The sequence below is a fragment of the Salvia miltiorrhiza genome, chromosome 5, assembly GCF_028751815.1.
Source record: "Salvia miltiorrhiza cultivar Shanhuang (shh) chromosome 5, IMPLAD_Smil_shh, whole genome shotgun sequence".
In the NCBI taxonomy this organism is placed as follows: Eukaryota; Viridiplantae; Streptophyta; class Magnoliopsida; order Lamiales; family Lamiaceae; genus Salvia; species Salvia miltiorrhiza.
The window spans coordinates 18,393,351-18,465,439 of record NC_080391.1 but is presented as its reverse complement, the minus strand read 5'-3'; the positions used below and the strand labels follow the sequence as shown (position 1 = coordinate 18,465,439).

Genomic DNA, 72,089 nt, shown 5'->3' with positions numbered 1-72,089 from the left:
GGGTTGGTGGCAGCCACATTTGAAATTTGTGTGTGGAGCCACCCATTTTTGACAAATTTCAGCTAAAAGGCAAAGTTGCCTCTTTTGACTAACAATCTCCCACTTGAAGACTGATTTCAATCTGCCTTCACACCTTGATCAACGTAGCAGCCTTTCTGTCTTAACTGTAAAGACATAACCGGTAGTGCTTCTCCTGCGATCTACCTTACCGGCAAAATCTGCATCTACAAAACCTTGTAGTGCTACATCACCTCGTCGAAAGCACAAGCATCTATCAGTAGATTCACGTAGATATCTCAATATCCACTTTACTGCTTCCCAATGCTGCTTTCCAGAATTTGCCATAATTCTGCTCACAACTCCCACTCGATCTGGACTCCTTGGATCATTTCTGATTTTTCAGCTAACCACCGTGTTTAAAACACCTTTTGTCGACAAACCGGAACCGCCGACAAATTATGATTCTTATCACAAAGAACCATCATCCTCAAAAGAGAATAAACCTACTCCACCAAATGAGTAGAACACTTAGAATAAACCATTCTAAGAATTTTACTTCGGCACATGTCGAAAAAACCTTGCTGAAATTTTTGGTGCAACCTTCTAGCTTTTGGCCCTCCTAGAAGTCATCAGCCATCGACATACTTTTCACCACACACCAGCATCCATGCCAAAAAACCATGCACATGTGGTCCAACTAACATCGTCACATCCTCTATCATGGCCATTGGACATGCCATAAGGATATTCATGTCCTCAAAGGACATCATCAAACACGATGTTAGCTGATTGTTCGGAGCTTTCTGCCGAATCCGCTCCACCTTGACGAGCTCCACCTGGACAGTTTCGCTTCGTATGGCCGGGTTTTCCGCACCTCCAACAAACAACGCCCTTGGAGTCTTTCTTTCTCCCTCTGCTAAAGGCCACCATTGCTGAATTTTCCGATGAAGTACGTCCTTCACTCATCAGCCTTCTTTCTTCCAAAAGAAGTTTGCCCGTGACTTCAGCAAAGACCAGAGTTTCCTTCCCATAAACTAATATTGGCTTCATGTGTTCATAGGAACGTGGAAGAGACAAGATGAGTCTCAACGCCTTATCCTCATCTTCAATTTTTGCTCCAATACTCTCCAGTTCATAGATAATGCCATTGAGAATACTCAAGTGATCTGAAATCTTCACACCTTCATCCATCCGTAAGGTATGAAATTGTTCCTTCAAATACAACCGATTCGAGATGCCTTTTGCTTGGTACAGAGCTTCCAGCTTTTCCCAAAGCTCCTTCGCACTCGAAATCCCATGTACATTTGCAAGTACATTCTTGGCCAAGCAGAGACGAATTGTGCTTGCCGCCTTCAGATCCAGATTCTCCCAATCTTCATCACTCATACTGGACTTTGCGTCATCATCTGCACCGGGCTTTTTGACTGCACCCGGACTTCCTTTCAGGGCCTTGTGTAACCCAGATTGTATCAGCGCATCTTTGACTTGCACTTGCCACAAGCCAAAATTTATTATTCCATCGAATTTCTCCACGTCGAACTTCATTTGGACTTGAAGTTAACTTGACGTACCGCTTCTCCACCAAAATGAACAGCCGTCTCGCAAGAGACACCCCGCCCGGATCTTTCTCAAGAAATCCTTTCTGATGTGGAAGATCAGACAATGCTGCAACCACAGAGCATACTTGGAATATCAAGAGACCTCAACCAGGCTCTGATACCAATTGTTGGGAAATTAGTTCCCCATCCAAACTTGGTAGAAGCAAGAAATAAGAATAAAACTAGACACAATTTAACAACACAAGAATTTAACGTGGTTCGGCCAAACTGCCTACGTCCACGGACCCACACCAATATATTAGAGAATCTCAAAAGGAGGAGTACAACATAAAATACCACTCAGTATTTTATCTGCCTAAACCAAGACTATATCTCAACTCACTTTTGTCACTCGTGTATAACTTCTACTCAGAAGCTATCCTCACACAAGATTTCTCTCTCTCTAATATCACACATTTTCTCTGGTGTTGTTCTGGAGGTATGTTTACAGGTGCTGCGGAGAGGCTCTTTATAGGCAACAATAAGAGGGGTTGGTGGCAGCCACATTTGAAATTTGTGTGTGGAGCCACCCCTTTTTGACAAATTTCAGCTAAAAGGCAAAGTTGCCTCTTTTGACTAACAACTGCAGTATCTATAGGTTCTAATTCTCATCGAGGTAATAAATGTTACTACTATTTAGATTCAGCATCATGCTCTCACTCTGCAACCTTGTCAAAAATTCCCTTTCTTTTCATGAAGGACGCAAAACCAAAATCTTACTTTCATCTTTTATCACACTTTTGTCATTGCATATGCCATGTCAAAACCCGATCAACAAACAAGAGTTCCCTATCACCAAGCCAAATCAAGCAATAAAAGAATAGAAGAAAGAACAATAATAACTAAAGAAATTAAAATTAATAATAGTGACAACAACAAAAATCTCAAATTCAGAACCTTACCATAAATAATGGTGATAACATTGAGCAAAATGATGCTCCTTACTTTCTTGGAGGCGAAGAATATATTCCGCCACAATGCTCGCTTTCCAAACAACGATTTGAAACTCAAGCTTCTACCATTAAATCCGTTGGTGTTCAATGGAGAATCGAACGCTTTAAGATTTCCCGGATCACGGTCAACAACTATCAGTTCTACTGGTTTCCCTCTGAATCTCTTTCTCCCATTATTGGAACCGTTATTGAGAGAAGAGCAGCATGAAGAAGATGAATAGAAATTTGGAGAGCAAGGGATAAGAAGATGGCGTTTCGTGTAATAGATTGGGAAAATGGTGGAAGATTGGAGAGAAGATGCAGTGGCGGAGCTGAAGGGCCGCTGCCACGGCGACGGCGTAGCCATTGGTTGGGGGAGGTGGTCTCGACTCCTACTCAGCGGAGATCAGTTGAATGTAAAAAGATTTGTTTTACCTCCACACTGCCCTACACAGGCTACACTACAGTCTACAGTAAATAATTAAATATTAAGAAAAACCAGACACCTACTAATATGACCGACCTTGTGTTGTGGCTTTGTTTTGACTACACAAAATTCATATCAGATAATTCCTAACATAATAAAGAAATACAAAAAATCTTTTTTTTTAAGGTGAAAAAGGAAAAAATAATAGAAAAACTCAAGAGCGTTTACTTGTGAAAAACCCCTCCTATGTCTGCACTTTTTATAGTTTCACTTTCACCTCGTTTAATTTATAATTATGAACTTGTATTTCGTGAATTAGAAAATGTCAACTCCGAAGATATGAGTCATATGACAGTTTAAAAGTGAAAGGTTATTGAAATTATTAAAAGAAAATAGGTTATTGAAACTTTGATTGTATTTTCATTTTACATACAAATATGAAAAATTATAGATAAAGTTTATAATTTTAAAAAATTATCACATGATAATCGAAACGACATCATTATAATTATTGTTTTAATTTGGGATTATTGCCGTAAAATACATCAAGTTTGTCAATTTTCTGGTTTATATCATGAGCTTTTTTTTTGGCAAAAAAATACATGAATTTATGATTGATTCTTAAATATCCCACAAGTTGTAATTTCGCCCAGACTAATCTGAGGTGGCTGTCGGAATTGCCAACGTGGCTGCCGGAATTGCCAAATCACACATACACACCTCTCTCTCTCTCTCTCTCTCACACACACACACACAGACACACACACAAACACACGCACACACCCACACGCGCAGGCCCTCCCCCTTCTTCCTTCTCCGGCGACGGTAGCGTCGCCGCCGCCGCCGCCCTCTCATCCCTTAACCATCCCCTGCCTCTCTCTCTCTCTCACCGTCTCCCCCACCAGCAATTTCTTCAAAAACTCAACCAAAACCACCAATTTCACCATGCTCAATTATAGATCTGCAAATTGGAAAACTTTGGGTGAAGGCAGAAAGGGCGTTTGGACGGCGACGCCGGGCAGGAGAAGATGGTGACGGGCGGCCAAGATCGCCGGCCCGGTAGCGGCTGGGCGCGGTGAGGAGAGTGACAGAGGGTGGCGAGAAATGAGGGAAGGGAGGTAGGTCGAAGGGGGAAGAGAGAGGAGGCCCTCCCTCCACCAACAGAGCCCCGCCTCCGCCGCCCTGCCTCACCACCAGCAGGGCCTCCCCCCTTCGCCGCCCTCCTCCACCAACAGAGCCCGCTCTCCAGTCTCTCTCCCTCGACCAAAACCACCAATTTCACCATGCTCAATTACAGATCTACAAATTGGAAGACTTTGGGTGAAGGCAGCAGAGATCGAGAGGGGAAGTTGTGGCGGCGGGGTTGGGAGAAGGGGAAGGCTCCGCCCGCCGGGCAGGAGAAGTGGCAACGGCGGGGGGTGACGGAGGGGGACGGTCTGTTGGGTTGGGAGGGAGGGAAGGGTTGTGGTGTTGTTGGTGTTGTGAAGGGCGAGTTGGGAGGGCGGCGACAGTGGTGGCTGAGAACTGCTGCTGTCGGTCGAAATTGAGCAGAGAAGAGGGAGGCACGCCGGGGTAGTTTGGCGGTGAGTTGTCCGGCTGAGGGAAATAGAGGGCGGCGAAGGGTGCTGCTGCTGCTGCCTGCCGGAGTTGAGCAGAGGGAGGTAGGGGCTAGAATATGGTGGTTGTGTCGCCGGAAGGTTGAGGGAGTCGGAGGCTTCGGGGAGGTCTGTGGGGTGGGTGCAGGGGTGGGTGGGTGGGGAGTAGAAACACATCATCATTCTCAAATAAATTAAATGCCATGTCACTGCCACATAAGCCATGTAAATGACACATAAGTTTCGATTTCGCCGGAGATACTCACCGTGGGATTTTTACCAACAAATCATAAATTCATGTATTTTTTGACCAAAAAAAAAGCTCATGATATAAATCAGAAAATTAGCAAACTTGATGTATTTTACGGCAATAACCCCTTTTAATTTTATGTATCTCGACGACTCCACGTCAACCTCTTCCACCGCATCCGTAATTCAGCAGTTGGGCTCTTCCACCGCTTCCATCTCCAAGTAGGCCCAGCAACCTTGGGGATTTCTCTCATCCCCCACTCTTTATTCTATTCTATGTACCACGAGGAAGTTGATGTGGAGAGAGAGAAAGGCGGATATAATTATTTTTAAAAATAAAAATAAAAATGACGTGGCGTTGTTTCTAATGTCAATCTCGACTTGTCACGTAAAAGTCATGATCCAATTTAGACAAAAATCAAAATTTTAAAAAACTAAAATAATGTTAATGTTTATATATTTAATAGCATTTGCATCCTGTGCAATGCACGGGAAAATATTTTTAATTTTTATATTTATATAAAATTAATACTAATTCAATTATTATACTTTAAATATAATAAAAAAAATTGATTTTAATTGAATATATTTGAATTGAATATTGAAAAACTAAAAAATAATTCACAATTATACAATTTGATATTATGAAAAAAAATAAGTTAAAAAAACTAAAAATAAAATACTAATTAAAAATATATTTATTCAAAAAAGATGAGAAAGGAGAGAGAAATTTATAAAACTTTAATATTTAAACAAATTTAGTTTTTATATTTTAAATCAAATATTTTCATAAAATATAGGGCGAAGGTGCAGATTCCCCCCTGAACTACACCCCCCTAGAGCTTTTAGCCCCCCATTCTCAGTCAAAGCGTGTTGACCTCCCCAAAGTCTCGGAAGAAGGGTGCAATTAGGTCCTAGGGTGAAACGGGCGTTTTAACGCCGTTCACTTAATATTTTTTTTAAATTTCTAGTGGGCTCCACCCCCAACCAGCAATAGAACGAACCGGAGCAGATCTGCAGCGGCGGCTCCTTCTTGGCCGTCCGCTGTCGGAAACGCGAGAGAGGGATGAGGGGGAGGCTAGTAGCGGGGGAGACGCTCCATCCTTGGCCGTCTGCTATCGGAGATGCGAGAGAGAGAGGGAGGACAGATGGGAGGCGGTGGCGAGAGCGAAGGGATGTGAGGGGTACGACGACTGGCAATTCTCGCCGGAGAAGTGAGCAATGGCGGAGAGAGAGAGAGAGAGCGGTGAGAAACAGAGAGAGATGAGCAATGAGAGTGGAGAGAATGGGGAGGGGAATCGATTTTGATGATTGAGTGAGAGAGGGAAGGCCTCGACGCGGCACTGCCTCGGTCCGCCGGTTAACACCCCCGATCTCCCACTAGTCGGCAGTCCAAGAACTAGATCCCCACAGAACACCTTCAGAAACCTCCTTCGAGTCCTCCACACCTTGGCCTCAAACCTAACCCTAGAAAGCATCCTCAAATTGAAATTCACATTATCATTCTTCCCCATCTCGCTAGTAATCTCGTCCACCGCCACATTCTCCAGAAAACTCCCCGCCGCAGCGAATCTCGCCGTCAGAGAGGTCTCGTTCTTCGTGCCTTGATAGAAGGGCGCGACGGTGGTCTCGGAGAGGGAATACGATTGGTAGTAAATCGCGGTCTCAATGTGATCGTAGCCAAGCTTCATCTTCTTGTTAGGGTTTTTGGCGGTCAGCTTGATCTCGGAGGTGAAGGAGATGAGCAAGTCGTTGCTGAGCGTGAAATTGGAGATAGACAAGGAGTCGACTCGAAACTCGGGGAGCTGGGGGCGGAGGATGAGCCAGACGATGAAGGTGACTGTGCCGAAGATGACGATGAGGCCGACCACGAAAGCGAAGATGCGGCGGAGGCAGGTGGCGCGGCGGACGGACTCGGCGTCGTATTGGTAGTTCTGCTGCTGGTTGGGGATGGAGCCCACTAGAAAATTAAAAAAAAAAATTAAGTTAACGGCGTGTAACAGCCGTTTAACGCAGGGGGCAATCTGCACCCTTCTTCCGAGACTTTGGGGAGGTCAACGCGCCTTGACCGAGAATGGGGGCTAAAAGCTCTAGGGGGTGTAGTTCAGGGGGCAATCTGCACCTTTGCCCTAAAAAATATCATATTAAAGCTCTTATCGTGATCTTTAATTTGATATGCATATTAAATATTTTATAATTAATTGAATTTTACAATTTTGGAAAGAAATGTAACAATAAATAAGAAGTTAAAGAAAATAAAAATAAAAGGAAAAGTATATAGTTTAAACATAAACCTTCAATTTTATTATAACTACAAAATTGCCACTCAATTTTGAAATTAATTTGAAATTGGTTTCAAATTGGAAACTCTATTTTTTAATAAAGTTAGATTTATAATTTTTAATGTTCTTTCCTTTTACAATTTTTAATATTAAAAAATAAAAGCCCCAGGGGACACCAAGCGATGTGACCTCCTGTGTGTAAACAGTGAGGTCCTGGATTAAAACTTCACTGTTTCCCCTCCCCAACTCCCAAAATCAAAAAAATATTAAAAAACACATTGTTTGTATATTTTTTTAAGTGCTTTTCTTTTACTGCATCCTCACATCTTCCTCTAAGAGAAGGGGGGGGGGGGGGGGACAAGTTTTAATAAAATTTACTTGTGTATTTGATGAATAGAGAAGATGTCCACAAATTAAAAAAGGGTTAAGTATCAAATAAGCCTCTATTATAGTGGCCCGTATCACGTTCAGCTCCCTATAGTCTAAGTTGGGCCAACTAAACCCGAACTCCTTAATTTCAAACAATCAGGCCCTCTGCCCTAACGACGACTTGACACCGTTAACTATTTTAATATATATATATATATATATATATATATATATATATATATATTAATTTTAACACGTTAATTTTTGCCGAAAACTGGCTAGAAACACTGTTTTGGGGAAGCCCTTCACCACCACCACCCACGGCGGCGGAACAATGGCGCCACCTTCCAAAGCCTCCGCCCCTCCATTTACTTTCCCTCTTCTTCTCTCCCGCACTACGTCTTCTCCATCCTCCTCCCCCACCTCCGCCTCTCTCATCGACGCTGCAACTCGCCGCCGCATCCCCCTCTCTCCCATTCCCCACCTCGTCCAATCCCTAGCCTCCAGCCTCCACCGCAAATTCACATTCCCCTTCTCTACCTCTCCATGCTCTTCCTCGGCGCCATCATCTCCCCTTCCAATCCCCTCTCTTCCTACTCCGACATCTCCCACCAGATCCACCTCACCAGACCGGCAATCGTCTTCGTCACATCTGCAACCGTCTCCAGGCTGCTGCCTCTGCCCCAGGGGACGGTGGTGCTCGACTCTCCTAAGTTCCAATCCCTCCTGCCCCCCTGCGGCGCCGAATTCGATCCGCCGGAGGTGTTCTAGTTCGACACGACGGCGATTCTCTATTCCTCGAGCACTACAGAGAGGGTGAAGGGGGTGTTTCCGGCCAGTTTCTAGAGAAAATTAACGGTGTTGAAAAAAAAAGTTAACGGTGTTAAACGATCGTTAAGTCAGAGGGCCTGATTGTTCAAAATTAAGGACTTCAGGGGTTTAATAGGCCCAACTTCGACTATAAGGAGCTAAACGTGATAAGGGCCAATATGATAGGGGCTTATTGATACTTAACCCATTAAAAAATGATGATATAAAAAGAGATGATAGTGACTAATGAACTAATTAAAATGAAAAATGGTGGATTAATTTGTGGCAATTGGTGTATATATATGAGAATTATAACTGTAATAGTTAATGAAATTGTTTCCAAAAATTGACTATGAAGATGTTTTAGGAACAAAAATGAAAATAAAAAAAGATGTTTCGTGAACGAATGGAGTAATAAGTAGGAAAAACCTAGCATATTTTTATGAAATAAATTAGGGAAAAGGTGCAGATAGGCCCTTTAAGTGGTAGCTCTTATAGCGTACAACCCCTCTTACTCACTGTGTGTGCAACTAAACCCCGAACTCAAAAAAATCGTGCAATTAGGTCCCTCTGACCAAACGGCGTTAATTCTTCCGTTAATCAACCGTTTTTAATTAAAATGTGGTTGTCCATTGGCCTCGCGTCTTCTCCGTTTGTCCAAAGTTCTGTCCGCCGTCTTCTACCAGATCTGCGATTCCAATCGCCGGCAATCGAGCCGTCAAGATCTGAACTCTCGTCTCCGCCGCTTTATCATTTGGTGTTCTTCGACGGTTGATTGCTCGCCGCCGCCTCTGCCTCAGGCGCTAATCGGCCCAACCTCGCTATGAATCAATTAGGCTGCAAGAAGAAGAAGACGCACCGGTCTTCTTTCCTGCTGAAGAAGAAGCACCGAGCAGACATCTGCTCCCTTCGGCTTCTGCTACCTAAACTGGAAGCCACTCGTTCGATGCCACGGCCCCTCCGTCGCCAAGCTGTCTCTAGCACCGCACTCGGCTCAATTATGCCCGCATCTCCGAGCTCCGCCTCGATGGCCTCGGCCTCTCAGGCAAGATCAGCCGAGGCCTCGAGAAGCTCCAGTCCTTCAAGCTGCTCTCCCTCTCCAACAACAACCTCACCGGCATCATCACCCCCGACCTCGCCCTTATTCCCAATCTCGAGCACCTCAACCTCAGCCGCAACTCCCTCTCCGACAACCTCTCCCATTCTCTCTCCACCGTCCAGTTCATTGAACTCTTGCACAACGCCTTCTTCGGCCCTCTCAGGCTCGCCGCTCAGGCCGTCCACTCTTCTCCGCGTGGGGCGCGTCAGACATTTTGGCGGTGAATCAGGCGAAGCTATTCAGAGTGAAGAAGCTGGCTGGATTCCGGCGAGAAAGAGAGACTGAATGGTGAAGGTGGGCCCCACATTTAATTAAAAAACGATTGACTAACGGAAGAATTAACGCCGTTTGGTTAGAGGGGCCTAATTGCATCGTTTTTTTGAGTTCGGGGGTTTAGTTGCACACACAGTGAGTAAGGGGGCTATACGCTATAAGGGCTACCACTAGAAGGGCCTATCTGCACATTTTCCCAATAAATTAATAAAGCATAAATTGCCTTTTAAAATGAAAATAATAATTAAATGATCTTTGTTTAAAACGTAAATTGCTCGAGGCAAGATCTTATTACTGCTCACTTTCTCTTTGAACTAACCACTCTCTGTATTATTTCTTATAGAAAGTGCATGTACGGTTAACAAAATGATTTTTCCTAAATATAATATAGAAATACAAAATAAAAATGTAAATTATTATTATTATTATTATTATTATTTCAAAACTAATGTTTTTTGCTAGGGATGTCAATTCAGTCTGAAACCTGTGGGCTGGTCCGATTAACCCATTCTGAGAGGGTTAGAGTTGAAAATTTTCAACCCTCTAAAAATTACAACTCGACTAGCCCGTAACCGAATAGTCCGGTACCCGATAGGGTCGGCCCAACTAACCTGATGGGCTAGCTCAAAACTCGAATACTTAACATAAAATATTTAGATCTAAAAATTAAAAAAATGATTAAATATTATAAAGTCTCATCATTTCACTTCTCTGTATTTTTAATACAATACTTAACATAAAATATTTAGATATAAAAATTTAAAAATGTTACCTGTTTAATATATATATATATATATATATTAAAAAAAATACCCAAGAGTGAGGGGGGTTAGGTAGACCCTCAACCAGTAAATAAATCAAATCAACTAGTATCTAATACATGACGTTGCCCAAAATGTTGCATCTTTATATCCTTATTATGTACTCCATCTGTCCCGCTCCAAATTTCTACTTTCTTTTGGGCATGGAGATTAAGAAATGTGTATAAAGTAGAGAAAATGGGTATAAAGTAAATAAAGTGAGTTGATGGAAATTGTTTAAATATTAAGTATTGAGAGATAGTGTATTGCCAAAAAAGGAAATGAGACATTTGGAGTGGGACAACCCAAAATGAAAAATGAGACATTTGGAGTGGGAAGGAGAGAGTAAGTCGATGTTGAAATTTTACTTATTTATGCGTGTATTTATTTATTACAAATATAATATTGTCAAGACAAAAATATATTAGTCAATGTTTTAAAAAATAAAATTTTGAGCTCGACTAACCCGATGAGCTAGCCCGAAACCCGATCATTTAGGGTTAGGGTTGAAAATTTTTAACCCGAATTTTTTTTCAACCAGATTAACCCCGTAACCCCGCATCCAAATAACCCGTAACCCGATAGAGCTAGCCCGAAACTCGATGGGTTGGCTCGATTGACATCTCTATTTCTTGCTAATTGGGTGGGCACATAATTTTATTTTAAGTTAATGATATACAAAAGTTGTGCCCCCATTGGCGAATTCACAACTGTCCTTAAATTTGGTTGTGAATTCAAGCTTTGAAACTAGAATTCACAACTGAATAGCTAGTATTAGTTGTGAATTCAAGTTTTAAAGTTTGAATTCACAACTAAAAATAGATCTAGTTGTGAATTCACAACTATAAACTAGAATTGGTTGGGAATTTAAGATTTAAAATTCGAATTTACAACCAACACTGGTAATTCAATTGTGAATTCATAATTCAATTATGAATTCATCGAGTTAATTGTGAATTCATGAACATTAACCAGACAAATTAATTTATTTTTCACATAATTCTCGATTTTCATATACAATCAATCGAGGACTCCATATCACACTTAATCTCACCGTTTTACTTGACCTTCTCTCTCATCATCAACAATCTTGATCTCCCCCAATTCCCTCTCTCTCTCATAATCCCATCACCAGAAGCAGAGCTAGTGAAATCAATATCATCATTGAATTGAAATTAGGTTTTAATTCGGAAATTCAATCGATTATGGATACTGATTATCTGAGGGAGATGGAGGGGAAGGCGACGAACGACCCCTACCGCAGCAACAACTGTTATGCTGGAGATCGGCGACAAGGTTGAAGCGCAGCTGGTCGTGGAGGAGGATCAGATCGGCGGCGGCCTGGCGGAGAGATTAACGGACATGGAAGACCTTCCTCTGTTGACTATAGAGAGATGATAGAGAGAAAGATGGGAGAGAGAGGACTGAGTGAGAGAGAGAGAGAGAGAAAGGAGAGAGAGAAGACTGAGTGAGAGAGAGAGAGAGAGAGAGAGAGCTTGTATCTGGAAAGAGGACAAAGAGAGAAAAAAAGGAGAGATGAAAGAGAAAGAAAGATGAGAGAGAGACAGAGAGGCTGCCCGAGAAAGAGAGAAGGGATGATGCTCCATCCGTCCCACCTTCATAGTCCTTTATTCCTTTTCTAGATGTCCCACAATATAGTTCACTTTCTAAATTAAATTAGCATTAAATTTTTATTTTTTTTCACCAAAGTAACCTTATTTAAATATAGTCAAACATAGAATAAATAAGGGCAAAATTGAATAATTACATATATTTTGTATTTTTCAAGTACTATTTGAATTTTCCAAACACTGTTTATTGCATTTTCTTAATATGTGTGAAAATGTGAAGTGGACTATGGAGGTGGGACGGATGGAGTATTTTTTTTTTGAAATTATGTAGTGTTTTTTTCATGATATATTAGTGGGTATTTTTTTAATTTTAATTTAGAGGCAAATTTGTTATTTAACATAAAAATTGGCTATTATTTAAATTTTTTATTTGAATGGGTAAATTTTTAATTTACTATAAAAAATAGGCTAATTTGATATATTAACTCTTTTTTTTATCTTCTGGAACAATTAGTCCTATATTTTCACATTTTTTTTTATGTTGGAAGGCCTCCATCACATATCAGTGATATCACGTTTTATGTGTCTACAACATAAAATAGATAGTCAAGATTTAAATTTATATAGTACTATATAAGATTACTATTAGTAGAACCCAAACCACAAAGAGGTCGGTCGCCATGTCACATTAAAAAAAGAAAAAAAGAAAAAAAGAAGCAGACCGCCAACAAGACCGACCCCAACCTTCCATAAACTTAATACTTTTGCACCTTTTTTATTTTTTTATGGGGTAATTGCCTGTAAATTTCTAACGTTTACACAGAATTGATTTTTGCACCTATTTTTATTTTTCTATTTTTAAATACCTAACCTTTTGTTTTTGTCTCAAATTTATCCGGCGACCGATTTTTTCATACGCCGGCGCCGGAAATGCCACTGTGGCAGCCGAAATCGACGAGCTGGCAGCCAGAATTGACACCTAAACATATATTTTACATGTGGCAAAAAAATATAAATAAAAAATACAAATAAATTCCAAATCATCATCATCTTCCTCAAACCCTTGACCCCCTCCCCCAACCAGGCGGCCCCGCCGCCGCCTCACCCTGCCAACACCACCGGCGCCGCTCCTTCGCCGCCTCACCCTGCCAACACCATCGGCGCTGCCCCCTTCCCTCCCCTAATCCACCGCAGCCTCCCCCCTGCCACCACCACCACCACCATTCGCAGAATTCCACCACCATCAAATCAATCCAACAACCACCACAATCCCATCCTCCTTTACCTCCACCAAGATCCTCAACAACCAACCGCCGCTTCCAAATTCGAACAGAGATGACCTCGCCGAAGGTCAAACCAGCACGACCTTCCGTCGGCCCTCCGCCGTAGCCCAGCGCGACCTCGAATTCCCCTAAATCATTGGGGAAAACCTCCCTTTCACCGGCCTGCTTGGAACCACTGTGGTTGACGCGCAGGGACCAGGTGGAATATTCGGTTGTCTTCCAGGCAAGGGAGTCGGGAGATGGAGTTGCGCTGGGGTGCAGCGGAGGGTGGGGAAAAGGGAGAGAGCGGCGGTGGGTGGGGGAATTATCAAGCTCGAGATCGACTTTGGAGTGGAGCTTCTCGAACTGGAGCTTGGTGAGGCAGAGGACGGCGGCGGCAATCGGCTTCCTCTGCTGCTCTAGGCGGTGGAGCGTTGGTGGTGGCGGTGGGTGGCGGCACCGGCGGTGGTGGAGGCGGCACAGGGCGGCGCTGGGTGGGGGAGGGAGAGTTAGGGTTTGGAAAGGGGGAAAGGACGATTTGGGGGGGGAGTGATTTTCTTTTTATTTTTTTATTCTTTTTCCACATGTATTTTTATTTCAATTTTTTTAAAAAATTTTTGCCACATGTCAAAAATGAGCCAAGTGGAGAATTCCGGCTGCCAACTCATCAATTCCGGCAGCCATAGTGGCATTTCCGGCGCCGGCGTAAGAAAAAACCGGTCGCCGGACAAATTTGAGACAAAAACTAAAGGTTAGGTATTTAAAAGAAGAAAAATAAAAATAGGTGCAAAAACCAATTCCGTGTAAACGTTAGGGATTTACAGGCAATTACCCCTTTTTTTATTGCTTATTTTATCTCTTTTTCAATTTTATACTTCTCTTCAAATAAATATCAACCATATAATACATTAAATCAATATCTATAAATTAATTTAAGATCTCATCATATATGAGAGATCTCTTTATAGCTATTTCCTATATATATACATATATAATACCAATTTCTATCAAAGAGAACTGACCTTAATATTGAGGTTGAGATTCAGTATTGTACCATACTTAGTGCTTCACTTTAATTTTTTATTTCATTTTCTTGCATATTTATAATTTTAATTTTACATGCTTTAGTTTAATTTGTTGATTATTAACTAGGATTTATTCCATCTAATTAGATTATATAACCATCTTTTAATTTCACTTTTATTTGTTAACAATAAGTTGATAATTCAAAGTTATGGTATATAATTTTTAAAATTTGTAATTTTTTGAAATAAAAATTAAATATAATTTATAATATTATGATAAATATTAGTATTTTTATATAATACGGTGATATATATAAAATTATGGAATATTGAATCTGATACCCTGATACCCTAAGAGGCTAAGACCAAGTTTATCGGTAGGAAATTTGGGGAGTGGTCGACCGCCACATAAGCTATATGAAAAAAAAAACAATTAAAAGTGGGAAGACTTGAAGTGGTCGACCACTAGAAAAAACAGACCACCCTTGATCTCTCTCTCTCTCTCTCTCCTATAAAATCAATGAATGAGGTAGTGACACTTGGTCATATTTAATTGGTTCACTTGATTTTATTTAGATAATTGATAAAAATTATTATATCTTTTATATAAAATATTAAAAATAATAATAAAAAATACCAAAATTTATATTTTTTTCATACTATAGAGACCACTATTCTTCCATTTCCCCTCTCTACATATAGCATCTAGTATTTCTTTCTCTATTGATTTCGTATACTCGTCGAAATGAAGATATAGAGGAAACTAATGATTTCGTACACTCTACGAATAGGATTGCAAGTCTAGCGAGCTATATGAGAACTAGGTCCCAACGTCGCAATAGAGAAGCACATAGCTCTCTATTACATGATCACTTGATCGAGCATATATGACAAAAGTTTGGCGATGATAATTAAATGCTTAGTATGTATTGTTTTTTTTTCTATTTTGAGTTTGGATGGTTGTAATTTATATTTTTAGTTTGTCGTAATTTAAATTTTTAATAGTTTGTTAATTTTAATTTTTTTTGTATTATCTTAATTTGTATTTAATATTACTAAAACTATTACGATTAAAAATAATTATATATAATGTTGTGGTTGGGTGGTTGGGGTGGTCATTGATAAATCAATAAAAATAGAGGTGACCGTAATCGAACCGAAAAAACCGGTTTTTGGTTAACCGATAACCAGTTTTTACCGGTTCGGTTCGGTTATCGGTTAGTGTGTTCATCACTAATCGGTTAATCGGTTTAACCGGTTAACCGGTTTATTTTATATTAAATTAATTAATTTATATTTTAATATTTTAATTTAAATAATACATTAATATTTCAAGTATCTATAATTTTTTTTGTTCTAAATTATCTTAAGTTATGAATTGGTGCAGTGGATAAGACCTTATTCTTTCTTTCAAAGTTCAAGAGTTCAAATCCTATTGCACATATTCTACAAATTTGAATTTTTTTAAATAAAAATCGGTTAATTCGGTTAACCGATTAACCGAATTAACCGGTTAAATTCGCACAAATTGAGAAATCGTGGATTAATCGGTTTGGCCGGTTAACCGATTAACCGGTCCGATTAACCGAACCGGTTAATCGGTTAACCGGTCCAATAATCGATTCGGTTACCGGTTAGGGAAATGGCCCTTAACCGGTTCCGATTAATCGGTAAACCGGTTCGGTTAAAACCGAACCGACCGGTTTACCAATCCTAATTGGGATGAATATTAGTGAAGTGGAAGAGAGAAAAATTAATTAAATACTCCCTCCGTCCCAATAATGAAGACACACTTTCCTTAATGGGTTGTCCCAATAATGAAGACACATTTCTATATATGGAAATAATTAGGGTTGCCAAATTATAATTAACTTAACCTTAATCACTAACAAGAAAAAAAACCCTAGCCCTAGTAAATGAATCGTCCGCCTCCCTCATATCAGCCTCATCTCTCTTTCTCTCTCGAATGTTCTCTCTTCTCTTTCACCATTTCTTCTCTGATCTGATCTGCCGTCCTCCACTACGCCGCCGCCCTTCTCCGATCTGATCTGTCGTCCTCATACTCCTCCGCTACGCCTCCCTTTGTATCCGATTTTTTTACCCTCCGAAAATTGCGCCGCCCTCCTGTTAGAACCCTAGGGTTCCGCCGCCCTCACCCTGAATCCGTCTCCATCTGTAAAATCCACCTCACCCATCGTTTAAATGGCCGATAAATTGGGTTGGGAGGCCTATTTGAACTCTGAATTCATCCCTGATTCGGAGGACGAAGTATTCTTCGATCTTTTACCTCCGTTGCCTTCGCCGCCGTCTGGTTATGTATATGAGAGCAGCGGCGATTTACAGGGGTTCCAGGAGTCCGGCGGTGCTTTTGAGGAGGGTTTGACGGTGGTGCCGTCTCCGGTTCGACGCCCCATTTATCGCCGGCCCTCTACCGCGATGAAGGTCGAAGACTCGGATCTACTCTCTTTTCTATGTACGGAGAAGTGGGACGACATCGTGCGCGAGCGGGAAGAGACTGCCGGCGACGATTGGTGGCGCCGATGCTTCCCTACTTTGCGAAGAATGGTCGAGACCATGTATCCGGCTCTAAAAGGGTGAGATTGTTCTATTCGCTTGTGTTTCTATGCAATCTAGGGTTTGGCGGAGGAGTACAATGTGGTAGATGGATTAATAATGCTGAAATGATGATTCTTTGCTCAATATGTTCCATTTGGTTGCGTTCTTAAAAAATCTATGATTAATCTGCAATTTATATGAGATTGTGGGCTGATTTCCCTCTGATTTCGATTTTGGCAACCTCTGTGGTTCTTTCTTGTGACTAATTTTGTGTGATTGAATGTGGTGTTGGCCCTATGTGTTGGTATGAGGGTTGATTGCTCTCTGGTTTCGATTTTGGCAGCCTATGTGTTTCTATCTTGTGACTAATTTTGTGTGATTAATGTGGTGTTGGCCCTGTGTATTGGTATGAGGGCTGATTGCCCTCTGGTTTCAATTGTGTTGTGGCATGCATATTCAAAAACTTTCCACAAAAATCACTTAAGCTTTACAAAATGGGGGTCATTTACAAAATGTGAGTCATTTACAAAAATTATGCTCCACTTTCAACTGTTTTTCACATGTTTCTATAGAAATCCCTAAACCTGCCCCTTCAACTATACCAAAATGTGCCTTAAAAACTGAAAAAGACCACCTAAACTAACCAATGCAGGCAGTCTCAATCAACATGAGTTGATTGAAGGCAGCCTCCATTGATCTAATACTACAAGTGTCTATTCCCAAAGCTTCTTTCAGTTGGGGAATACCTTCAACAACTCCTTTGTCAAGCAAGTACTAAATGCACTCTTCCACAAGCTGTTTTGGCACTTCCAAAGTCAATGGAAGTGCATCTTGTCTTGCAAGCACTCCCTTCTTCATATGTGGGAGCTTGTAACTGTTTTGCCCTCTCACTTTCATTATCTCAGTTAAGCAACCCTGTAAACTCAAGAAAACAGCATTCAATGTATTAGGACTTAGCTCATTGAATGAAATCTGAACTGCTTTAACTAAATCTTCCACGTTTGAGCAAACTGATTGCACTTGCAAGCTTTGAATAGCCCTAAACCAACCCAAGTCATTGATGTTGGTGTCAGGGATATTTGGAGGTTGATGGACAATCCTAATATCAAAGCCATCGGCTGTTGCAGCAGCCCTAAAATCTGGATCACTGTCTTTAATATGCGGCTTAGCATTATCTTGTTGTATGAAGATTGTTTTGCTTGCATTTGCAGGCCATTTTGCCTTTATTACTGGAATAATCTGTGTTTACATGCAACATAAAGGAAATAAATATTCTTATTTCTTAAATTAAGTTACATATGTAATGAAAAACTGAAAACCTACTAAATTAGAATGGCATTGCATACATTTGTCATTTGACATCCATACCTTATTGATGATGCAGTCCTTGATCACTTCTTTAGTGATGGACTGAATTGTCTTCTCTTCTAATGTTCCAGCCTGCCTGTTCTTGCTTGATCTCTTGGCTGGCACCATCTCAGTGAAAGGAAAAATTCCTATTTTGCCATCAAACAACACACTCCCATCTGTGTCGAAAATTGGTCTACACACCGCACACATAAACATAACCTTAGTAATGAACTTCTTACTCTTGCATGTGCGATGTGGTTCAGTTTCTTATGGTGTTAAGTAAAATCTGTGGTTTGTCTTGGTGATATAGAACCACTTCTCATCAATATGCACTACATTGTGCATAGACTTAAACTTTAGGGCCATGCATATTCTATCATACTCAATCTGTTCAAGAGAGAACTTAAGCCGTAATAGCTTGTTGGGGGCTGTCAAATCAGGTCGGATAGCACTTGAATGAGCTCTGATCAGCCCACTTGATATCCATCTACCCACTGTACTCTTCGAGCAGTTGATACCTGTTGCTAGCCTTCGAATTGTTCTTCTTTTGTGCAATTCCAAACTTGAAATTAAATCTAAATCGATATGAACTCTTTTCCTTCTAACCTTGTTGATTTTTTTACTTTGAACACATATTAACTGACCTTGTGCTTGTTCTTCCTTTGCAGCCTTCCATAAACGAGCGATCGAACTCCTACAGCAGCCCCACTTCGTCATGACAGCCTTTTGAGTGCCATAGTTCAGCTTGCCATCTGCACTGTTGCGAAGAAGGAAGAGTGCAACAGCTTGCCTTTCTTCACTTGTTAAATCCTTTCTTCTAGTCATCTTTTTCTTTTTCTTTTTGTGTGAATTTTGTGAGAAAGATGGTGTATTATGGCAGATTCTAAACTCCCTTTATAAGCTGTACATTGCGAATTTTTGGTGGAAAATTTAAGCCCCCAAATTTTCGGTGGAAACGAAATTGAATGAACTGCCTTTTCTCTAATTGATGTCTCTTTTATTTTCAGTTTTTTAATTTTGAAAGGAGTGCAGCTTTCTTTTCAGTTTTTCATTCTTGAACTTAAGTGGAATCAAAAATATTGGAATTAAAATGACTTTGAATTGATAACAGTGAATAAAAAAAAATTAAAATCTGGATTAAAAAAATTAATTTAAATAAATTAATTAAATTTTCAAAATTTAATTATTTAAATATTTAAAATATAAAGTCAAAACTTAAAATAAAGTCAACAAATTCATTAAACTTCAATTAAGCAAAACACTAATGATGTGGGCCACAACACTTTATCATCTAAACTACCTCTCCTTAATCTTCGTGCCCAAATGAAGTGTGTCTTCATTATTGGGACGGAGGGAGTATTAAAAATAGTTGGATGATTGCGGATAAACATAGTGTAATATTGAACCTAGGGATTACAATTTACCCGCGGGTAATGGATACCTGCGAAAATCCGAACCTATTAGGGCGGGTGGTGAATCAAGGACCAACACCTAATCTACAAAGCGATAAATATAGACTATACCTAGTGTGAATGATCGGAGAAGGCAAAGTAAACAATCGGAAAACTCAGAACGGGAGAAAAGTAGCTGTTGTATTCGAAAATAAGAGATAGCGTAAATACAATGCACGAGCTCAGGTTCTATTTATAGATTACAAAAGGAGGGTAACATGGAAAATTCATCTGTGGTGCATGCGCCTTGTGTGGTCGAAGGGTAGGATGGTAATTTTGTTTTCACGCGGGAACTCTTCCGCGTATTCTAGTGATTCCGCTGATGAAGGTAATTCCTCTGGCGAAGGCTGCTTCTCTGGCGAGGGTGACTTCTCTGGCGAAGGTGACTTCTCTGGCGAGGGTGACTTCTCTGACGAGTGCGCTTCTTCTGCCATACTCGTTCCGCTGGTGGGGCCGATTCCTCTGATTTGCATCATTTCCCTACTCTGCATATATCACTCCTCATCAACCACTCCCCCCTCTAGTCTGGTTGAACCGGGTATTCTTCGTGTTCAACCAGTGAAGTATTGTTAAAGCCAGCGCTGTGCTGTTTTCCTTGGTCCCTGCAAATCATGAAGACACGAGAATTCTAATATTGTAAGAAAATAAAGGTAAGCCCTGTAAATTGTTCTCTGGCATTTTTGCTACTCCCCCCTCTGGTCTGACTAGTTCGCTCTGGCACGGTGCAACTAGTCAGAGGATTCGCCCGCATGGATGACGTCACCAGCATTAAATGCCCGTCCCTTCTACAGTGTTTTTTCCGTATCCCGAGGTTACTTTTTCAGCCTTTGCGTCTTGTCGCCTCCCCGTAGAAATCCTCGACCGTCGATTGTTTTTTAGGGTCACGTGTCGTTCATCCCGTATACTGATGATTGCCCGCGTACGTTACATATTCAGTTTTGAACTTTTACTTTCCACTATTCCTCTTCTCCAATTTTTCCGAACTTCTTCATCTGCGATTTCCGGCGATCCTCGCTCCTGTTCCGGCGTACTTCCAGCGACCCTTCCATTCCGGTACTTACAGTCAATCTTTCCTTGACCTAGGTAATTCGCGTACCTTCCTCTTCCAATATTTGTGATTAGTTGTAGTGCAGTGGTGTAGTTGTTGGTGCTCTAATTGAGCGTGCTAGAAACCCTAGGATTTAAAATTTCTGATAATGGCATCCACTTCCGCTCCCCAGCCCTCGCGTTCGCCCTCTCCCCGAGATTCTTCATCTTCATCCCCCCAGCCTCAGGGTCCTGAAAACCTTCCTTCCCCCTCTGTCTCGCATAGTTCTCAGGCTACTCCGAATCCCTCTGGGCCTAAGAAAAGGACTAAAAAGGCGCCCCAGCCCCCTAAACCTGTTCCCGAATCTCGCCTTAGCTTCGCGGCGATGGAAAAGATGAGGAGCAAGTGTCGTTGCCCGAAGGCTTAAGATTCGAGGCCTTCTCTAAAGCCTCGAAACCCCCGGAACAACTTCGTGACCACAAAACAATAGCCGTCTGGCAAGCACAGATAGACGCTGGTCTGCGGCTTCCTCCTCCTACTCTCCTGGTTGACGTCTGCAACCATTTTCGCATCCCTTTTTATCAAGTTACCCCTTCTGCCATCCGGAGGCTATATGCCTTCCACATTCTATGCCGAGCCCATGGTGTTGGGGACACCGCCAAGCTATTCTGTCAGACCCAATCTCTCCGTATGCAGGGCAGTCCCTTGTATAGCTTTGCCGGTCTTCAGAAATATCCCACCTCCTTCCTTTCCTCCTTAAATTCTTTTGACAAATTTTTTTTATTTAACTACTGTTACGTGCGCACCCTTGTCGGTTCCTGGCGCGATTATGGTGCCTTGGAACTGGAATGGCATAACCCGCGGACCACCTATAAACCAGCCTCTCAGGCTGCTCCCTCCACTTTTGACCTGGGTGTCATAGCCCACCTTAATGCCATGAATAAAGCTGAGCCCCTATCCTGTAAATATCTCGCCGAGAACAATTCGGCTCTGGCATACAATGGCTTATTTCCCCTATATCCAAAGAAATCAATAGGTAAAAAATATGGGTTAGAAAATATATTAACTTTTGTTACCCTGATTCTAACGGTGTAGAATTTTTATTTGCAGACATGGCTTGGAGGACCAAGTGCGAGCTCAATTTGGCTGCCGTTGCTTCTCCCACCCGCAGCGGGGAACATGGCTCGGGGGGCTCTGCTTCCCGCACGGACCCTCCAGTTCAACCCACTGGGTCCGAGATGACCACCACTCTTGCTGTGGTAGAGGTCCCAGAGAGAAACGTGGAGGATTTACACACATTTGATGCAGAGGAGGTTGATGCAGGTTGCCTTGTCCACAGGCGCAGACGCCCAAGTACTGGTGATGCATCCGGTGCTGGTGAGGAAGATGTCCAGATTGTGGACATTACTGATGAAGTTCCTTCTCCCAACTCAGCCCAGGGCATCGCTACTCCCGAGCTCTCGAAGAAGCGGAAGAGGGGCTCCCTGATCTCCGTGGGTGAGAAGGAGAGACAAGAAAGTCTGAAGAAGACCAGCAAGTCTGTGGAGCCAGCGAAGAAATCTGCTGGTAATGTGAAGGCTCCTTCCTCTGCCGCCAGAAAAGGCAAAGGCAAAGTTGTGGCCCCTCCTGCCGAAGAGTCAGAGGATACTATTCCTGGCCCGATTTCAAGTTTGTCGGGGCAGGCCTTTATTGATGCTTTGTCTGTCCGTGTTCATTCGAATGATAAGGAGAAAACAGAGAACTTGACACGGGGAGCTCTGGCAAGTCAACTTGGCAAGTTGGCTCTTCAGGTACCTTGCAACTTGTATTCTTTTCTAAAAATTTAAGTTATTAACCTCTTGACTGTTCTGGTGGAACCCATTTCTCTGAAGAAAATCATTCCTTTGGTGAAGAATACTTCTTTGTTCTGACATGATCCATTCTATTTCCTTGTAGGTGGAATCTCAGCTCTGGGGAGCTATCCAGCGCATCCACGATTATGATGTGTTGGAGAAAGAGAGAGAGAAATAGCAGGCTGCAATAGCCAAGCGTGATGATGATGTCGCCGGGGTAGTGGAACGTCTGAGCGGAGCTGAGGCAGAAATTGCTGAATTGAAAGCCAAGCTGGCCCAAGTAGAGGTGGAAAAGTCGTCCCTGGCCTCCGAACTGGCAAGGGTGACGAGGGAGAGTCACGAGAGTCTTATCAGATTCAAGGCGGGGTACGAAAAAGACTACAGGGAGGCCAGACGTGTCTGGAGGAAAACATTTGTGGAGGCTCAGAACCGTGCTTATGTCCTGGGGGCGCGAGACCAGCGTTTGGAGTACTTCTTGTCCCCTCAAGGCCAACACTTCTTGGAGGTGATGTTGGAGGGCACCTTGGAGGCCTTCAAGCGGACTCCCGAGTATCTGGAGGACTTCGGGCCCCTCTTTGCTTACGTGATAAAGCAATCCGCCACGAAGGCGTTAGAGATGGCGGGGGCATCTCCGGAGCAGCTTGCTACCCTGGATCTGCGAGCCTTGATGGAGAACCTCAAGGATGAGGACATAAACAAGCTGATGAGGATCCCTGAGAATTCCCCAGAGAAGCCGGTGTGGTGGTATCCAGTGCTGGAGGAGGCCCTTCCTTATTTTGCCTTTGGGGTTGGGTCTGCCTCGTTGCCCTCTGCTCCCATGTATATGCCTGCCTTCTCTGCTTCCCTGGTGGGCTTCGTGAACCGACTACGGGATCCTACTGGCAACAGCACCCAGAAATTTTCTCAATACAGCATGGAACCTCCCCTGCCCTCTGATCTGGGGGGATCCGCCTCCTCCTCCTCTGCGGTGGATCAGCTTCTTACCCTGTATAGAGACGAAAACACATATGTACAAGAAGCTGTGAAGCGGTTGGACGTGGATTCCCATCTCCCGAAGATGAAGGAAACTGGCATGCTGCCGGTGTTTACAGAGGGAGCCTCTCCTAGCCAGGTCCCCGCAATTGCCACCTCTGCTCCTGCTGAAGATTCATCTACTCCTCCCTCTTGATGTCCCCAATCTTTCCCCTGACTTATCAAAAAAAAAATTTGTAACCCCTTAGTTTGTAAAGAACTCAATACTTACTTTTGATTTTTGGCGTACAACTCTGCCTCCTGCGCGTGTTTAAATGAAATTTCTTCCCTGCTTGTGCTTCTTTCTTTCCTTCGTACTTCGTATTATTTTTGTTGCCCGCTGATGTTGAGTTTGCCTTCCCGGATCCCCAACTGTGGTATATATTTTTGGTATTGATGTTGATTTCTGTCTTTGTTGAAATTTGAGTGACTCCTCTGACGAGGATTTTGGCTGACTCCTCTGTCGAGGATTTTGGCTGACTCCTCTGGCGAGGATTTTGGCTGACTTCTCTGGCGAGGATTTTGATGGCTGCTTCCCGTTCAAGCCTTCCTTTGCTGCTTCCCATCCAAGCACTCCTTTGCTGCTTCCCATCCAAGCACTCCTTTGCTGCTTCCTATCCAAGCTTGAACACTCTGCGCGGAGCATGGAAGACCCAGGGGGGCGCAACCAACTTTTGCGGCTTACGATTAAATAGTAACCCTCTGCGCGGAGCATGGAGGACCCGGGGGGTGCAACCAACTTTCGCGGCTTACGATTAAATAGCTTCCCTCTGCGCGGAGCATGGAGGGCCCGGATGGCACAACCAACTTTCGCGGCTTACGATAGCTTCCCTCTGCTCTGATGGCAGCGTGGTTCCTCTGCTTTTCCATTGACTTGCTGAGGAGCAATTTTTGGATTTTTGAATTTGTAAATTGTGGGCTAGGGGTATACACCCTACTCCCCCCTCTGGTGACATGTGCAATGCTCTGCATGAACATGTTAAGTAGCATATGTGATGTAAAAAAGCGATAATTTAAAGTAAATAAAACAACACCAGGACCCGGACCTCGTTAAAACCCCTGTGGGGAAAAAGAGTATCCGGTCTACATTGGTATTAGTTCTGCTAAGTAGCAGTTATACATAGAACTTTTTGAGATTGTTGATGTTCCATGGTCTAGGAAGAGCTCTGCCGTCTAGATCCGACAATATATACGCTCCACCACCTAGGACCTCTGTGATGATAAACGGGCCTTCCCAATTAGCTTCGAACTTGCCCACTGCCTTCAATGCATCAGCTCTTTTGAGGACTAGATCTCCCTTTGACAATTTCCGTGCTCTGACCCGCTTGTCATACACTGCCTTGATAATGCCTTTGTATTTTGCTGCTCTGACCCGGGCTTCATCCCTCTGTGCTTCCACCAAATCTAGCTCTGCTCGGCGAAGTTCAGCATTGTGCTCAGTGTCGTAGGTTGTTATCCGATATGATTCCAATCTTGCCTCAGCTGGTATTACCGCATTAGATCCATACACCAGAGTAAATGGTGCTTCACCCGTGGCTGTCTTTGGGCTAGTGCGGTAGGCCCAAAGTACATTATCCAGCTCCTCAACCCATTTGCCTTTGCTCTGAGTCAGCCTCTTCTTGATCCCTTCGCATATTGTCCTGTTGGCCAACTCCACCTGGCCATTTGCTTGCGGATGAGCTACCGAGACGAATCTTTGAGTGATGTCCATCCGATCACAGAAATCCGCGATCCTCTGCCCTGTAAACTGGGTTCCATTGTCAGAAACGATGATCCTTGGGACCCCAAATCTGCAGCATATATTCCGCCAAATGAAGCGTTTCACAGTCACCTCATCGATTTTCCCCACAGCCTCAGCCTCGACCCATTTAGAGAAATAGTCCACCGCTACAAGCAGAAAGCATTTGCCCCCTGGTGCCGTGGGCAGCTTCCCGACTATGTCAATCCCCCACTTGTCGAATGGACATGCAGCGTACATAACGCCCATAGGTTCCCCTGGAATGTTGATTCTCCCGGCGTGTCTCTGGCAAGCCTCACACTTGCGGACGAACTCTCTGGCGTCTTTGTTGATGTTAGGCCAGTAGAACCCTACCCGAATGATTTTGCGTACAAGGTCCCGGAATCCCGTGTGACCACCACAGCAACCTGCATGAACCTCATTTAAAGAAAAATTAGCTTCCTCTGGAGATAAGCACTTTAGTAAAGGCTGAGTAAAGGATCGTTTGTAGAGTTGGTCATTAAGCAAGCAATAATTTTCGTATCGGGCCATCTGATTAGATTCCTTGTTCAACCGCTCCCCTGTCTTGAGAAAATGTATAATAGGAGCCCGCCAGTCATCTCTGATTTCTACTGAAAAAACTTGCGAAGTCCCCATCTCTCTGGTATCACAGAGTGAAATAATTTCATCACTCCAGGTTTGTTCCACTGCACTAGCCATTCACGCCAGTAGGTCTGCTTTCGTATTATCTTCCCGGGAAATCTGCTCGATTTTAAATTCCATAAACTTGTCCTTCATCTCGCTGAGCTTGCGGTGGTACGCCCTCATGCGTTCTTCTTTGACACTATAACCCCCTGAATATTGTTGGGCCACTAACTGGGAGTCTGTCTTGATGATGACACATTCGGCCTTGAGTTCTGACAAAATGTGCGCCCCTCTGACCACAGCTTCATACTCCGCTTCATTGTTGGACAGTCGGCAAGTGAATTTGATTGCAAACTGATATGTACCATACCCCGGTGATGTGATGTATACCCCAATTCCGCATCCCTCTTTTGTCACTGATCCGTCCACAAAGGCAACCCAAAATTCCGGTACGGGACGGCGAGTTGTTTCTTGGATGAAATCTACCAACGCTTGTGCTTTGATCGCTGTTCTTGGCTCGTACTCCACATCATATTCCCCCAACTCCACAACCCACTTCACCATTCTTCCCGATAAATCCGGGCGCCCCAGCACTTGTTTAAAAGGCAAGGCAGTGCACACCACTACTCGATGTGACAAAAAATACGGCCTCAACTTTCTCGCCGTGACCATGACCGCCAGAGCAGCCTTCTCTATCTCTGTGTAATTCAATTCAGGACCCTGGATGATTCGGCTGACGAAGTAGATGGGTTTCTGGTGACTTTCCTCCTCTCTGATAAGCACAGAGCTGATTGCATCTTCCCCCACTGCTATGTACAGATACAACGTTTCTCCCGGGACCGGCTTGGTCAGAGTCGGGAGCTTTGCTAGATATACCTTGAGATCTTCAAATGCCGCTCGGCATTCCTCTGTCCATAGAAATTTAGTGCCCTTCCTTAAGATTTTGAAAAACGGCATGCTGCGCTCTGCCGACCGTGATATAAACCTGCTCAGGGCAGTGATGCGCCCATTTAGAGTCTGCACTTCCTTGATCCCTCTGGGTGGTGTCATTTCCATGATGGCCTTGACCTTCTCTGCGTTAACCTCGATCCCTGCAGGGGTAACCTTGTAGCCCAAGAATTTGCCTGTTGTGACCCCAAAAGTACATTTTGCTGGATTCAACATGAGCCGATGCTTTCTAACCACAGTGAAGATCTCCTCGAGATCAGAGACATGGTCCTCTGCCCTTATACTCCGCACAAGCATGTCATCCACATACACCGAGATATTCTTGGAGAGCTGTTCCTGGAAGACTTTTTCCATCATCCGCTGATACGTGGCTCCCGCATTTTTCAAGCCAAACGGCATACTCCTCCAGCCGTAAACCCCGCAACAGACGGCAAAGGCTGTTTTGTCAATGTCTCCTCTGTTCATTTTAACCTGATGGTATCCCTGATACGCGTCCATCATAGATAGTAAAGCGCATCCCGAAGTGGCATCCACCAGCTGGTCAATCCTCGGCAGAGGATAGTGGTCTTTTGGGCAAGCGGTGTTCAGATCTCTGAAATCTACGCACATCCTCCAAGTATTTGTTTTCTTTGGTACCATCACCGCGTTTGAAATCCACTCTGGGTATTGCACTTCCACAATGTGCCCTGCTTCCAACAACCCATAGACCTGCTCCCTTATTGCAGCGTCCTTCTCGGCCATAAAATTCCTTGTTCGTTGCTTTACTGGCTTAATTTTAGGATCCACATTAAGGCAGTGCTCTGCCAACCCTCTGTCAATGCCCTTTAAATCGGCGGTGCTGAATGCGAACACATCCGCATTTCTGCGCAAGCAAATAATGAGCTCGTCTCTGACTTGATCACTCATGGAAGACCCAATTTTGGTCTGAACTCTTTCCCTGGGAACAATTCGATCATGTTGCAAACATCACTAGTAGACACCAGCGCGGTTTTTTCTGTACTGTCCCTGTCTTTCAATATGTCTGCCAATTCCTGGCGCTCTTCTGCCGAGGCATTCACTTCGCCCACCTTCCCATTCTTCCGTGTATCCAATCCCTCTGTCACTCTTTCCCTTTTCTGTCCCGCTGAACGTGTAAGCATTTGTACATGGCAAGCTTTCGATGCTGTTTGATCACCACAAACTTCTCCCACTCTCCCCCCATCGATGGGGAATTTCATTTTCAAGTGAAACATAGAGATCACTGCCCTAAATGCCATCAATGCAGGCCGGCCAAGTATCATGATTTATGCTTAATTGTTCTAATTTTAGGGGTTTGCATGTGCATATTTTAAATTAAATCTTGTGGAAATTGGTGCGTTTTATGGTTTGTTTGATGCTTTGCAGGAGATTTAGGTTTATAGATGGAAGAATGCAATTTTGGAGATTTTTGGGTTAAAAATGGTGTTTTTAGCAGACATCGACATAGCAGAGCTAAGTGCCAAAGTCAACTGCCAGCGCTGACCATTTTCAATTCAGCTCATAACTGCCAGCGCTGACCATTTTCAGCTCCGCCCATAAATGCCAGCGCTGACCATTTCCAGCTCCACCTATTTCGCCAACGCTGACTACCTTTCCCAAGCATAATCATCAGAGTTCACTTTCCAGAGCTATGTTTATTCTTTCCAGCTTCGCATATTCTTGCCAGCACCATTACTTTCCAACTATGTTTATTCTTGCCAGCACCGATTACTTTCTAGCTATGCTTATTCTCACCAGAGCTAGGTCTATAAATAGGGTTTCATTTCTATTGTAAAATCATCTATCTTTTGCTATAGTTTTAGACTCCATCTTTGAGATCTCTTGGCATCCGAAATTTAGAATTTATTGCTTTCATAGTTCTTTTTCATAGTATTGAAAATTCATTGTTTTTAGTTAGTTTTCGATTAAGTTAAGTTTTTAGTTATTTATTGGATTGTGATTGCGTGACACAATTACACGTTCAAGACATTTACGGTATTTCGTATTTCAATTCAATTTATTTTCGTTTAATCATGTTTATGTTTTTAGTTCATGTTTATGCTTTCTTTTTAATTATGCAATTTAAATTATGCACTTTAGTTTCATGCCTAGATTAGTTTTATTTTTAATTTACAAGTACTTAATTTCTTAAGTTAGATTTTATTTAAGTTGTTTTAATTCTGCCTAGGGTTAATAATTTAATTCGCCTAGTAATTTTACAATTTGGTTTTAATTCAGTTTTAAGTTTCAGTTCTAGATTAATAATCAAACTCTTTACTGCTTTCTTTTATTACTTTTTCCATGATACTACTAGAAGCCCTTTAAGACTTTCCTTGAGAGATGACACTGGGTCAACTTATCATCACTAGAATGTCCTTGTTCTATTGCAAGTCAAACTAGAGGTGTTCTAGGTTGAGTCAAATTTTGGCGCCGTTGCCGGGGATAGTTTTAGGCGTTTTAGTTGTGTCGTTTTTACTTGCTTTATTTAATTTCCAGTTTTTCTCGGTTTTGTTTTTACGTTTCTTCCACTCGGTACGCGTAATCTGTTTGTTCAGTGTTATGCATGCAGGGACGCCGTAGTCTTAAAGGCAAATTGGTGTCTCCAACTGACGATTTCTACTCTGGCTCTGAATCTGAACCTGAAATTCCAGAGCACATCGTAGAGACAAAGGAGGAAGAGGCCAGCCCTGCCTTCAAGTTCTTCGCTGCCGAAGTCAACGCTGCCAGCTCTGCCGAAGTCAACGCTGCCAGCCCTGCCTTCAAGGAGGAAGAGGCCAGCCCTGCCTTCAAGTTCTTCGCTGCCGAAGTCAACGCTGCCAGCTCTGCCGAAGTCAACGCTGCCAGCCCTGCCTTCAAGGAGGAAGAGGCCAGCCCTGCCTTCAAGTTCTTCGCTGCCGAAGTCAACGCTGCCAGCTCTGCCGAAGTCAACGCTGGCAGCGGTGCCGAAGTTCGCACTGCCAATTTCAGCACAGACCAAGCCAGCCCTGCCAACTTCCGCACTGAGCAGAAAACCACCAAGGAAGAAACCAGCTCTGAACAGGACAAAGTTGAGCAGAATTTAAACGAGGAGAAGAAGGAGATGGCCCAGAACATAGAATACATGGGAGACTTCACCAGACCTGTGATTGGAGATACCAACACGTCGGCAATCGTGCTCCCCACTGCTGTGAGAAACTACAATCTCAAACCAAATGACTCGAGTTTACTGCCGGTGTTCCACGGGATGCCAAGCGAGGATGCTCTGCAATTCATCCGGGATTTTTGCACCCAAGTGCAAACAATTCCTTTGCTTAGTCTCACGGAGGACCAACTCAAGCTCAAGTGCTTCCCCTATGCACTTAAAGACCGGGCGAGGACGTGGATGCTATCTCTGCCACCCAACTCAATCACTACGTGGGGAGATGCTTGTGAAAAATTCATGCTGAAATACTACCCAAGCCATAAGACACAGGAGTTGAGAACAAAAATAATGGAGTTCACCCAAGGAGCGGACGAGCCTTTGCATGAAGCTTGGGAGAGATATGAAGAACTCCTCCGTCAATGCCCTCAACATCAATTCACTAATGTTATGTTGATGCAGTTCTTTTACGATGGGTTAGTGCAAACTGCCCAATTTATGGTGGATAGCACGGCAGGAGGTAACATAGCTCGGAAGACAGCAACTGAGTTAAAAGGGATTTTCAAAACTTTAGCTGAGAGCTCCCAACAAAAATCCGTCTGTGGAAGAAGAGTTGAAGCCAGCGCAGTGACGAATCAATTTGAAATACAACAACAATTGGCTTCAATCATGCGGGACGTACAACAGCTGAAGATGGGCAAGATGGATACACCTTCCGTTCCGGTGCAGAATTCAGCTCTGCAGAATGCAGCGCTGCCGATGCCAGCTCTGCAGAATGCAGAACTGCCGATGTCAGCTCTGCCGAACCCAGCTATGCAGAATATGGAGCCTTGTGGTATTTGTGGAGATTTCAGCCACGGAGCTAATGAGTGCCATAGAATGGGAGAGTTTACTCTGGAAGGACAAGCCGAGGTCTATGCGGCACAAGGATTTCAAAGCTATAATCAAGGGCTAAGTAGACCATATGGGCAGAACATGAATCAAGGGCAACAGAATGTCAATGGAGGATGGAGAAGTCAACCGAATGCTGGATGGGGAAATCAAAATTTTGGGGGTAATCAATACCGTCGACCACCCCAAATGGGCTACCAACAGCAACCACAATATTTCCCTCCGCAGCAAAGCTCCTCTCAACCATATAGACCGCAATACCAACACCAACAATCAGCCCTGCAGCAGAGTGCACAGCCCATGCCACCACAGAAAACATCCCTAGAGGATACCTTGCAAGCTTTCATGGAGATTAGTAAGCAAAATATGGAGATGACTAAGCAGAATATGGAGTCCCAAGCATCTACCATAAAAAGGCTTGAAACAACTGTCGGTCAACTTTCCGGTACTTTGAATCAAATCCAACAACAACAACAGCCCGGAAAGTTTCATGGCCAACCTGCTCAGCCGCATCAAGCTCTAGCTGTAACTGTTCTTCGTAATGGTAAGATGGTGGATAACAAAGTGGAAGTGCCAGCGCTGCCAAGATCATCCCTGACGAACTCAGCATTACAGAATCTCTCAAAGTCAAAGTCAGCGCTACTGCAGTCAGCGCTGCCGAATCCAGCTCCGCCGATGTCAGCGCTGCCAAGTCCAGCTCTGCCTAATTCAGCTCTGAATAGCTCTACCTTCACAAGAGCAGAGCTGCCGAGCTCAGCACAGCCCAGACCAGAGATGCCGAGCTCAGCTCTGACCAGCCCTACCAATGGAGAGAAGGCAGATCAACAAAAAGATGGAGAGATGGAGGAAGAAAAGGAGAATAAACTTCATAAGTCTACCACACCCTATCGACCTCCGATCCCTTTTCCTAGCAGATTGAAGAATGAAAAGCTGGATAAACAGTTCGCCGACTTCTACGACATGCTTGCCAAGGTGAACGTGAATCTTCCTCTCCTTGATGTGATCAGAAAAGTACCAGCGTATGTGAAGTTTTTCAAGGAGTTGGTTTCCAACAAGCGAAAGTTCGGGGACAATGAGAAAATTTTAGTCTCGGAAGTAGCGACCTCAATCATGCAGCAATCCTTACCACCAAAGCAGCGCGATCCAGGTAGCTTTGTGATTAATATTGCTTTGGGAAATGGTAAGAAGGCCACGGGTATGTTAGATCTGGGAGCGGGAATTAATTTGATGCCTTACTCTATTTTTCAACAATTAGAGTTAGGTAATTTGAAATCCACTCGCATGTGTCTACAACTAGCTGATAGGTCCGTTAGGTACCCCCGTGGGATAGTAGAGGATATTCTGGTTAGAGTCGGGGGTTTGATTGTGCCTGTTGATTTCGTAGTGCTTGAGATTGGGGATGTGCATGAGAATGGTAGAGACCACACTCTACTATTAGGAAGACCCTTTATGGCGACCACTAACACTTTGATTGATGTTAAACATGGAACTATTAAAATGACGGTGTTAGGGGAGTCGGTGTCTTTTTCGGTGCATGAAAATCGTGCAATGCCTTCTACGAATTTCATAAGTGAATGTTCATATATAGATGCTATTAATGGCTTGGTTGAGAAGGTATTTATTCAGGAACAGGAGTATATGGAAGCTTTTGCTGGATCGGCCGACATGGAGGAATTAGCTAAGGAAGCTGAAGAATCAGAGCTGCCTGAAGAGTCAGCGCTGCCGCAGCCAGCTCTGCCGATTCCCGCGCTGCTACAGTCAACTCTGCCGAGCTCAGCACCCTTCAGCCATACCGAGCTGCCCTTTGATGAACAGATGGAAACCAAGAGGTCAGCGCTGGAACTAAAGGAACTCCCTGCCAATCTCAAATATGTATTTTTAGAAGCAGGTGAGGAGAAGCCAGTGATCATATCTTCCACGCTGACTTGGGAGCAAGAGGCAGCGTTGCTCAAGGTATTGAAGAAAAACAAGGCAGCTTTGGGATGGAGCCTGGCAGACATTCGTGGCATAAGTCCAGCCACATGCATGCACAAAATTAACCTAGAGGAGGGAGCAGCACCCAAGCGAGACGCTCAGCGACGATTGAATCCTATTCTGATGGATGTCGTGCGCAAGGAAATCCTTAAGCTGCTGGCCGAAGGGATCATCTACTTTGTCGCTGATAGTGAGTGGGTGAGTCCCGTGCATGTCGTGCCAAAGAAAGGAGGAATGACGGTTGTGCGCAATGACAAGATGGAGTTGGTACCGACGCGTCCTACGACGGGATGGCGGATGTGTGTTGACTATAGGAAACTCAATGCCGTCACCAAGAAGGATCACTTTCCTCTCCCTTTTGTTGATCAAATGTTAGATCGTTTAGCTGGGCATGATTTTTATTGTTTTCTTGATGGTTTGTCAGGATATTACCAGATCGCGATCGCCCCGGAAGATCAACTCAAGACTGCCTTCACCACTCCTTTTGGGACGTTTGCATGGAAGAGGATGCCGTTCGGGTTGTGCAATGCACCCGGGACATTTCAACGATGCATGATGTCCATATTCTCTGAAATGATTGGTAAATTCGTGGAGGTTTTTATGGATGATTTTTCGATTTTTGGGCAGTCCTTTCATGATTGTTTGACGAAGATTGATGTAGTGTTGCAAAGGTGCATTGAAAGTGGCTTAACCTTGAGTTGGGAAAAGAGTCATTTCATGGTTACACGTGGTATTGTCTTGGGTCATGTGGTGTCTAAGCATGGAATAGAGGTCGACAGAGCTAAAGTGGAGGTAATCCAAAAGTTACCACCCCCTATTGATGTTAAAGGAATTAGGAGTTTCTTAGGTCACGCCGGTTTTTACCGACGTTTCATTAAAGATTTCTCTAAAATTAGCCAACCTCTATGCAAACTGCTAGCTCAGGACATTCCGTTTAATTTTGATGACTCTTGCATGAATGCCTTTGAAACATTAAAACTAAAATTGAGCTCTGCCCCGGTGGTGATTGCGCCTGATTGGTCATTGCCCTTTGAAATTATGTGTGATGCATCTAACTCTGCTGTAGGAGCTGTGCTAGGTCAGCGTGTGGATAAGATATTACGTGTAATTTACTATGCTAGTTTAACTCTGAACAGTGCACAAGTAAATTACACCACTACTGAAAAAGAGATGCTTGCTGTGGTCTTTGCCTTAGATAAATTTCGTGCCTACATCATTGGGTCTAAGGTTATTGTTCATAGTGACCATGCTGCGCTGCGATATTTGATGACTAAACCTCAAGCTAAAGCTCGTCTGATCCGTTGGGTTTTACTGTTGCAAGAATTTGATGTAGAGATCAGGGATAGGAAAGGGAGCGAGAACCATGTAGCTGACCACCTTTCACGCTTGGATAATCATCGGATAGAGTCGAATCTTAATTGCATCCCTGAATCTTTTCCTTTTGAGCAAACATATGCATTAACCTTTGACAAGAGCAGCGCTGCAGAGTCCAGCTTTACCGAGCCCAACTCCACCGAATGCAGCGCTGCCCAGCCCAACGCAGCTCAGTTCATCCCTGCGAGCCTTGCCGAAGTCAGCGTTGATAAGCTCAGCGCTGTCCAGCCCAGCACTGCCGAACTCAGCGCTGCTCAGTCCAGCCCTGCGAGCGCCGAGCCCTGGTATGCTGATATTGTCAATTACTTAGTTTGTGGTATTCTACGACCTGAGCTGACATCGCAGGAGAGAAAGAGATTTTTAGCTCAGTGCAGACACTACTATTGGGAGATTCCTCACCTCTTCAAGCTTGGAAAGGATGATGTCATTAGACGGTGTGTGCCGGCAGAGGAGCAACAACAAGTGTTGAAGATGTGCCATGAAGATCATTGTGGTGGACACTTTGGGGGGCAGAAAACAGCACATAAAATTCTTCAATCAGGTTTGTTTTGGCCTTCCATTTTCAAAGATGCACACATTTTCACTCTTGCATGCGATAGGTGCCAGAGAGTAGGAAATATCGGCCGCAGGAATGAGATGCCTCTCCAAAGCATATTAATTGTCGAAATTTTCGATGTGTGGGGCATTGATTTCATGGGGCCATTTCCTACTTCACATGGGTTTCAATATATTTTACTTGCTGTAGATTACGTGTCCAAGTGGGTTGAGGCTATTCCCACGCGAACATGTGATGCTAATGTGGTACTTAAGTTTGTGCAAGAGAACATTCTTTCTAGATTCGGATTTCCTAGAGCCATCATTAGCGATGGAGGCAAGCACTTCTGCAACAAGTTGTTTGCAAAGCTCATGAAGAAGAATGGGATCACGCACAAGGTAGCAACACCTTATCACCCGCAGACCTCTGGCCAAGCCGAGACGAGCAATCGGCAAATCAAGGGAATTTTGGAAAAAACAGTTCAACCCTCGCGCAAGGACTGGTCCGCAAAGTTGAATGATGCTCTTTGGGCGTACAGAACTGCCTTCAAGGGCGTGCTTGGGATGAGTCCGTACCGTCTCGTCTATGGCAAGGCCTGCCATCTGCCGGTGGAAATTGAGCATAAAGCTTATTGGGCGATCAAGGTTGCTAACTATGACTTGGACTCTGCTGTGAAGCAGCGCACGCTACAAATGGAGGAGCTAGATGAGCTACGCAATGAGGCGTATGAGAATGCGAGAATTTACAAGGACAAAGTGAAGCGACTCCACGATCGCCGCATTTGCCACAAGAAGCTTTGCCCTGGAATGAAGGTGCTCTTGTTCAATTCTCGACTTAAGTTATTTCCGGGAAAGCTGAAATCCAGATGGAGCGGTCCATTTTTACTCAAAGAGGTGTTCGAGCATGGTGCGGTAGAGCTGTTGAACGAGCACACAAAGGAGAGTTTCCGAGTGAATGGCCATCGAGTGAAGCCGTACTACGAGCACCAGAGCTCGCCTATGGAGGTGGAGTCTCAAGCTCTGCACAACCCTAGCTGAAGTTCAACTCTGAAGTCGGGCTGGAGACTTTAACTCTAGCGCTTAGTGGGAGGCAACCCACCTTTGGTTTGTTTTTAATTTTTATTTTTCTTTTGCTTTCTTTGTTTTCGTTGTTTGTTTTGAGTCTTTCCTCAGTTTTGGTTGCCATGTGGATACTTTGATGTTGGCGTTCATGTTTTGACTCCAGCGCTGCCAGCGCCTTAGCTCCAGCCCGCCCATTCGGTTGATTTATGCTGACCAATTCCATCGGCATTGATTTTTGCCACCCGCATAAATCAACCGAATTGGTCAGCGCTGCAAGAACTCCTCCGCCACCCGCCACCCTCACCCGTCAGCAACTATAATGGCACTGTTACCAAGCTAAGGTCAAGAATTGCCAATAATGGCTAAGGGAGAAAAGACGCCAAAAAAGCCAACGCTGGCAAAAGAAAGGAAAATAGCTGAAAGAGTCAGCGTTGGCAAATAAAGGCAAGGCCGATTGAGTGAAGCAGTCAGCGTCGCAAATTTTGGGGGAAAGAGTATCTTCAAAAAAAAAAAAAAAAAAAAAAAAATTATTAACTCCTCCGTCAACGCCCAACCACCCGCTGACCAGCCCGCCACGGAACGCCAGCGCTGCCAGCACCTCCGCCCAGCCACCCAACACCCGCACCGCCCAGCGCTGCCAGCCACGCCCCCGGCAGCGCGCCACCTGCCAGCCACGCCCCGGCAGCGCTGCCACCCGCCAGCGCTGCCACCCCCGCCCAGCCCACACGCCCAGCCACGCCCCGGCAGCGCGCCACCGCCAGCGCTGCCACCCCGCCTGCCCCGCCCAGCCCACACGCCCAGCCACGCCCCCGGCAGCGCTGCCACCCGCCAGCGCTGCCACCCCGCCAGCCACGCAACGCCCAGCCCACACGCCCAGCCACGCCCCCGGCAGCGCTGCCACCCGCCAGCGCTGACACCTCGAACCACCCAGCCCACCCGCCAACCGCAGCCCACCCATGGCGCGCTGCCACCCGCCAGCGCTGCCACCCCGAACTGCCAGCCCCGCCCAGCCACGCACCCGTCATGAGAGTCGTGTCAGTGCTGCACCCCGAAACGCCCAGCCCACCCCGCCAACCGCAGCCCACCCCGTCAGCGCTGCCAGCACCGACCCCGCACCACCAGCGCTCAGCCACCCCGTCAGCGCACATCGCAGCCGCTCAGCCCAGCCACGCACACCAGCGTGCCACCCAACCCCACCAGCCAAATCGCTGCCCAGCGCTAGCACCCCAGCACCCCCGCCCGTCCTGCCACACCCACCCATCCGCCAAGACCGCCCAGCCAAGCCCCCTCACCGTCAGCCACACGCCACTTCCGCGCTGCGAGCCCCCGCCAACCGCAACCCGTCGACCGCTGCCTCATGCACACGCTGCCCAAGGCCCTTGCTCTCTTGCCACCATAACCTCGTGCGAAGATTAGTCTTCTATGGCTTAGTGCCCTCATGCCCAGCGCTGCCGCCAGCGGCCTGGCTCTCCGCGCTACCATTGGCCTCATGCGAAAGATTAAGTCTTCTATGCCAGCGCCTGCCTTCGCTCTTCCAAATTCAACAAGGCAGAACGTCAAGTCGCTGCCAAGCCATCACTTCACTCTCCATATTCAGCGCGGCATAACGCCAGCGCTGCCAAATGCAAGTACCTTCACTTCCAAATATTCGGCCCTGCTGCCACCACGCCCTGCTGCGCCCAACACCCGTCAGCGCTGAACTGCCCTAGCGTGGGGAACTCGTTAGGCGACTTGATTTCAAATTTGGCGATGGCGTTAAAAGGCAGGGCCGACGACACGAAGGTGGCGATATCTAGCTGCTACGTGGAGCCGCTCTTCAACACACTGAGTCAGCGCTGCCTTTCTAGTCTGCAGTTATCAATGCTGCTACTCTCCACACTTGCAACAGACCGCAAAACCCTTTCTTAACCGCCTCTCACGATGCTTCAGTTTTTCAATGCCGATAATCAGGGACGTTTTCTAAACTATTCGTATTTCTTTTCTTCCCTGAGGACATGGCATGCTTTAAGTGTGGGGTGTTTTCTTGTGCTTATATTTAAAAAAAAATAAAATAAAATAATAATAATAATAATAATAATAAAAATAATAATAATAAAAAAAAAAATTGGCGAGATTAGTCTTTTATGCTTAGTTTTTGGTCTTTGTCTCATGCGAATTTTTATGAATTTGTGGAAGAGAAGATGGTTTTCGATGTGCATTTAGGGTTTGTGAATGAATGGTGGTTATTCTTGTTTTATTTTTAATATGCGTCTCTTGATTATGCAAAGAATTATGAGTTTTGTTGCAACATGATTGTAAGTTAGTAAAACGTGATTTGTCCGGTAGATACTAGAAGGAGTATTGTCAGTGTGATTACCTACGATTGTATCTTATCTGTGAAATGTGAAAAATGTTGGACGAATTGTCAACTCTGAAAATTCTAGCTCTGAAACATCTGGCCTGTTCTGAAAACGTGACAGCTCTGAGTCTCTGCTCCTCTAGACTAAATCTATGAGCATGGGAAACCACGTGAAAAGACTTTGGATTACATCCAAATGGTTTTATTTCATGAATTTTGGCTCAACTGTTGAAAATCTTAAGCACAAAAAGTGTGAAAAATGGGGATATTGATTATAAAGGTGATCACATTAGGGAATTCACTTCTAGCGGAGAATCGGGTCTGATCGAATTACTTGCATTACTCTTTTGTTGCGTCTTAAACTTTGAGTTACTTGCATGATCAAGAGATGTGTGTTGTTGATAAAATTTTGAATTGACTTTGTGAATGTTTGGATGAAAATTTGTATTGTTGAAATCAATCTCTTCTTAGGATTCATATGGATTTTGCTTGAGGACAAGCAAAAGGCTAAGTGTGGGGGGGTTGATTTATGCTTAATTGTTCTAATTTTAGGGGTTTGCATGTGCATATTTTAAATTAAATCTTGTGGAAATTGGTGCGTTTTATGGTTTGTTTGATGCTTTGCAGGAGATTTAGGTTTATAGATGGAAGAATGCAATTTTGGAGATTTTTGGGTTAAAAATGGTGTTTTTAGCAGACATCGACATAGCAGAGCTAAGTGCCAGAGTCAACTGCCAGCGCTGACCATTTTCAATTCAGCTCATAACTGCCAGCGCTGACCATTTTCAGCTCCGCCCATAAATGCCAGCGCTGACCATTTCCAGCTCCACCTATTTCGCCAACGCTGACTACCTTTCCCAAGCATAATCATCAGAGTTCACTTTCCAGAGCTATGTTTATTCTTTCCAGCTTCGCATATTCTTGCCAGCACCATTACTTTCCAACTATGTTTATTCTTGCCAGCACCGATTACTTTCTAGCTATGCTTATTCTCACCAGAGCTAGGTCTATAAATAGGGTTTCATTTCTATTGTAAAATCATCTATCTTTTGCTATAGTTTTAGACTCCATCTTTGAGATCTCTTGGCATCCGAAATTTAGAATTTATTGCTTTCATAGTTCTTTTTCATAGTATTGAAAATTCATTGTTTTTAGTTAGTTTTCGATTAAGTTAAGTTTTTAGTTATTTATTGGATTGTGATTGCGTGACACAATTACACGTTCAAGACATTTACGGTATTTCGTATTTCAATTCAATTTATTTTCGTTTAATCATGTTTATGTTTTTAGTTCATGTTTATGCTTTCTTTTTAATTATGCAATTTAAATTATGCACTTTAGTTTCATGCCTAGATTAGTTTTATTTTTAATTTACAAGTACTTAATTTCTTAAGTTAGATTTTATTTAAGTTGTTTTAATTCTGCCTAGGGTTAATAATTTAATTCGCCTAGTAATTTTACAATTTGGTTTTAATTCAGTTTTAAGTTTCAGTTCTAGATTAATAATCAAACTCTTTACTGCTTTCTTTTATAACTTTTTCCACGATACTACTAGAAGCCCTTTAAGACTTTCCTTGAGAGATGACACTGGGTCAACTTATCATCACTAGAATGTCCTTGTTCTATTGCAAGTCAAACTAGAGGTGTTCTAGGTTGAGTCATATCACATTGTAGGAGGGCTTTGGCATATCAACCACTAAGAACCGCACCATCCTAGTTTTGCTATTAGCAGCTGTAGTGCCGAGATTTAACGGTAACTCCACATAACCCAGAGGCATGACCATTTCTCCTCCGAACCCAAACATGGGGGCATTCATTGGCTCAATATGAACGTCGACTCCCATGTTTTGAAGGCACTCCCAATATAAGATATTCACCGCGCTGCCCGAGTCTACGAAGACACGGTGAACGATACAGCCGGCAATGTCTGCCATAATAACCAGTGCATCATCGTGCGGGTACATTAGCGTACGTAGATCCTCTGCCCCAAAGGTGATCGTCGGCTCTTCTGCCGCGCTTGTAACCTCCATAACCTGCTTATGGTAGTATCCTGACTTTACTGCTCTGACCACTTGTTTCTTAGCCCTATTTGATGTGGGCGTTCCATTCTCTTCACAAATCATATGAACTTCCCTCCGATACGGGGGAGGAGGTGCTTGCCTTTCTGGCCCTTCTCTACGATTATCCCGATTGTCATTTATTTGATCCCTATTATTCCCCTATTCTTGTCGCTGGTCCCGGTTATTTCTCTGATCCCTCTGATCTCTATGATCCCGCTGGTCCCTATGATCCCTCTGATCATTTCGCCTCTGGCCCTCGGTTCCTCTGTCAATGAACTGGTCGAGGTTTCCCTGGTGCACCAGTAGCTCTAACTGATGCTTGAGATGTCCGCAATATTTTGTGTAGTGTCCAAAGGAATTGTGATACTCACACAGCTTATTATTAGGCCCCTCATGTGGCGGCCCATCCCGGTAGGTTCCCGGTGCCCGAAAGAATGGTTGATCCTTTACCAAATGAAAGATTTCCCCCTGTGGTTTATTTAAAGGAGTGTTTTCAGTAAACCGCGTGACTTCGTTCACGGTACGTTGCTGCCGGAGCGGCATTTCTCCTTGGGGTGGCAGTACCCTCGGAGGTAACCCTCTGAATGGTGCTCTGTCCTGGTGTCTCTGTCTCTCTGGTGCTTCCTCAGCTCTTTTAGCTTTATGTTTATCGTTTTCCGCTTTTCTCGCCATCTTGGCGTCTTCCAACTGTAGATAGCCTGGCAACCTTGCCATAATATCGTCGAAATCCCTTGCAGGTCGGATATGTAGCTCGTCAAAGAAGAGCCCCGGCTTGAGCCCTCTGACGTAGGCACAATTCTTAATTTGAGATTCCGCCTCTGGCACCTCCAGAGCGGCTAAGTTAAATCTGGCAGTATATTCTCTCAATGTTTCATTTTGGTCCTGTTTGATATCCATCAACGACAGAGCTGACTTCCCCACCCTTCGCGAGCTTGCGAACTGACGTAAGAAGCGGGTCTGTAAATCCTCAAAGGAGTGAATAGAATTGGGGGCAAGCGTTCCGAACCATAGCTGAGCTGGTCCAGTGAGAGTAGTGGAGAAGATGCGGCACTTGATGCCCTCAGTATACATATGCAGTGTGACCAACCCCTCGAACCGATTGAGGTGGACCTCTGGGTCGGTGGTGCCATCGTAGTCTAGCGAAATGGGTTTATAGCTCCTGGGTAAAGTGTCTGCCAAAATATCATCAGAGAAAGGACTACGGTTGCTGATGGAATGAAACCTTGAAGTCTTGGCCCTTTTGTCCTCCTTGTATCTTCCCTGCTCCCTTCTGTCCCTTGGCGCGTCATGGCCATGACGCTTGTGAGCCCTATGCCCTGGCCTGCCAGAGGAATACTCCAGCTCCCTTTCTTCTGCTCTTTCGGTGTACCGTGATTTCTCTGGACGATGGGACTTCTCTGCTCTGTACGACCGCTCTGATCTCTGTCCCCTGTCGTCCCTCCGGGATTTCTCCCTCAACGATTCTTCCAGATTCTCGAGTTGGTGTTTCAGCTGCGACACTTAGTTTTTCAACCGTGCCTTCTCCTTCGGTCTCTCTTCCTCAAACACAAGGGAGACAGATTGACTATCAGACTCGTCAACCCTCTCCTTCCTGACAACACTATTGAGCCTAACACGGCTCCCCTCTGGTCTGGCTAGTTCTCTGTCAGCAGCGTCCCCTTGCATTTCCCCAGGCATCACAGCCTGTTTGTTGATTGTCAACATGTTTGCCTCCTGAGCAGCGGGAGGTGGGGCCTCAGTGCCCTGCGGGTTGGCCGCTCCAATCGGGGTAGCTACAGTGGGGATGACAGACAGCATCGGAGTTCCCAGTGCCTGACGCATATTAGCATAGCTGAGTAAAGCCATCATTTGCTCTGCCAGCCCGAAGTTAAGCGATCCCCCTCTAGACGTGGGGGCCAAGTTTGGCAGATCCAAGCCCGGTGTTACCAGAGCAAACCTCTGGGTATTGACGTTCAACCCTATTGTCGGAGTGGCTGAGATAGCCTGAAAACCCGGTGGCACAGTGAAAGTGGGGTTACCCTGAAGGCCATTGAACAGTGAGGTAGGCACCTCGGTAGTGACAGCAGCAGAATCGAACTCCTTCTCCAAGTTGCGGTGAGCATCAGAGGACCCCATAGTACCTACACATAAACAGAGTGAGAAGAAATCTAGATAACAAATGGATAGATCCTCCCCTACTGATTGAAAACCCAATATGAGAAATTCCAAGCACCGGCGCAGAGGCCGTTAAAAAATTCCCTCAAGGTAACTCTATACACTGGGAAATAAACCCAGGGTATAGATTAAAATAACAGAGCCCGAACAACAGAAATTTCCCCTGTAGACTCTTATCAAGATCCGGCAGAAGAAACAGAGTGTCCAGAAAACCAAAGTAAGATATCCAGAGATAGACATAAACAGAACAACCACCAAGAAGCTTGTTAGCACAAAACGTTAAGTGTGATATATAGTAAAGAATTTGCAAGAAAACGAACATCATAACCTGAAATTACCACGATCGTGTGCTATTTTAACCGCAAAAACCCAAAAATAACAGAGTTATCATGGCAATCAGCCGGATTAGTAATATAGCGCGCTAAACAGGGCATAGAACGAGGATTAGTCGAAGAAAACATGGAGCACACCAATAATTATCACCCTCAGTCGAAACATAGCCGCAAATTAACAGTGCAAACCCAATCATCACAGAAACAGATCATTACCCCATAATCCACCGATAGAAAACGAAGATTAGCCACAAAAACACGAAAAATATCGACAATTATTACCCTTAAACGAAAAACATCCACAAATCAACAACACAAGCTCAATCGCAGCAAAAATGGAATGTTGACCAACATTCTACCGAAGCGAAACCCCATAAATCGTCAATTCAAGCAGAAACAGAGCAATACTCCACAATTCACAGGTATAAACATCAGATCTATAAATAAAATCCTGATTCTACGAAGAAACTTTGTATTCACCCATAATTGAACCGATCAATCGGTAAATAAACATATATCCCCCCAATTCATGATTTACGACTTTCGCCACCTTTCCTCATGCACCAAAAACATAATTAAACACAGATCGTAAAGGATTAAAAGCACATCAACTCGAAAAACGTAATTAGCAGCTCGAAATCATCTGGGTGTCCGAATTATCGGCTCAAACGGTACCGACACACGCGAACCCGATTATTTCAGATCTGCGCGCGCCGGCAACCACAAACTCACATCCTAACTCAGTTATTTTCCCACAGACGGCGCCAGTTGGTGAATCAAGGACCAACACCTAATCTACAAAGCGATAAATATAGACTATACCTAGTGTGAATGATAGGAGAAGGCAAAGTAAACATTCGAAAAACTCAGAACGGGAGAAAAGTAGCTGTTGTATTCGAAAATAAGAGATAGCGTAAATACAATGCACGAGCTCAGGTTCTATTTATAGATTACAAAGGGAGGGTAACATGGTAAATTCATCTGTGGTGCATGCGCCTTGTGTGGTCGAAGGGTAGGATGGTAATTTCGTTTTCACGCGGGAACTCTTCTGCGTATTCTAGTGATTCCGCTGATGAAGGTAATTCCTCTGGCGAAGGCTGCTTCTCTGGCGAGGGTGACTTCTCTGGCGAAGGTGACTTCTCTGGCGAGGGTGACTTCTCTGGTGAGGGTGACTTCTCTGACGAGTGCGCTTCTTCTGCCATACTCGTTCCGCTGGTGGGGCCGATTCCTCTGATTTGCATCATTTCCCTACTCTGCATATATCACTCCTCATCAGCGGGTTTGAGAGGCATTTGATATCCACGGATAGTTTCGTGGTTGCAATTCACTATCCATTTAGTTAGTGGGTATGGGTTTGGATACTTACTATCCATACCCGCGAAACCCGTTTACCCGCGAAAATATCCGCAAAAATACCAGCCAATCACCCGTTTAATTTGTTATAAATTTATGATTAAATTTTATTTCGTGGGTATCCAATGGATAGTGGGTGGTGGGTATCCGGCGGATAGTGGGTGGCGGGTATCCAACGGATAGTGAGCGGCGGGTATTCGATGGATAGCGGGTGGCGGATATCCGACGGGTAACGGGTTCGCGGATACCCGATGGATAGTGGGTATTCGCGGGTGGCGGGTTTGGATACCATTTGATATCCATGAATAGTTTCATGATTAAAAATCACTATCCATTTAGTTCGTGGATATGAGTATGAATAGTCACTATCCGTATCCGTCGTACCCGATTGCCATCCTAATTGAACCTCACGTGTCTGATATGATAATTAATTTCTTATTAGGTAGCTAGGCGATAACAATTTTGTAGCTTGTATAAAATAAGAGACGGTCTTAGCAATTCAACAAAGAATCTTTCCTAGTAGAGGCCTCAAAACCATCGCTTATGGGTTTGGTAAGAAGCTTCCAATTTCGAGGAAATTATAATTTCAATACCTAGAGAGCATCAATGCTCAAAAGGTGAACGCCAACAAAAATTTGTATATTGTTTATATATATATAGGGTTAGATTTTATTGAGAAATTCAAATGTGTTGAGAAGTTGAGAAGCAATTCAATAGATGAACATGTCAATTAGTTTCATGAATGCGGGTTTGATCTGGGGTTCGATTCTTGACGGTGGCGTATTTTTTAACAAATTAAATAGATTCGTATGTTCGTCAATTATATTTGATATGTTCAAAGAATTTATTGATCTGGGTCTAATTATCATGTTCATCAAATGTACTGATATATATATTTTCTTTTTGAGAAGATTATATATATCATTCGTATATAAATCTGCAAATCAATTATGTATATCTTCTAAATTGAGTACTGTTGTGGACTGTGGTGGGTGTGAATTTTCCTGCTAATCACAAAATATATAAATAATCGGATTAGAACAAAACAATTTGTTCATGATGGAATCTAATTCTGAGTGGCAACGTGGAATTAAATGGGCGTTTAATGCATCAAGAATGCATTCATAGCTGGATTGCTTGAATTGAGTTTGAATAAAATATATAATTAATTGATTCTAAAAAAATATATAATTAATTGATGTCCGGTTGCTGTATATTTAAATCTCGAGAATGCGTGCTGGTCCTGTGAGACAGGCATCCCGTTTGAGAAATATTGGAAGCATTTAAGTCAATAAAAACATACTAGGCTTCTAGGAACAATCAAGCCCTCTAATATTAAATGCTTATATTACAAACATTGCAAATTCACCACAAAACTTCTTTGCATCCACCACTCCAACCTTCTTTCAATCCCTTTTACTTCTCGCTATGAGGTTGAGAATGTGTTGTATGATTAAATTCATTTCTATACACGCCGTAACCAACAAATTAACTATGGGGAAAAAAAAATTGAACAAACGCAACTAATTCACTTTTCAAATGTACTAGTGACTAATTTACTCTGATCAGATGAGTTTTTTCATTCCAATTCCCAATTAAACATGACAATATTATATATGTCAAGTTATTTGAAAGTTAGATGTTCCGTGAAGAAATAATTGATTCCAAATGTAATCAGTAGATAATAATGAGGCGTATGCAGAAGAATTGAGAGCGTGTGCAGATAACAGTTTCCCATCTAATAATGTATAAACAGTTTGACAGATACCTTAATATTTCCTAGCTTAATTTTCTCGTCCTGACTCCCAATGAAGCAGTCATTTAGTACATAATGATCAGTATATATAACACATAGATAATTAGAAATAGCACAATATAAATTAATACTAATATATCTAAGCACACACGATCAGAACGAAAATATATTTGCTTGCAAGATAGGTTACTACGTTCACCAAAAAAAAAAATGATTTATCATACCTAAAGTGTGTTGATTCTTAAGTTAGCAAGATGAATTCTAGCGGCAGAAGGTAAGGAATAGAATACTGAAAGAGGTTGAGTAGATGAAGAAAAGTAATTGCAGCAATTAATATAGGAACATTAATGTTTAACAGCAGGTACAGGGTGGAGAAAAAAGGAAAAAATAAAAAATCTGCAAAAGGAAGAAGCAAGGGCATTTAACATCTTGCTGCAGCTAGCTAGGCTTCTAGCCTTGTTTCTTCCTCCCCTTTCTTTCTTTCTTTCTTCTCGTCAGAGCTCATTTAACAATCGCTGAGAAAGCTAAAAAAGGGCTTGCTCTAATTAATTCTAATTCAGAAGGAAAAAAGAACAAAAAGAGAGATGGCGCAGAAATGGCTTCTTCTTTCTTTCTTTTTTCTTTTTTTTTTTTGCTCTAGAAATTAACTAACCACAGTAGCAAGCAAGCAAGCAAAGCCTCAGCTGGTGGCTTAGTTGTGAAGAGGATTAGGCCCTGTGTGTATTAATCTCATTTCTTCCTCGTACAGTTTCGATGATGATGGGGTTGAGCCTCTTGCATGGTGGTGCAGTAAAGAACCATGAAAGCGCGCTTTTCTTGCCGGAGACCACCGTGAGCGGCTGAGTGAGCTGTGCTCCGCCGCTGACGATAATACACAAACTTGTGAAAATATCAAGAGGAAGAACCCAAGTGAAAAAACTACTATAATTCTTGGCCTACAATTGATCCTCCTCCTAATTTCACCTTGTATAGAAACTGACATTGTTTTCGGCACCAACTTCACTAGCTGCTGCTATATGTATAGTAAAACTACTGAACTACAACAAAAGTGGATGCTGAAAGACAAGGTGAGGTGAGACATCATGGGATATTCTAATAAACCCTATTCATAAAAAGGAGAGAGAGAGAGAGAGAGGTGTCTCCTTATCTTATGGGTTTAGTCACATGATCTTGACCCTTGATTCCTGGAACCTTCTTATGCATATCTTACTTTCTCCAACTCTGCATCTTGGCTTTTTTTATAATAGTTTGGATTTTACTTGTAATGTAAACAAAGAATGGGGTTTGGATGTGCAATGTGATTAGGTTTTGGGAAAGTGGTTGTTGTCTATATATGTAGAAACGTGGACTCTTGTTTTGTGGTTGGAGAAACTAAGCTATGAGAGTGGGACTCTCCAGTATTAATAGCCGCTGTCTGCGGACCATCATGCGCCTCTAAATTACATCTATATTTTTTTTTCCAATATTTTAAATTTATCATGTATTTATATATAGGGGGCTTTGTGAAATGTGATTTTCAAGTACGTATTAACACTACTTTTTTGGTGGCCTCCCCCAATAAATTGTTTAGAATATATATATTTGAGCTTGCTGTCCATAACTCTTTATGGGATTGACTTTAGTTTAATTTCATCCTATAATGCAATGCCTTTCAGATCTGTCTCAAACTTGGTTTGTTTCTCTTTTGTAATCTGCTGATCGAGCTAGCTATCTAGCCAGATGCCACGTCAGCTTTGTGTTTGTCGATAAATATTAAAATTGGTACAAATAAATTAAGATAATATATATTGAGATATTTCTAAAGAAATAATATAAAGTTTTAATAAATATTAGATGAGTGAAGAAAGAAATCAATTTTATTGAAATATTATATGGTGAGCTGCATCAAAAAATAAAAGATATACATTTTTGTGGGACGTGCCGAAAAAGAAAGATTCCACATTCAAACATTGATCATATCAAATTGCAAATTAGGTATTAAATGAAATTATCCCGATAAAATGAAGTGGCATTCTTCCGCGACAGCTGCACTCACAGAAATTATGAGTTGAATGAGACAAACTGGAATTACAACTATTAACGTACGTAAGTGGGTTAATACTATAATATTGCAGAAATTTTATTTCAATTCTTCAGTCAAAGATTGCTACATGTGCTTTCCAATTAATAATTCAGGTTCTCCATGGTTTTTTCTTTCTTTTATGCAATTAATCAGTGTGATAGGAGACAATAGTACAAATTCAAATTTATAATCTCTCAATTAAAATATTAAATACACCAAAATAATCTGGTTAGTGAGTTTGAATCGAGCGTGTATACATAATAATTGCGGGCTATATATAGTTAATAATTAAATTTATTAGTATATATATGTGCAAGAAAATATTGGTGGGCCTTGATACTTGATAGACCCCAAAATGTCATTTACATATAGAGTGTTTAAACTGTGTGGCTTTCTCCAACTAACCATAAAAAAAAAAAAAAAAAAAAAAACCAACAACAACAAAAAAAAAAAAAAAAAAAACAATTAATCATATATATTAATTGAGCTTACACGAAATTTGTCCACTATACTTTTTGACATGCATATTATTATAAGAAAAAATATTGTATAATCATGTCTACATATATATCATATGTTTTCTTCAATTTCCAGCATGAGGTTTAAAATATTTTTGGGCCTGTGCAGAGATAACAATTAAACCAAGTTTGTGAGGTGTTTTGGGCCACATAAGGATCGAACACTTACAAAGGGCCCGTTAATTGTTTCCATGAAATCTATGTTACTATGTATATGTAATAGCAAAACAAATTACGTACACACATTGCCTCAAAAAAAAAAAAGTACGTACACACGTTACCTTAATTCTAGATCTTATGTGGTATTTCTTCATATTTTTATTTTTAGTTTTTAAATCATAATTTATGCCTTCTTAATTTCATATTTTAATTTTAAACTAGTATGTCCGCTCGTGCGATGCACGAACTACGATATACTATTTATTCTCAATACTTTCACTCACAAACGCTTAGACTTCTCTCTGGTTTCTCCTCGAAGACCTTCACCATAAAATCTCGTTCATTGTGTCACGTGTGTCGCTCGAGATACTTATAGAAGACTTGATAACGGTTCGTCAGAACACTTGATCGTTATGGTCCCACAGTGGGCTTCAAGTTATTGGGGATGGATCCAACAATTAGAAAATAAGACTTTGGGTACATTCGATTCAATAGACACTTGCAACCTGAAACACAAATAACATTAGAGCTCTCCTAGGAGCACTAGTAGGTCTTTGACACTCAAGTTAGTATATAATTCAAAGTAATTGATAGGAAAGCAATATTGAAACATAAATAGCTGAAATAAAATTGATGAGGACTGTAATTCCCATCAGCGCTGTGCTTAGCAATCTAGGCCTATTTTACCTTATTATTACTATTATTATTATTATTATAGAAACTAACAGCGCAGGTACGATCGGATATCTTAGATAAAAGAGTAAGAAATCCACCTAAGTAGATGGAGTGAAGAATGATTGCACACAGAAACCTTCCCACGCAGCCAAGGTACCTTCCTGCGCAGCCAAGTAGCTTTCCCGTGCAGCCGCGCAGCCAAACCAGAGCAGCGCAGCCGAGCTGCACAGCCAGACCAGAGCAGCGCAGACCAAACCAGAGCAGCGCAGCCGAGCTGCACAGCCAGACCAGAGCAGAGCAGCGCAGACCAGAGCAGAGCAGCGCAGACCAAAGCAGCGCGGCAGCGCTGCGCAGTCAGAGCAGCGCCACCAAAGTGCCTTTCCTGCGCAGCTACGTGTGATAGTTCAACTTCGGGAATAAGACCGTTGTACTGAGTTTTGGGCCCAATTGACTAGATGAGTGGGCTTTTAGAATTAGGGTTTGCTCACAAACTATAAATAGCACATCTATTGGAAAACTAGAGGATCAACTCATTCAAGCAACACACTTGTAATATGTAACTCTCTCTCAAAGTATAGTGAAACCAACGAAGAACCTCTCGTGGACGTAGGTCTTGATGGCCGAACCACGTAAATCCGTGTGTCATTTATCGCTTTCTAATTTCTAGTTTAGGTGTTGGTGATTCCGTGCTTCACCAACTGGCGCCGTCTGTGGGAAATTGAGCTAAGGCGTGAGATTCATCATTTTTCCGGGTACTGTTCATTGAGAGGATTACTGTTCATCGAAGCTGGATTACTGTTCATCTAAGAAAAATGAGGGAGATTGGGGATTTGGGTCACTGTTCATCGACGAAAAAAAAAAAGAAAAAAAATGAATCGGGTTTTGGGTCTTGGTCTTTCCAGATTCCGGCGAAGGGAGGTTTTTTGGGAGAGATCAACTTCTTCACAATTTTGGCTTCATGTTTAGAGAATTTCACACAGCCACGACACTCGCCACAACAGTTGTCACTTTCGCCGTTTTCCGCCTTTCTCGGCGGCCCTACCATCCGCGAACTGCATATCTGGACGCCGCTCCTCCGCTGCCGGCGAATTGCCGCCCCTCTGCAGCCACGCAGAGCTCGATCTGACCTCCTACTCCACCATCGATTAAAATGGCCGCCGCCTCCCTAAGAGCCAGAATCCACCGCCGTGTTTCAGAGGCCCCCCCATTTAGCTGGGTTCGCACCTCACGAACAAAGTCGGGGCCGATTGTTCTAATTTGGGGAAAAGGAGTGTCTAGGTCTCATGGAGAAACTACAACAAAAGCTAAGTCTCTCTGCATTTTCGACTATTTCTTTGAACATATTTGGGATTGGGTGAATCTTGTGATTCGTCCCCTCAATCTTCGATTAACCTAGAATCACCTTGAATTTGCCTCTCTTAAATTTGAGAAATCATGTTTAGGTTAAGGTCTCTCCATTGTTTCTCTGATTTTAGGCGTAAAAATTATTGCTCGATTGCAAAAATCATAGCCGGTCGTAGAGACCTCAAGCAAGGCACAGCGCAGCGCCGTCACGTACGTCGCCGGCCGCCTGAAGAATCTGAAAAGCCAGCCTTCTACCTCTGTTCTCTTTCACAGATCTGGATCGGGTTCCTCCCTGTCGTCGGTCTTTACCCAAAAAATAAAAGCATCTCTTCGATCCAAAATCAAAGATCAAAATTCTCTACCTCTGACTTTACCGCCGACCATCCTGGATCTTTGGCAATATCTTCGCTTCAAGGCTGGTGATGCCCTGCCTGGAAACGCCACCGCCGCCGCCGCGCACTGCTGCTGCTTCTATTTCTCAGATCTAGACGTACCGTTTCTCACCAGTTCCGCCGAGATCGTGTCCGGGCGAAGATGATGCAACTCGTCATTTTTCTCTTCTCAAACCGGCAAATGGTCGACTTGGCCTCCGACACAAGTTAAGGTCCAGCTTCCTTCCCGCTCAAGCGGCTCACCGCCGACCAAGGATGCTTAATCAGCTATTCAATGACGCCGTTCAATTTGGCAAAGATTCAGATCAGGAACGAACACTGCGAAGCTAAGTTTCTCATCTCTTTTCGCTTTGATTGATTTTCTGATGAATCAATTGCTTGCCTTCTACTGCTATTGTTGTCGATTGACATGTTGCAAAATGCATTTGTAGAAAAGTCTTCATTTAGCTTGAGCTTGTTTGTCATGTTGAGTTCGAATGTTCCCACGTGGTGGGTATATCGCTGGTCAAATTTGCATATGCCTACTTTGAATTTACGAGTGTTTATCTCTAATTCAATTCGGCTTCGCGAAATCTTTGTTCGATATTAAGTACATGATTGTTGATGATTTGGAAAAATGGGGGGAAAGCCCCAAATCAGAATGGGGCTTTAATGGTTTTCAACTGCCATTTTGATCGAGGTTAGTTTAATATTTGATGGCTGATCGTAACAACTCTCCGTTCTTGCTCAGCGCAGCTTATATCAGGAAATCGAAGAAGAGCCGCTGGCTATGTCACGATCACAGCCACAACGAATCTAATCAACCTTTATTCCTAAATTCTCAACATGAGTGCAGTTTCGGGATTCTAATCATCTTATTCTTTGATTGCGAATATGAATATATCAGGTACAGAGCATCAGTCTAAAACATATCATGTCTGCCGAAAGCACGCCGATTGAGAAAACAGAGCCGCTGCAAAATTTGTTCTCCTTGAGCTGGAGATTCACGTATCTACACAAAAAGAACGGGCACCTCTGGGGACGAGAACACATCTGCTCAATAGACGTGGTTACCAGGGATCTAGATCAGACTAAATGTTACCGGAGCTAACGCTGGAGAGGGCAGCGCAGGCATGGCGGTAATCCTCGAGGGCAGCGCAGTACTGTAGTCTTCGAGGGCAGCGCAGGTTCACGAAAAAGACTAAATAGGCAGCGCAGGCTCACCAGGAAGATTCAGTCTTGCTGCTCAGCCCGGGAAGAAATTCTCAATATTCAGCGCAGGTTCATGGGTTCATGGAGACGCACGAGAGGGCAGCCTCAGTCGCGCGATTGAGGAGAAGCTCCAGCGCAGCTCTTAGCATCTGAATTCCGGCGCAGCTCCTTTCCTTTTTTCTCTCTTTTAACTTTTATTTCTGCTGCTGATTTCTTTCACCAGGATTTGGTTAATCTCTGGCCGTAGAGGCAGATTTTCGCTAGGGTGGGAATCTGAACAACAGAGCATGAAGCTGGTAGTGCAAGACGTATGTAATTCTTCCCCCAAAGGGGTCCAACAAGCCGTCGGGATCCGAGATTGGAAATTTGAGAATCACAAAAACAGAGCCCTGAAGGCCAACGAGTTTAGACATTCTGGGATTAATTTATAGCTAAGTTACAGTTTCTCAATTTGCTTTGATGCTATGTTTAATGTTTATTGTTTGTGGGTCATTTACATTGTGAAAGACGGCATAGAATGGCATGTTTCTATTGAACACTCTTATTTAATTTGTGGAGCGCTTGCTGTTGGGAGTTATTTTGAATTGCTGAAGGTTTCCTGAATATATACTATGCTCTCATAACTACCCGGTCATATGCCTATAGATCTTTTTGAGCTTGGTTAAGAGAAAATAATTATGTGGAGATGCTCTCATTCATTTGACTATACTTTGTATTTTGGGTACTTTAGAATTTGTTTAGTCTCCTAGGACAAAGCTCAACTTTGTTCCTGGCAGATCGTGCTATAGAACTATGCCTGTGATTTGTTCCTTTACTCAATGTATGGCTTGCTATGTCAGTAGTATGAAATTCTCAATTCCATCCCCTGAATCTCTAAGAATCGAAGCATGTTGTGTTGGGGGTTTCATTTAAATTCTTGAGTTGATAAAACCTGATGATCTACTGAACTTGTTTGCATAATTGTTGGAATAAGATCAATGATGATTGGGAGATAAGCACATTCACGAATCAATTTGGTAGGAAGTGCATCCATTTGTTAGTGTTTTTCAAATTATTTTCATACTGGAATCAATTCCATAACCTCAATCGCTTGCTTTGTTTGTAATCTCTCTTTTCGTTGTTTGATTTTTGTGCAAGGAATATCAAGTAAAACTCGAGTGCTTAAGAAAATTATTAAGAGAGCCTAGTGAGATTCTATCGAAGACCTGGTTTCTAGTTGCTAGCTACTATTGATTCGGCAAGAATCTGGAGACTATCAAGACGATTGGGCCGATTGGGAAGATGTCAAGTGGAGCCATCAGCCTAGGATTCAACATGCGATATGATGCTACATGGCTTGTTTTATCACAAGACTGCGCAGGGAGGGAGAGGGCAGTTCACCAACTGCGCTGATGCAGTATGCTGATGCAGCGCAGGAACTCTACATTATCTCAGCGCAGAATATAATAGTCGTAATGTAACGAAGGTAACCCACTAACTAGTGGTGATCCAGGTACTTCGCAGACCTATAATTTCTCACTACATGATCTTAGAACATTTTATCGAAGCATGAAAGCATGATTAGGATTTGGGAAATGTTATACTTTACCACTTGAGAAAAATCATGATTTATATTATCTCTTGAAGGGATTTGGGAATTTGATATTATGTCTTGGAAGCTGCACACCTTCTGCATATGTGCCTAGGTCTAAAATATGAATTAACTAAGTATACGAAGCTGCATACCTTCTGCATACGTGCTAGGGCTTGGAACATAATTTGGATAACATACTTTGGGACCATAGAGTCATACTAGCCCTGTCACTAGCATCACAAGTAGGAACACCAATCACAAGCATATACATAACATGTTTATTTTAATCATGCACATGTTACTAAGAGGGAGGGAGTAGGGTATATGTTGCCATCTGTATTTTTCTTGAAAATTTACAGCACATCAGTAATGGTTAACAATGCTGGAAAACCTGCTTCGGCAGAAAATGAGCTTTAGTGGCAATTCAGCCACGCTTCGGAGGGGAAAGCCTTAAGTAGAATTTGGGTCTTCTCAGCGCAGTCAGAATATTTATCTCAGTTACCTCTGCGCAGCTATCTCAGCACAGTCAGCGCAGCTATCTCAGAGCAGCTATCTAGTTATCTTAGCTACCTCAGGGCAGCTACCTCAGCGCAGCTATCTCAGCACAGTCAGGGCAGCTATCTCAGCTATCTCAGAGCAGCTATCTAGTTATCTCAGCTACTTCAGCGCAGCTATCTCAGCACAGTCAGGGCAGCTATCTCAGCTATCTCAGAGCAGCTATCTAGTTATCTCAGCACAGTAAGGGCAGCTACCTCAGCGCAGTTATCTCAGCGCAGTCAGGACATTTATCTCAGCGCAACTATCTCAGTTATCTCAGTAGTTTTCAGTGCAGAATGTCCGAGCCGTTGTCAGTTCAGAATGTCTATGCTCCGCGCAGGAATATCGTAAGCCGCGAAAGTTAGACAGGGTTCTTTGATTGTCTATGCTCCGCGCAGGAATATCGTAAGCCGCGAAAGTTAGACAGGGGTGTACCATCTTAAGGGCCGCGTTGCGGAAGTGTACCATCTTAAGGGCCGCGCTGCGGAAGTGTACCATCTTAAGGGCCGCGTTGCGGAAGTGTACCATCTTAAGGGCCGCGTTGCGGAAGTGTACCATCTTAAGGGCCGCGTTGCGGAAGTGTACCATCTTAAGGGCCGCGCTGCGGAAGTGTACCATCTTAAGGGTCGCGCTGCGGAAGTGTACCATCTTAAGGGCCGCGCTGCGAAAATGTACCATATTTGTCAATGCAGGTAGTGCAGCGCAGTCAGCGCGGGGTTGTCAGCGCAGTCGGTGCAGCGCAGTCAGCGCGGGGTTGTCAGCACAGTCGGTGCAGCGCAGTCAGCGCGAGGTTGTCAACGCAGATCACTTGAGTCTTCCCAGCACAGGTTATCTAAGCCCTTATTATCTTTAATGATGTTCGACGAATCAAAAGGAATAATTGCTATCTCTTTTATCTCAGCTTATTTCCAGCATTAAAATACTTTGTCTTTATCATTTTTGCAAAGATTGACAGTTCTTGTCTAATAAGTCGCAGGGAATCGTGTATGCTTAATTGACACGGGAGAGCAGCACAGCGCTGACTTCACACCACACACCACTAGTTGAACAAAGAGAACGCTGTTCAACTAGACTAGGGGGGAGTAGCTGATGAGGACTGTAATTCCCATCAGCGCTGTGCTTAGCAATCTAAGCCTATTTTACCTTATTATTACTATTATTATTATTATTATAGAAACTAACAGCGCAGGTACGATCGGATATCTTAGATAAAAGAGTAAGAAATCCACCTAAGTAGATGGAGTGAAGAATGATTGCACACAGAAACCTTCCCACGCAGCCAAGGTGCCTTCCTGCGCAGCCAAGTAGCTTTCCCGTGCAGCCGCGCAGCCAAACCAGAGCAGCGCAGCCGAGCTGCACAGCCAGACCAGAGCAGCGCAGACCAAACCAGAGCAGCGCAGCCGAGCTGCACAGCCAGACCAGAGCAGAGCAGCGCAGACCAAAGCAGCGCGGACCAGAGCAGAGCAGCGCAGACCAAAGCAGCGCGGCAGCGCTGCGCAGTCAGAGCAGCGCCACCAAAGTGCCTTTCCTGCGCAGCTACGTGTGATAGTTCAACTTCGGGAATAAGACCGTTGTACTGAGTTTTGGGCCCAATTGACTAGATGAGTGGGCTTTTAGAATTAGGGTTTGCTCACAAACTATAAATAGCACATCTATTGGAAAACTAGAGGATCAACTCATTCAAGCAACACACTTGTAATATGTAACTCTCTCTCAAAGTATAGTGAAACCAACGAAGAACCTCTCGTGGACGTAGGTCTTGATGGCCAAACCACGTAAATCCGTGTGTCATTTATCGCTTTCTAATTTCTAGTTTAGGTGTTGGTGATTCCGTGCTTCACCAAAAATAAATGGAGTACTGATCAAATTTGGTTGATCAAATCGATCTAGTTGATGATATTGAAGAGCATTTGAGCAATGAATAAGAACTATTGTGTCGTCCTGGCTAATAAGGTCGTCGGAAACCCCAAGATTGAGAGCATATATATAGAGATAGAAAGAGTGAGCGAGAAGAAACGTGTTCGAACGTGAATAGTTGGATGTCTCTATTGACCTAGTTGAGCAGTATTTATAAGATGGTGCAACGTCCGCCAGGGTTTCGTCTGGACTTATCCCCTAGCCCAATTTGTTATGTTATTCATGGAAATGATCACCCAAGATCTTGTCCTGTCTTTTTCCTCAAGTTGATGCCGTTTTTAAGATTTGACTCGATTAATTCCGATAACCTAATATATGGGCCTACTTAAGTTAGAACTAATTGACTTTTGATTGGGCTAGCCGATTGGACCGTGAATATATGTTTAAATGGGCTATACGAATTTTGTCTAGAACAATTTCTAACACTTTGAAATAAAATATTAGTTTATTTTTAAAATTTATATTTATAAATAAATAACGTAAAGTTCGACGGGTAACTCAGTACATATTCATTCACTTGACAAGTATAGGTCTATAATAAGAATAAAAAAATTATGACATTTATTTCAGAGGGTATATTACCTACATCTTTATCATGCCAACTACTATTAAATCCAAGAAATAAAAGGAAAGAATGGGACAAATTTTCTGAAATTGGTATATAACCAAGAGAATATGCCACCAGTCCGCATTTCTTCAGGAAGATTCCTTGTTTCAAATTCGCATATTTTCCTCAATGTATTGCCTCCATTTTTGCATTCCACCACTCCACTTACTAATTTCGCTCCTGCGCATTGCCATTGCCATTATCCAGGTATATTTTGCGCTCTCTTTTTCTCGCGATATGATATATAAAAGGAAAGGTCCGTTTTTAATCATTGAATAAAAGTAATAGGTGAGGTCTTTTCTTATTTTCCATGCGATGGTCTTCATTATGTTAAAAAAAAAAAAAAATTATTTATGAGTTTATTGCGCTGTCGCATTTGAGGGGATATCATTTTAATTTTTTATGCATGGCTGGGTTGTGTTTATTTATTCTCATGTGTACTATATTGTATAAACTATAAAATCCTCATATGCTGGTTATATATATGCATCGTAATGGGATCATCGAGCTGTGTTGATTGTTTGAATTGTTTAAGGATGCCAATATTAGCAGATTTTTCATGTTCCACCTCCAGAATTGAACAACAATTTTAAACGGGTGCTGTAATTTCGGCTGTCTGAAACTGTCTAAATAGTGGAAGATTATTCCGAAAGAGATAAAAAAAAAATTATGTTCTTCTGGAGAGCTTGAACAGACAGGCCCAAGCAACAGAGCAAATTGGCATAAAAGTGTCTATGTGGTGAACGAGTGATGATTCTTGTAGTTGTACCACTATTTAGAAATCTGTTGTTTACGAGTGGAATGAATCTTGGAATGAGACGATGATAAGAAATTAATGATGCATTATAATGGTGTAGCATTTTCATTTTTTCAAATCTTTATCTCTTTGCAATGTACTAACATATATATCATGAACTAATATATTTTCCTTTAATAAGTTAGTGAGAAGCACGGGGACGGATACGAAATTCGGATGTTAATGAAGTTGAAATTATAATCTGATCAGCAAGCGCTCATCCTCATATCCTTTTGGCACTCAATAGAATGACTGGTGACAAGTCTAATAAAGCCTTGGGTGGAATACATGGAGTGCAGTTGCTTTCTCACTCACCACTTTCATTCCAAGAAATAAGAAAACATGATGATTTTATTCAATCAGCCTCTAATACAACCGCGTGTTCAAGGTGCCTAGCATTTGATTTCAAGCTAGCTTAGAGTTTTGTGATGAAGCAAGTTGGTCTAATGGTAATTATATATAGGAAAGTTTGGCATCAAAGACCTGCTTGTTTGAGGCCCATCCATTGCACTCATACTGGTACTCATTGTTCTATTCATCTTGCCTTTCTTCCTTATATTCCTTAACCAATTGCATGCAATTTCTCTTCCAGGTGATCACAACATTGCTGAAACCGTTGCTAATGTGCTTACTTCACTTCCTTTTATTGCCATCGGACTCCATGCCCCAAGGTGATATCAAACGACTTCGCATATGTCTTAATTTTGTTACTTGTCATATATTTTACTCTGTTTCTCATGCAGGAAAAATGTGAATTGTAAAATATACGCAAATTCATTGATTGGAGTGGGAGTTGCATCAAGTTTCTATCATGCTTCAAGAGGGAGATTAAGGAAGTATCTCAGATGGGCTGACTACACTATGATCGCAACAGCTACCGTGGTACTTACTTACTCTCAAACTTAATCTTTTCTTCAACAGCTGCTTCTTAGCAAAATAACGCTTTAATTGGCAATTGTGATTGGCAGTGCCTATCAAGAGCACTTAGGAAGGAGAACCCCAAGTTGTTGATGACAGCATCAGCTTTGTTTCTGCCTATACAACCCCTCATGGTTTCAGCAGTCCACACAGGAATAATGGAGGTATTTTTTTCATTACCACTCACACTTTGTCTCTTCAATTTTGCTACATTTCTCTTCTTGTATGCTGTGGTTTGAGCTCACAATATATATTGCGTTTAGGAGTTTTCCAGCCTTTGAGTAATCATGATGAAGTTGCAGTTTTTAAATTATGTGCATACAAATTATATTAAAAAATTATAATACTTAACTGCAACTGATCAACCATTTGAAATCCATCTGTTTGTATGTAAAACAAAAACTTCACTAAAACTAGGATCTCCCTTTTCTCACCCAATCCCTTCACTAAAACTAGGATCTCCCTTTTCTCACCCAATCCATTTACAATATTTAGAAAGTAATATTATTATCATTATATATTTGTATTATCTCTTTTATATATATCTATATATGCACACTACTAAATAGGGGTGGTTAACATAAAAGCCTCCTTAATTAGTGAAAGAATAAGGAACTAATATTATCCATAGATCTACCATTCATCAGCGGTGCAGATGAATTATACACATAAGACTCGGATCAATGATCAATGATCAATGTTTTAAATTTTATTAATCGAAAGTGTATGTGTGTTGGCATAGCGGAAGAATGGTTAATGCCTAAGGTCAAAGTTCTTGGATTCAAGTCCATCGTGGTGTGGTCTTTATATTTACTTATTTAATTGTTAATTTATATATATATATATATATATATAAAAAGCGTGATCATGGTGATAATTAAACTGCATTTTATCTTTTCGTATATATATCTTTATAAATTTTCATTTGCATTAAATGATTGGACTGGGCTTGCTATTTTGCCGCCCGGTCAGATTTCGGGCTAGCCCAACTCAATCCAGTAAAATTCGAAAGCTCGGTGGGCCGGGCCAACCCGGTCCAATTAACAACTCTATTTGAACACAACTCCTACTCAATATATTTATACAAGTAGTGCATTTTTTTATAATGTACATTTTTAACGCAAAACTAACGTACATACAATTATATAACGTACATATTGACAATTCAGTTTTCATAAATGTTTGGTTCAGTTCAACTTGTCAGAAAAGGGACAAATGTACTAGCTAGCGAGTAGTATGTTTATTTTTATTTTTTAATATGTTTCATTTCATGTACGAATTTTCATACATTCTAGCTTCGATAATTATATATGTTTCAGTTTAATTTCGTAAATTACTAATTTAATATTGGATCGTGCGAATATAATTCTAAGAGCTTGTGTGATACGCGGTATGCGATAAGGTGTTATATATTTAATTAGATTTTTTTTACTATGTGTTATATAATTATCATATTTGGTAGAATGTATTAAAATATTTGTAAAACCAGGGGGCTTAGCCCACTGGCCACCGGGTCCTCACTTAAGTGAAGTGACCCGGGTTCGATCCCTCTTGGGAGCGAATTGGAGATTGGAGATATAAGGTGGATTTGGTGAATGAAGAGATAAGGTGGTTCTTGGTGTGGATGGGGGAACTAATTACTAACATCTAACATGACTTTGCCCGATCAAAAAAAAATATATATATATATTTGTAAAATATAGTTTGGTATAATGTGTTAATATAAAGTTAATAATATATAATTGTAATTATGATTATACCATTTCCGTAGATGGTATACATTATCATTCAAATCAGTATAATATTTTCGGGCTTTTGATTTATAAAGACCGTGTGTTTTGTATTACTCCTTATCAAAAAAAATATTATGACATCATAAGTATATTATACACTCTAATCACTTGTACCAAATGAGTCCTAGGTATATTATGTTTTGTATTACTTCGAGTTAATTTTTGGTATTACTTTTGGTACAGGTGATCATACAGACTAATCATTATTACTTTTGGTACAAAACATAACACTTAACACACAAAGATTTTCGGGCTTTTCACTCTTTATGTTATTTATGTCCCCTTTCATTTCTTAGTTAATTTTTAATGTTGAGTTTGAGTTAATTTCTAGTTAAAGTAAGATTATAACTATTAATAATGAAAATTAACTTGATTTATAGAAGTTGGGATAATTTTTTTAAAAAAACATACACACAGTGCTTTGAATGTACTTGTCCTCGAATCAATAAAAAGAGAATAATTATTTATTATAGTGAATGAGCGAGTTATTTTGAGTCTTTTTCATTATTATGCATATATATTATGTATAGTGGTTTAATTATTGTGGGTTGATCAGGTTGCATTTGCTAAAAGAGCATTCGAGGATCCAGAATTGAGGGTGGCTCATAAGGTGCATAAGATGTCGTCGTTGTTAGGCGGGGCGTTTTTCATGGCTGACGACCTTCTCCCCCAAACTCCATATCTGCATGCTGCTTGGCACCTTGCTGCTGCTGTTGGAGTCACTACTTGCAACAAGCTCTTAGACTAATAACAAACACCAACTGCATTTGTTATATATAATAATTAAATCATAGCACAAGCAGGGGCGGAGCCGGGGGGGGGGGGCAGTGGGGTCACTGGACCCCCCTGGAATTTCCAAAAATCCCAGGGGTATTTTAGTAATTTTACAAATATATTTAAAAAAATAAAAAATATTAATTTTATCTAATTTTCTAATTGGAATTCCAATCTCTAACTTCTGCGAATTTCAATCCTTAACTTCGCTGCACATCATCTATTTCTTCGCTGCTCTCCGTTCGTTCTCACTCGCAATCGCCATATCCCAGTTTGACTCTACCGTTCGTCTACCGTTGAGCTACCTCCGTTTGTCTCCCTCAGTTCATTTGCCTTTCGTTGCTCCGTAAGTAAATGTTATGTTTCCTATTCTTGGTCAATAATAGCTCAATGCTCACATAAATTTATTTAAGGGGGTGTGGGGGATGTTCATGTTCCTTAGTCCTTGCTCCTTACTGTTACTCTAGTTTTATTTAAGGGGTGTGGGGGAAGTTCATGTTCACATAAATTTATTCCAGAGTCCTTCCAAAAAATAAAACAATAAATTATCGTACTAGTTTAGTGATGCTAGACGACTAATGTGGTGGTTATCTCATCTGCTATAATAATAATTCAAATGCATTTACAGACAATATTTCTAGTATGATGTATTATGTATATTGTGACAGAACAAAGGTAAAGTTGCTAAATGGTAAGGTATGTCTTTTCTAAAGAAAACATATGCTACAATTTGAGACTTTTCTAGTTTTCTGCCCCGCTTTTGTAGAGCTTGCAAATGATGATTTTGGGTATTGACTTTACAATATAACTTGTGCTTGGTTATTAATATGCTTGCTTATTGTTATATTGGACTTTTTTAAAAAAATAATTATGTTTATTTTTTTAACTTGTTATATAATTTAAATAACATTATAATTATATTAATTATTATTATTTATTTTTTAATTTTTTTATTTAATTATTATTTTTTTGAAAAAAAAAATTTTGGACCCCGTGAGTCGAAAGTCTGGCTCCGCCCCTGAGCACAAGCTTATCTTAGTGTACTTTATTTAGTTCCAAATTAAATATCATAGGTTGATGCATTCCCCAGTTCTTGATACTGCAATTAACATGCATGTGATTGTGTACACATTGCAGCTTTTTGCTGTTGCCCATTAATTTCTCATTCTGAATAGTTATCACTCTCTCAGTTTGTGAATGGTTTTATGAGGTGTTGTACTGGTATAGTAATGTTATACCGGTACAGTTGGAATTTGGTTGAGCTTCATCAATCAAATCATTCTTTAATCACTATTAAGAAAAAATGTGGACTTAGCTAGCCATGCCCATATATATTTTCTAGAGTATAATACTAATTGCAGGTATAGGTAGCTATTATACACGTGGATACCAAATGAGACGCAAGATTCAAAATAGACATAATTAATCTTGCATAATAATGCCAACATGCATGTATAAATGCTAACAACCTGAGGACCAATTCACATAAATTGCATCTTTAAATCTTTAACTGCTAAAGGATGAGTTTAATTAAATGCATATATAATTAATACATATAGGCGAGATAGTCTACTAATTAATTATTATTTTCAGCATCCCTAAATGTGATAACGACGAATATTGCATGCACGACCGATCGAGATATATAATCCTGCAAAAATTATTACTACTACAGTAGAGTTCATTATTACCTAGGTTGCACAGGTGCGGGGGAGCGGGTGCGGGAGCGATACGATTCGAGTGCGGGGATACGGATTTTCAAAAATTATAGGGTGAGATTCGTGAAGGATACGTCTATTATATTTATATATTTTATTATATATAATCAATCAAATACATATATATTTATATATTTTATTATATGTAATTTATCAAATTTAAAAATTACTACTAGAATAAAATCTAAAAGGCTATATTAAAAGAACCCATTTAAAATAAAAATATATTTCAATTCCCCACCCCAACCCCACCCACTAAACATATATTTAAATTCCCAAAAATCCAACCTGTCCCCCACCCCCAATTCTCGTCACCCCCTTACCCCAAATCCAGTTTCTTTTCCCCTCCCCAAATTTCCCATCGATGTCGGCCGCCTCCTGCTTTCCTTCTCTTCAGACCCAGACCTCGCCTCCCCTCCCATGGGCCACGGCCCCATCCCCAATCCACCTCCGTCCGCTTCAATTGTTTTAAATTCAGTCTGCTATCTCTCGCGCCGCACCGCACTGCGCCGCTCTGTGCTCTGCCGTCCGCGCACGCCGGCCATTTCTCCCTGCGCCGCTGCGCACGCCGGCCATTTCTACAGCCGCGACTCAGCCAGAGCACTGCCATCGCCACCTCCCTCGCTACAGCCGGATTCGTGAGATTGGCGCACCCGATTCGCGAATCCGATTTTTTTTTTTTTGATTTTTGGGGGGATTCGCCAGGTGGCGAATCCCGTGCGAATCCCACGCGAATCGCGCCCGCACCCGCCCCCCGCGCGAATCGGATACTGCACGGTGTTGATTTCCGGCGAATCCGTGCATTATAGATTATTACATAATAAATGGCATCAAATAAACTCTGATCACTGACGAAGTTTTCGCAGGCGTAGATTTCGGTACAATCGGTCACATGAGATACTCTCTCTCACTATTTTGTGTGTACCACTCTTAATTTATTATAATTTATAATTATATTTTCTTTAATTTTAATTTATTATAATTTAATATTATAAAACACTACAACAAAAAATGGTTTTCCGGACACCAAAAAGTGCCCCAATATGTGCTCTATTGGGGCACTTCTTATTTTCGGGGCACTTAGTACATGTGCCTCCAAGTATCGTGTCCCAATAGGGTTAGGGGCACTTTTTATGTGCCTCGATATCAATAGATTACCAGACAATTTAATATGCCCCAAGATTGATTTGTAGAGGCACATAAAAGTGCCCTTTAAAATATTTCGAATCCTATTGTTAAGTTTATAGGGATATTTATTTGTGCCTTCAAAAGAAATATTGGGGCACTTATTGTGTCCTTTGATTATTTATTGGGACAAAAAAATGTGTATCTTTAAATTTATTTTTTGTCCCCAAATCAATGTTATGGGACACTTATTGTGTCTTTTGATTATGTATCGGGACAAAAAATGTGTAGGCTCAAAATTTATTTTATGTCCCCAAATTAATGTTATAGGGCACTTATTTGTGTCTTTTGCTTAAATATCGGGACACAAAATATGTATCCTCCATAATTCATTTTATGTCTCGAGATCAATATTATGAGACACTTATGTGTCTTAAGATGAACACATGAGGCACTTATTTTGACATTCAAAAGAAATTAGAGACACTATTATCCGTAGTATTAAAAATGTATGCTCTAAAATTATTATATAAATAAGTGTAAAAAAGACACTTATTGTACAAATACAATCATATCATATTCTTTTGGCTACAAAAATACGCAAAGTTAGCCTGCACCTTCAGATTGGCTACAAAGGATAGAATCAGTTACATCAAAAGCATCATCCTTCTCGAGGTCAGTCTCATATGATGAAAGCAGCCTTCTCTGCAACAATGGTATAATTGATAGGTTAAATGACATGTAGTCAAATTACATTTCACAGCTTCAATTAAAATCAAGACAGATATGATATTGACAAAGTAATAATTGATCATAACATAAAATAGCACAATAAATTAGGCGAATAATATATAGGGAATGCAGAGAGTCATAGACTGAGTATGAGCAAACCAGAAATTTGCCCTTGAACAAATAGTTTAATGCTCATGGTAATTTTGCACTTACATGATCCTCAAAATCACTACTAGCCAAATTGCTCGAGAGATTTCTCATCAACAATAGTACCTGTTTAAGAGACAAAGACAGAGATCATGAGATGTTATGAGCTTACACTTACGATATTTAAATGTCAATTCAGAGAAGAGAATTGGATTTCTTTGATCAAAGTAAAAGTAACACTGCATTTGCCGCTGAGATGCATGAGGGAGAGAGGAAGGTGCCATGTTTAGCGTTGTGACAATTATAGTTACTAATTAGAATTACCATCAGAGAATCCCACAAACTCAAACTTGAACTTCAATATTCTACTTTGTTAATCATATTAGATGCAGATAGGCTGCTAAGTGCCAAATAAAAGAACACATATAACTAAGATACAAAATATCTGAGATGATTGTTAAGGATTAGATAGTATAATCAACCAAAAATTAGTTTAGATGAAAACCAACAATAACTCAATAACAGAAAATACAGTAAACTAGTGACAAGTGGACAACATAGAGCAAAGCACCATTGCACGCTTTCATAGAGCATTCAAGAAAGACAGGGCTGAAACTAGTGAAGATACACTACAGCTCTAAAGGAATGTGCAAAAGTGACCTTCGTCTTCACAAGGTAAATTACCTACACACATTTCATTAAGAAAAGCATCTCACATACTTGTCGATTATACACTATTAAAACCTCTGCTTCTTGTTTCACTGACTAAATCAGGTCATAGTTTTGATTAGGTGATCAAATCCATTCGACTTCTAAAGAGGTTTCTAATCCTTAACTTCTAGAGGAATTTTGCAGCTACAAATGGATCAGAAGAATCAAGTTTAGAAAGCATACTGTCTCAATATCAATTGGGTCCATCTTCTTCAATTTATGCAAATGGCCAGTCACATTTGGGTCAAAGACACTGCCTATGAAACTGTACACTTGACCAAAATCAGGGAGAACTGCATTCAGAAAAAAAAATAGAGGTTAGTATATCCTTTAAAGCAATAAGACAGTAATAGGTCAGATACCAGTGTAGACTAAAAATTACAGTATAGCTTGGACAAAAGAGAAAGGTTAATGTAATCCAGCAAGATTGCAGACGGCAGAGTGAAGCATGTAATACGTAACAAGGCTAAAGTAGAAGTAGATAAGCAAGAAAACCAGATTCAAATATCAAATTAGCCTGCAGGTGCACATTAGCTAGAAGTTTAAATCGATGAATGAAAAGCAGAAGCAATTATAGTGCAGTATACATACACCTCAAGATGACCACTATCACAAGCAAAAATTACAGCACATAAAATATGACGAGTTTGAACTTCATTAACTTTTTTTTTATGCGGATTTCATAAAAATATGATTGACCATCTTATCAGTACTGGAATTGGAATTGATAATTACCTGAATAGATGATTAAAATCTTTTACTGCTTTAAACAGTAGACTATAAAAAAAATAAGCCAATAAGGCAGGTACTGCCTTCTCATCTCTTTTTCGAGTTGTATGCGAAAAATTGGTATTCTACAAGGGTTTCTCTGTCCAGCCAGGTATAGATGCAGTAGTTTCATTTCTTAGTATTGCAGAAGGATTAGGCCTCCTTCCAAATCCGTTATCAGGAACAGCAGCCGAGCCATGGAAGGATAGTCACTCTTGTGAAAGAACTGGAGCTTCAAAATAAAACAAAAAAAAAAGTTAGGTTTCTAAAGTTTGCCACTTTGAGCATGGTTAAATAGAAATCGAGCATACCAATTTTAGAAGCTTTCTATGGGTATGGATGAGAAACAATATATCAGCTGAGAAACAAAAAAAAACATATATATAACAGTAGATCATATATGTATATAAATATTTTCTCCTCCCTCTCATGTTTCACATTTTCCGTGTATAAATAAATTATACATTTCGTCATGATATATGTTACTAAAAACATGAAAATAAAAGACATGATTAGAAACTTCATAAATGGAGCATTGTAACCATGAACAGATCAGAAAGTAAATTAGGCTAAACAAAACGCACTCAGCAACAATCTAAGATCAAATAATTTAGAGCAAATATAATGGAAAATAAAACCATGACTTGTTGATTGCAAATTCAATAGTGGTATTCACACAGAACATAAACTGAATTCATCAAGATAATAACCCCAAGAGCATAATTCATAAACACCAATAGCATAAAACATAATATACAACATCATGTGTGAATGAGGTGTGAAGCTGTTACATAGAAAACTCATGGATGCAAATATACACATTAAAAATCAATATGATCATTGTAGTCTGTGGACAATAATCTTGAAGAAGAGGGTCACAACTAAACCACATAACTTAAGAAGACTTACTTTTGAGAAGCAAAAGGCGTCTCAAGTGCAGGCTTGTCCCGAAGATCTATCTGAAACCAACCAAAAATGAACATGAAAGTAAACAAACTATTCTCAGCTGCATTATAAACGAACAACCATATCAAGCAAAATATTCTAACAGATCATCTATTATATCATCAGGCCCTATCAAGTCCACCAAAGTCTTAAATTCAAAATGGTATACTGTTATTATCAAATTAAGGTTCTAGAGCAATATTCACTATAAACAATAGCTTTTGATATTCACCAATGCTTCCGAACTAACACCAAACTGACCAATCACACATAGGCAACACACTTAACAAAGTCATGAGTTATGAGAGGGAAAAGATTTGACAAATAAGTGGTAAAATCAGAGTTCAACCATAACGTGGGAATAATGTGATTGGGGACTTCACAAAACTAAATAGACAGAATTAAAGAGGGTAAAACACTAACAGGTGACGATTGTGCGATTGCTCTTCACCGTAGAAGACGCTTTTAATTTGGGGATACTGCAAATCGCAACGGTGGCTGAAAGCAGATGTTGGATATCGGCAGCGCACGTCGGCAGAAATCGGCCGCTCAGCAGTGACAACAGCGCAGCTGCGGGATGTCGGGCGGCGCAAGAGATGTGCTGCTCCAGGAGATATCGGCGGCACAATGGTGAAAAATTCAAAGGATTTTCAGATTTTGTATTTTTATGCTAACGTAGATTGGAAAATTAGTGTGATAAAGGAGAGAGTCGAGAGTGAGATAGGGCAATTGGTAGGTTTTGAGTGAAATTGAAAGAGATTTAAGACGTGGGAGTTCTTCCGCCAAAATGAGAGAGAAAACTGGAGTGCGCGAATCCTTCCGCCAAAAGATTTTAATTAGTGAAATTATTAACTATGTGCCTCTATATCTAATTAATATTTAATAAGTGTCCCAAAAATATATTTAGAGGCACTTGATAAAAAAGTGTCTCTACCTAAGTGCCTCAATATATCTTTTTTGTTGTAGTGAAAAGATAATTAACAAGGGTTCACTCGTCCAATTAAAATTTATAATTATTTTTTTATATTTATTTGAATTAATAATTGATTATTTGGGTTCATTAAGTTAAAGTTAGGGTATATAATTTTTTTAAATTTTAATTTTTAATTATAAATATTAATTAGAGTTTATAATATAATAATATTTTTTTATTTTTATAAAAAACAATTATAATTAAGATAGATAAATTAAGAATGATACACACAAAATAGTGTGACAGCGGATCCCATTCCCATCTGACAATTGGTCGACCGATCGACGATGATGGCAAGACTAATTAAGATGTGGCTCAATTAGTGAGCTCGAACAAGTTTAATTCTACTAAAATGTTCAAACACTAACAAGATAAAATGACTAAATTTAACAAGTTCAAGTTACAATTAATATAATATGCCGTATAATATGCGTGTCAATGTTTTTCAACTATAAATTGTTATTTATGTGAGTGGTTTCCATGATTCTTTACAGCACCGCAACATTACTAACAAATTCTATATTTATTAAATGACATTACTAATATATATATAGCTACCTATAGATAAAGTCTTATATTAGTAATTGAGCCACATTCATGTTGAGGGGCAAGTAGGGTCCTGGTCCTCCTAGAAGATATATATTATACTATACTAGTACGTCCATCCGTGCGATGCACGGTAAAATTGAATTAAACGACATGTTTAAATAAATAAATAAATATAAATATTAAACAGAAACAAAATATACAAATGAAAAATATGGTTTAAATTTATAAATGCAATTTTCAATTATGTATAAAATGTAATGATAATTATAGTTATTAAATTATTTTAAATTATTTGATAATGAATATTAATATTACATGTTATTATTATAGAGAATTTCACATAATGATAATAAATAAATATTTTCATACATAAACATAAACAAAAAGTTGTAAATTTTTAACAAAGAAAAAGAAAATGAAGTATTTTGAAATTTTAATAACCTATTCGTTTTAAATTCATTTTTAATAGTAATTTTTATACCATATTAAAGATCTTCTGCCGAACTTAAATTAAGATGCACATTGAATGTTTTTTCATAAAATAAATTTGACGATGTTTAGAAAAGAATTAAAATTATAAATAAAAAAGAGAACAAAATAGTTAAAAATTGATAGGAAAAGGGGGAGAAAAGATGGAGAGAGAAAACTCCCCTTTTATATAGTATTATATAGATTAATATAGAGAAACTCTTGTATTTTCGAGAGGATATATTTTTTTTTTTGAGAAATTACAGATAAAATTTTACGATAATAAGATTCCTTGGATGACGACACACATGTATCATATAAACCATTATGTTCATGTCTACTTGAAAACCTAATTTTCTATCTCTAATTTAGATTATTTTATTTTTATAAAGGGTGTGGTTTTAATGAGAAGTAAATTTTTTTATAAGAACGTGAGAAGTATTATATCAATGCATTAATTGTAAAAATTAGTGCATTCGATGTTAAAAATTAATGCACTCAAAGTTTTTTACTTTATCCAAGATTCGAACTCAGGTGATGCATTCATCCAGCAATATGATACATTTACCATAGATCTTGATGATCGAATGACTGAAAATGATTTTATATTATCTCTATCTCTCTCTCACACACACACACACACACATATATATATATATAGGGTGTGGTTCTAGAGAGAACTACATTATTTGTGAAAACGGGAGAACCATCAAATCTAATACATTCACTGTAAAAATTAATGCATTCGCTGTTAAAATTAATGCACTCAAGAAAATAAAAATAAAATTGCTCCCTTCAGGATTCGAACCCAGGATTTGCATTCATCCAACAAGATGATGTATCCACCGTAGATCTTGATGATCGAATGACTGAAAATGGTTCTCCGTTCTTTTTTTATTTATGGTTCTTTCATGAACCTCTCCCTATATATATATATATATATATATATATATATATATATATATATATATATAGGGTGTGGTTCTAGAGAGAACTACATTATTTGTGAGAACGGAAGAACCATCAAATCTAATGCATCCACTGTAAAAATTAATGCATTCGCTGTTAAAATTAATGCACTAAAAAAATTAAAAAAAAATGCTCCCTTCAGGATTCGAACCCAGGATCTGTATTCATCCAACAAGATGATGCATCCACCGTAGATCTTGATGATCGAATGGCTGAAAATGGTTCTCCGGTCTTCTTTTATTTATGGTTCTTTCTTGAACCTCTCCCTATATATATATATATATATATATATATATATATATATATATAGTGAGAATGTTATGTTTCATGAGAAATGAGAATAACGAATAAGCCAATATAAATCTACGAATAAGTTGCTTGTAATGCATGAACAACTGTAAATAATTAATGTGGTGAAGCTTTCGCCCCCTTAGGATTCCAACTCATATTTGAATGAACATTTGTGTAATACTTTAATTACAACCAGTTTAATTAATTATATATCCGTAGATTTATATTAGCTTATTTGTTATTCTCATTTCACACGATTAATTTGAACAACATCAATCATTTGGCGAGAGTGTAAATAGTTCATATTGCCCTCAACGGGCGTATTTAGCAGTAGTTATAGGGTAGATCTCACAAGTAGTTGATGTAGCAATCACTTTGTAACAGTAACCAAAAGAAAATGAGAGAAGGTGCACATATTGTCCTGATCACAAGAGACTTTTTCGTGGTCTCAAGGGAGAGTATCACAGGCAAGAGGAAAAGAGAAAGAAAAATTGAAACAATCAAGAAAGAATCAAAATAAAAGGAGAACCTGGGCAATACAATGAATCAACAAATATAAACTCGATTGGTCATTGGCCAAGATATTCACTGCGTTGTGTATCTGCCATTTGTAAACTCCTAATAACTTGTTCCCCTTGTCACTTGTCACATTAACAAGCCCATTTTTCGTGCTCATTTGAGTATGTGTTAGGTCTAGATCGAGTCATTTTCTTGTGTTTTTCGTGTTTTGTGTCTAAAATGATACATTGTTCATAGGGAGTGCAAGTACATTTTTCGATAGAACAAGTCCCATTCCGCAAGAGAGACAAGAACTCGAAGTCATAGTGGGCATAACATCTATGCACTTTGCCTTGAATACCGTGTGGAGTCGGATCATTTTCAGGCATGAAGCCAAGGACACAGAGATTTGACCAGGGCGAAGGACAGAAGGCAAAGGTGATGGCCAAAGAGATAAGCAGAATTTGGGCGACAATCAGGCAAAACGGTGCACTCCATCGCACATACGAGTAGAAGTGAGCAAAATCCGGTTAAATCCGAAAATCCGAACCGAACCTAACCGAAATACTAATTTAGTTCGGTTAATTTGGTTTTCGGTTCGGGTTTGGTTTTGAATTTTGAAATTTTCGATTTTTCGGTTCGGTTATGGTTTTTATGAAAAAATATTTGGTTAACCGAAAACCGAACCGAAATAATAATTAATTTAATAATTTATATATATTATTTAAAAATTAAAATGATTATTATTACTACTATATAAAATAGTCAATAATTACTCTTAATCTCAGTCAATTTAAAAAAAATAAACTTTTCAATAATTACTCTTAATTTATACTCTTAATCTGTGGTTAAGATGTTTTGAAATTTTGGATTATTATTTTTTAGGGATTTCACACCGGCCCTGATTCATGGGCCAAGCCCTAGCCCACTACCACTCTATAAATAAGGGAGGATATTCACCAGAGAAGGGGATCGGCCAATGCTGCTCCATGCCCTATCCGACGACAGTCATTACTTTAGTTTTTCTTCTAACTTTATCATTTATGTTTTAGAGTGTGAGCGTATGAACAAGTCCGAAAGGAAATTTACTTTATAGTTTTTATGTTTTTATTTGCGTTGGCTATAGTTGGTGTTGGCCTGGGATTGCTTACCCGTTCAGACCTTTAA

General features: G+C 41.2%; 2 protein-coding genes and 2 long non-coding RNA genes across 8 annotated transcripts in view; 1 reads left to right on the top strand and 3 right to left on the bottom strand.

The window, feature by feature from the left end:
- Window positions 1–3,075, bottom strand: part of LOC130986511 (uncharacterized) — a 5,361-nt gene extending 2,286 nt beyond the window's left edge. The window contains exon 1 of the mRNA XM_057909944.1: window positions 2,501–3,075. Coding sequence (XP_057765927.1) covers window positions 2,501–2,897 — 397 coding nt within the window. The 5' untranslated portion in view covers window positions 2,898–3,075. The remainder of the gene's footprint in view (window positions 1–2,500) is intronic.
- Window positions 3,076–46,076: 43,001 nt separating this feature from the next.
- Window positions 46,077–47,145, bottom strand: LOC130986510 (uncharacterized). The gene is made up of 2 exons (XR_009089287.1): window positions 46,736–47,145; window positions 46,077–46,633 (listed from the first exon to the last, which is right to left on the bottom strand). It is a non-coding gene; the product is annotated as an uncharacterized LOC130986510 (long non-coding RNA).
- A 9,674-nt stretch (window positions 47,146–56,819) lies between these two features.
- Window positions 56,820–61,984, top strand: LOC130986509 (uncharacterized). 2 transcript variants are annotated; one of them, XM_057909941.1, is made up of 7 exons: window positions 56,820–56,954; window positions 57,690–57,931; window positions 58,007–58,062; window positions 58,136–58,214; window positions 58,287–58,425; window positions 58,512–58,625; window positions 60,811–61,984. In XM_057909941.1, the coding sequence occupies exons 2-7, from the start codon at window positions 57,792–57,794 to the stop codon at window positions 61,000–61,002; spliced, it is 720 nt and encodes a 239-aa protein (XP_057765924.1). In that variant the 5' UTR covers window positions 56,820–56,954; window positions 57,690–57,791; the 3' UTR covers window positions 61,003–61,984. The 2 variants fall into 2 exon arrangements, with proteins under 2 accessions (XP_057765924.1, XP_057765926.1); XM_057909943.1 differs by having other exon boundaries at window positions 56,881–56,954; window positions 57,686–57,931.
- Window positions 61,985–64,367: 2,383 nt separating this feature from the next.
- LOC130986508 (uncharacterized) lies at window positions 64,368–68,130 on the bottom strand. 4 transcript variants are annotated; one of them, XR_009089285.1, is made up of 7 exons: window positions 67,598–68,044; window positions 67,139–67,188; window positions 66,541–66,587; window positions 66,197–66,455; window positions 65,645–65,754; window positions 64,817–64,876; window positions 64,368–64,576 (listed from the first exon to the last, which is right to left on the bottom strand). It is a non-coding gene; the product is annotated as an uncharacterized LOC130986508 (long non-coding RNA). The 4 variants fall into 4 exon arrangements; XR_009089284.1 differs by having other exon boundaries at window positions 66,197–66,461; window positions 67,598–68,040; XR_009089286.1 differs by lacking the exon at window positions 66,541–66,587 and having other exon boundaries at window positions 66,197–66,461; window positions 67,598–68,130.
- Between the last annotated feature and the right edge of the window lie 3,959 nt (window positions 68,131–72,089).

What these genes read in the sequence shown, in the direction of transcription:
- LOC130986509 (XM_057909941.1), top strand. Translation starts at nt 57,792, where the DNA reads ATGACTGGTGACAAGTCTAATAAAGCCTTGGGTGGAATACATGGAGTG. An exon ending in ATCGGACTCCATGCCCCAAG is followed by an intron (nt 58,215 to 58,286) that starts GTGATATCAAAC and finishes TTTCTCATGCAG; the next exon opens with GAAAAATGTGAATTGTAAAA. An exon ending in TCCACACAGGAATAATGGAG is followed by an intron (nt 58,626 to 60,810) that starts GTATTTTTTTCA and finishes TGGGTTGATCAG; the next exon opens with GTTGCATTTGCTAAAAGAGC.